At 50.4% G+C, this 70,369-nt stretch overlaps 2 protein-coding genes across 2 annotated transcripts; one reads left to right on the top strand and one right to left on the bottom strand.

Annotated features, from left to right (window-relative positions):
• The first annotated feature begins 10,411 nt into the window (after nt 1-10,411).
• On the top strand, nt 10,412-14,821 carry Brf2 (BRF2 RNA polymerase III transcription initiation factor subunit). Its single transcript, XM_057752570.1, has 4 exons — nt 10,412-10,635; nt 11,514-11,573; nt 12,694-13,015; nt 14,084-14,821. The coding sequence occupies exons 1-4, from the start codon at nt 10,482-10,484 to the stop codon at nt 14,793-14,795; spliced, it is 1,248 nt and encodes a 415-aa protein (XP_057608553.1). The 5' UTR covers nt 10,412-10,481; the 3' UTR covers nt 14,796-14,821.
• A 428-nt stretch (nt 14,822-15,249) lies between these two features.
• On the bottom strand, nt 15,250-53,994 carry Adgra2 (adhesion G protein-coupled receptor A2). Its single transcript, XM_057752569.1, has 19 exons — nt 53,333-53,994; nt 38,627-38,698; nt 29,081-29,152; nt 28,709-28,780; nt 28,464-28,535; nt 27,695-27,858; nt 27,047-27,260; nt 26,099-26,263; nt 25,365-25,563; nt 24,628-24,777; nt 24,332-24,493; nt 23,229-23,453; nt 22,839-23,055; nt 21,195-21,394; nt 19,910-20,037; nt 19,261-19,384; nt 18,661-18,806; nt 18,122-18,211; nt 15,250-17,897 (listed from the first exon to the last, which is right to left on the bottom strand). The coding sequence occupies exons 1-19, from the start codon at nt 53,596-53,598 to the stop codon at nt 16,628-16,630; spliced, it is 4,008 nt and encodes a 1,335-aa protein (XP_057608552.1). The 5' UTR covers nt 53,599-53,994; the 3' UTR covers nt 15,250-16,627.
• Nucleotides 53,995-70,369: the final 16,375 nt, after the last annotated feature.

Genomic DNA, 70,369 nt, shown 5'->3' on the forward strand with positions numbered 1-70,369 from the left:
CAGCCGTTAAGAGCACTGACTGCTCTTCTAGAGGGACCCAGGTTCAATTCCCAGCACCCACACGGTAGCTTACAACTGTCTGTAACTCCAGTTCAAGGGGATCTGACACCCTCACACAGACATACATGCAATCGAAACACCAATGCACATTTTTAAAAAAAGTCACTTTCCATCTAAGTAGGAAAAAATGTTCAGAGTCCCTCCTCTCGTGCTAACAGGGCTCCTATTGCTGGATTGGCCTCTCCGGTGCCTGGAGAGAGGACTAAGCTTACTCCAACAGTTGTGAGGTAGAGAATAACTAGGAAGGGTCCTTTGGCCGTGTCCTTCCATCCCACGTCCTTGCTTCCATTTACTTATCTTGCTGGCTTTCCTGGCAGCCTTCTGGAAGGGAGTAGCCAGAGTCCACTAGTTCCTCAAGATGAAGGAGCCCTGGGCTAGGGCAGGGTTAGTACACAGTGGCAGAGCACTTACCACCCTTGCTCCCACACTTGCCACCCCACCCCCAGACCTACCTCCCCCACCCTTGCCACCCTCACCCCAGACTTAACCCCCCCATTCCAGACTTGCTTTTTGACTGCTACTTCCTAATTTGGGGGAGTGTTTTTGTTGCTATTTTGAGGCAGAGTCTCACTGGCTTCAGACTTTCATCCGTCCTGCCCTAGCTTTACAAATACTGGGATCACTGGTATGTGTCACCATGCCTGGTAGATTGCTGTATTTAAAAAAAAAAAAAAATATATATATATATATATATATATATACTAGATTTATATATAAATCTAGTTTAAAATATAGTTATATATACACATGTGTGCGTGTGTGTATATATGTGTGTGTGTATATATACATATATATATATAATTTTTAAAATCAGCCCCATTTTCACCAATAGAGGGAATTTCACTGCTGCTCACCTCATCCTGGAATTAAAGTGTTTCATGTTGCTCTTTTTTTTTCTTCCTGGTTGTAATAAGAATCTCATGAAATCTTAACGTCTCTGCTAGGGGCAATCCCAGGCCAGTGGAATGAACAGAGTGGAGGTAGTGGTTATTAATGAAGAATCTCTGTCTGTCTGTCTGTCCTTGTCATCCTGAAGATGAAGGGTATTGGTTACACTGGAGCACTTTAATCTGAAGGGCAAGATTGTCACTTGGTTTATCTGATTACCTGTTAATGGTCCACACCTATTTTTATTTAATCTCTCCTACAATACTAAGGACCACAGCAAATTTCTGAGGTGGTTTGTATTTTTTTTAGTGTTGAAAAATTCATTAATATGCCTATAAAGATAACCATATTCACTTGAACTCTGAAATTGTACACGTGTATGTCTGTTCTGCATCATGTTTTTTTACTTGATAAAAATGCATTTTTACTGTGATAACCTAAGTGTATGGGGTAGGGAAGGGCACTGTTTCTGTTAACAAGTCTGGAGGCCTCTGCTGCTCCTAGGACGTTTGGTATGTTACTGGGTCAGCACTAGAGAGGACCGTCTAGGTGGGGTGAATTGCTGGGCTCTGAAATGCCACTTGAGAACTCCGGAGAATGAAGAGTGGTTTGCCTCAAGGGCTTGACTGGAAAACATTGGCATTTCTATCCTTGCTGTAGCTCAGAGTACATAGAGGCCACAACTACTCAATGACTGTTCTCGAATGTGCGTTTGGGGGCTGAGGGAAGATACTATGGGAAGCCAGGCCTGCGTTGAGCCACTGGCGGGGGCAGAGGTTGGTGATGTGGAGAGCCCTGGAGCTACTGAAGCTGGCCACTGGCTTGTGCCTGTAGCTACTCCTGAAGCCAACATGAGGAGCCGTGGAAGGGCCTGCACTCTGGAAAAAAAGAGGGGCTTTTTCCTTGCCCTTGCCTGGCTGCCTCCAGAAAGCCCAGCCAGGGCATGAGGGAGTATTGGATTAAATACCAGCAGACTCCAGTTGGAGGTCAGTTTCCTGAAAAACAGATAGCCCTTGGCCCAAGTGTTTCATATCGTCTTATTCTTAACCTTGGCACATGTCTTGGCCTCCCTGTTTTATTCCAGTATGTTACCCTTACTTCGGCAGTGGAGGAAGGAACGAGCAGCCCTGCCTTGTGCCATGCTCCACAGTTGTGCACATGTGTGATGGATAAACCATGTGCTTCCAGCTTCTCAGTTCATGGGGCGCTGAGAGAGAGGCTGGTCCATGATGCTTTCCCAGTTGCTCTATTGAGGTCAGAGTTCCTCATCCCTGTTTTTTTTTTTTTTTTCCCAGTCAACCTTTCTTCTTTCCCTTTACTTTCTTGGTGTTGGGGATTAAACCCAGTGTCTTGTGCGTGTCAATCCTGTGCTCTCCCACTGAGTGACACCTGCGGCCAGTCCTCCACCCTGCCTTGTGACGCTTTATCTTTGACTTTTTAGGCAGGTACTCACGTAGCCCAGGTTAGCCTTGAACTGGCTTTGTGGCCAGTAATGACCTTGAACTCCTGATCCTCCTGCCTCCCCTTCACGTGCTGGGAATATCAGGATGCCACCACTCCCAGCTTTTTCTTTTGGTGGTGGAGCAGGATACTGATTAAGGATCCTTCAAGGCTGAAAAGCAGTCAGTTGCCTTAGATGGCAAACATGAACCCACGCCAACCCCAACTCTGGATTCTCCTACCTACTTTGTGAGCTACTGAGTTGACTTTCCTCTTCAACTGCAGGCTCAGTGGTGTCTTGTTTTGTTTTTAAATTACAGGATTACTGTTCCCTGGGTGTTGCTTTGGGGATTTTGAAGTTGACTGGTATTGCTTTTAAGAAATACCTAAAATGGGTGGTGGTGGCGCACGCCTTTAATCCCAGCACTCGGGAGGCGGAGGCAGGCGGATCTTTGTGAGTTGGAGGCCAGCCTGGTCTAGAAGAGCTAGTTCCAGGACAGGAACCAAAAGCCACAGAGAAACCCTGTCTCAGGAAAACGAAACAAAAAGAAATACCTAAGGGATTAGGCATGTAGCTCAGTTAGTACAGTGCCTGCTTTACATGCACAAAGCTCTAGGTTTGATCCCACCCTCTCCCACCCCTGTACTACATAAACTGAGCATTGTGGTGCCCACCTGTAATCCCAGCCAACACTTGGGAGGTGGAAACAACGTGACCAGAGGTTCCACTTCATCAGCAGCAGCACAGGGCGTTTTAAATCAGGTGGGGATATGTGAGACCTTGTCTTAAAATTAAAAAAAAATAAAAACCTTAAAGTTTTCTAACACTAAATAAAAAGATACTTCCTTTCAAAGATTTGCGTCTGTACTTTACTTTGGGTGTGATAAAAGTTCCTTCTGTCTTGTTGGAAAACTTCCTGGGGTGATAGTATCCCATGATGTTCTCTCATGTGAAGCCCGTGCAGCGACTGTGCCAAAAGGTGCCTGAGCCTTTGAGGACAAACATCTCCGTCCTGCCTTTTCCTAGTCTCATCTTATCCCAAGGGATCATGGCTTCGACACCATGTGACTACCCAAACATTACAGAGGGAAGTCTTGGCCTGGGGTTCAGAAGTACCCCGACCTGAGAAGCAGATCCCTGGTCAGTCAGCTCTGCTGATCCTATAGAAGCCATTAGGGCAGATGAAGGCATCTCCTCCCAGGCTTATCTCACTCCGCTCACATTTCCTTCGAGACTAAGTCTGTCTCAGCAGGAAGAGCATCTGCTGGCCTCAGGTGTGCACCGTGGCTCATAGGCCTTGCTCCAGAGACCCTGGAGAGGGGCAGATATTGTTTCTCTCGAGGTGAGATCACATTGCAGAAGCCATGATGCTCTAGGCTGGGGCCAGGGGCTTCCATGGGGCATTAATGGAGTGTCTGCATTAAGGAATTTGCAAACAGATATTTATTTGTATTCTCTCATTTGGGCTTTTTTTGTGGTACTAGGAATTTTTATTTTTCCAAAGTTTTCATAAATGACTAGCACTGAGATTTGGTTCTCTTGATCCCTCGTTTGCAGTTCTTTCAGTTTGGTTCCTGCTACTGCTACCAAGCTCAGTGCATAGTCAGCCTAGTGTTTTCAAATTCCAGCTCAAGGAAGGACGCTTGTCTTGGCTTAACTTGGCTATTATTAGCAGAAGGCTTTTGTGCTGGTGTGAGTCGGTGGATGGATGGATGGATAGATAGAACGAACATAAAACAGGAAATAGCAATATGAACAGAATAAAAAGGAAACTCCCAAATCTGGACTTGGGAGCAGAAGCTGAGGCCACAGGGATCAGCAAGCACCTGCCATGACAGCCAGGTCGTCTCGAGTAGTCCCCGGTGCTGTGACTCTGACCTACGCCAGGACATTTCGTCCTGTACAAGCAGATGCTCTTTAACAGAAAGATCACTATTTCGTTTTCAATCTCAATTCTTTTCCAGAGCCTCATGTAAAATGCTATGCGACCAGCAAGATGACTTTGCACTAGAGGTGCTTGCCACACAAACCTGGGACCTGAGTTGAATTTTAAAAGCGCACCGTGGAAGAAGAGAACTAGTCCCTGTAAAGTGTTCTCTGTCTCTACATATGTACTGTGGTGTGCAGCGCACAACGCCTGTCTGCGCTCTATGCGCTACCTACAGTTCACGAGCTTTGGGCAAGGGGCTAGAGGTTGAAACATACAAAGACACACAGAGACAGACAGACGGAGACACGGACCTCTAGTCACTGGTAAGAAGCCCTTTATTCAATAGCACCATGGAGGCTTATATACCCAACAGTCTGGTGGGCCATCAGGTGAAAACCTTATCCTCTGATCCTCAAGGCCACGTGCTCGTGAAGCAGAGCTGGTAAACAACTTTGACACAGCTTTCAGTAACTGAAATCAGAAGGAAAGTAAAGATCTCTAGCAGGGAAGAGCAGCTGGAGGCCAGGACTCCAAATGGTCCCAACAGTGGTGCATGCGTGCCTATATGTACAGACGGTGATAAATAATTTTTGAACAAATGCTTGAATTGTCAGCCTGTCGCACTATTGGGAGGTAGTCGACGTGCTAGGAGGGAGACGGAAAGAAAGCAATTTAGGTCATTCATTGATGATACTGGTAACGCTACCCTTTCTTGGGTCTCTTTCCCGGCCACCACAAAGGGTCAGCAAAGCTCCACCATGTGTCCCAGCCATGATCTGGTGCTGTGATGCAAACACAGAGCAGAAGAGCCAGGCAGCCTTGCATGAAAACCTGAAATGGGAAACCAAAGCAAACCTGCCTTTCCAGCAGATCCCACCGGGTCCGTTGCTCCTCTGGTGGGAATAACACAGCAACAGTACCTGTTTTGAGCGTACCTCATGACGTGACCGCAATCTGCAACAGTCTATACTTTGCAACATGAACTGATAAGGGTTCAGAGGGAGACACACACCCCACCCCCACCCCAGCTAACCACCACCCACCAAGAAGAGCCAGGACCTTTCTGACAGTTTATGACTGCCACCTATGGGCCAAAAGGAGGACTTGCTGGATGAGGGCCCTCTGGCCTCAGCCCACCCATGGAAAACAATGCTAGACGGGTGTTTTCCATCCTTCAAATCCAAAATGTCAGCACACAGCTGTCCTTAACTTAATAACCAGACAGATGGATCTGGTGTTTGGGGCTTCTTTTTTGGCACCAACTTCAGGATCTTTGTGCTTTGCCTCTTGGGGCATGCTGACCATCAATTAATTCTGACCTAAAACTGGCTTAGTTGGCCCAGCATCTCCCACAACCAAAAAACTCAAGAGTAAATATTCTCAGCATTTTAATTCTCTGTTCTTTCCACACAGAAACCTGTATCCTGAGCCCTGGAAAGGGTCGTGTTGGAGACAGGGGAGAAAGCTGCGTCTGTCCTTGCTTGTGGACGAGTGCTCGGTTCAGGCTGCACCTTCACTGCAGAAGGGAGCGCTGAGATACTGATTCTGTTAGACAAATGAGACAAACTTAGACATGAAAGCCTTAGCTGCCCGAGTCACATCAGAGCATCGAAGTGAGGCTTCAGCGGAGTGGGGCAGCACACACCTATAGTTGGAGCTACTCAGGGAGAGTCCAGGACTTCTGCAGGGGATTGCTGCAGCCCAGGCGTTTGAGACCAGGACTTCTGCAGGGGATTGCTGCAGCCCAGGTGTTTGAGACTTCCTAGCCTATCTGACTTTGAGGATTAGAAAGAGAATCAGCAAACTATGGTGACTACTAGGGGTGACTAGTATTCCTGCTGAGAGCAGCAGAGTGGGTCCTGTAACCACGTCTCATCTGTCACATGGGAGTGGTGGCACACCGATAATTCCAGTGGAGGCAGGAGGATGATGGATTTGAGGTCATCCTGGGCTATATTAAGGGTTTGTCTCAAAATAAAAATTCTTTTTCAGAAAAAGATAAGAAAAAGTTAAGAGATGTCTTTGGTCTTAGATGTTCAAGAAGTTGGGCATATTATTCTTCAGCCCAGGGCTCTGTGTGTGTGTGCGCGCACGCGCACAAAAGGGAAAGGTGACTAAGATGCAAGAGAGTCATGCCCATACTGTACTGTGGCTGTGAGTACTGGAGAATGGACGTCCACTAAAGAGCTCAGGTGATGGAAAAGAAGTCAAGTCGGGGCTGGAGAGATGCCTCAGCAGTTAAGAGCACTGGCTGCTCTTCCAGATGACCCGGGTTCAATTCCCAGCACCCACATGGCAGCTCACAACTGTCTGTAACCCCAGTTCCTGGAGATCCGACACCTTCACACAGACAGACACACAGGCAAAACCCCAATGTGCATAAAATAAAGAAATAATTAAAAAAAGAAGTCCAGTCAGAATGGCTCTAAAGCCTGGTGGGACGGCCAGGCTTGGGGTGACAGTAAGCATCCTCAGACTGAAACTGGCCTGCAGTCAGGAGTTGAGGGGAGCCGGGCTGGGGGCTGAGTTACAAACCTCGCTTGTGACGCCCACTCGATTAGAAGGTCCTAAGAATGATACAATCTGAGGAATTCCATCCAGTTAGTGCTTCTCCCAGGCCCACCCAGGACAGTTATTCACAGCATCTGAACCTTTATGCCCTCCCCAAGATGATGGAGCCTCAGAAATGCGCCATCAAGGGGATGTCAGCCAGACTGATAATGTACTCGAATGGATGGACAGTCTGGGGTAGGGGTGCAGGGGACTCCTCCCGATGCCTCTCCTTGAACACTTTCCTCTTCAGTCTCCCTTCTAGAAAAAAACCAAAAACCACTGTCAAAACTAGCACGGCACACATGAACCGTGCCTGGACTGTCTTCTCAGTGGTCTGTCTGGGCTGTATCTTGAGCTACCTCTCCATGTCTCCCTCCCAGTTGTGGCATTCAGCTCAGGAATGCCTCAAATGGAACAGTCAGTGCAATGGGTGGCCAGGAGCTCTTGCTGTCCAGGTGACCTAACCTTGCTTAGTACAGTTAGAGACTGTCTAATCAAGGTGGACGGTGCCTAAGGAGCAGTCAAGGTTGTCCTCTGGCCTCCCATACCTGTGCACGCACACCAGCATGACCACAAGTAAATAAAGTTGTTCTGAACACGGCTTGTTTAAAAAGAAAACAAAAGGAGCCAAGCCCGGTATGGTGGCCTAGGACTGTGGTCCCAGGGCTTGAGAGCTGGGGGCAGAAGTAGCAGAAGTTCAGGGTCATGCTGAGCCTCATAGTTCAGATCTAGTCTGGGCTACATGAGACCCTGTCTCAGAAATAAAATAATGGGGCAGCGAATGGCTCAGCAGGTAAAAGTACTTTCACACCAAGCCAATGACCTAAATTCAATCCCTGAATCTCACATAGGAACTAACACCCACAAATTGTCCTCTGACCTCCACACGTATGCATTGGCATGAATGTACACACACTTTGATACTATCTATCTTGGGCATAATAGATTCTGTCTTCTATAAAAACTCTGTGTGTGTGTGTGTGTGTTACTGAGGACCAAACCCAGGTTGCTGACAGACAAGTATGACAACACTGAGCTAGCCCTGAAGGTCTTTACTGTCAGTGAGTGCAATTAGGACATGTTTATAAAACAATATGTAATCTCAGAGGCGGGAGAGATGGTCCAGCAGTTAAGAGCACCTACTGCTCTTGCAAAAGATCAAGTCCTGTTCCCAGCACCCACATCAGGTAGCTCCCAACCATTTGTGAATCCAGTTATAAAGGAACACCCCTCTCTTCTGCATGAACATGCACCCACACACTCATGTGCACAAACCTTCTTGAACACACACACACACACACACACAAAATCTAAAAATAAAATTCTAAAAAAGAAAACACTCCCAATCAGTCGCGGCGACAACATGCCTGTAATTCCTGCACTTTGGAGTTGGTGGCGACAGGGTCAAGTAAATATTCAAGGCCGTCCTTGGCTACACAGTTTGTGTGAAGTCATGCTGGAATACATAGGATCCTGTATTTTTCAAGTGTTTTCTATTTTCATGTATATGTCTGTGTAGGGGTAGTCTGTGTGTGTGTGGGGGGGGGGGCGGAGACAGCTAGACTATAGGTGCCCTTGGAGGCCAGCTGGAGTTACAGTCAGTTGTGAGTGACCAGTGTGGGTGTTAGGAACCCAACTCAGGTCCTCTAAAATAGTGTCAATTACTCCTAACCACTGAGCCATCTCCCCAGGCCCATGGGATCCCACTTTAAACAGTTTGGAGAGATGTCTCAGTGATTAAGAATGCTTGCTGCTTTTACCAAGGACCTGAATTTAATTCCCAGAGCCCCTGTCAAGCAGCTCACAGCTGCCTGTAGTAACTCCAGCTCCAGGGGATCTGAAACCCTCTTCCGGCCTCCAGGATACCCATAGAGGTCTGCAAATACATACACACAGACACATTTGGTATAATTAAAGATATCCTTAAGAAGAAACAAAGAAAACACACTTTTTGTTGTCTCATTTGTTGTTTGATCTTTTTCTCTTTTGGCTTTTTTTTAGGGGGCCCACCACCCAGCTCCCAAATAAATCACACATGGAGGCTTAGTTATGAACACCTGGCCATATATATATTGTAGGCCAAATGTAGCTCCTGCCTTTAATCCCAGTACTCAGGAAGAGAGAAACAAGCAGATTACTGTGAGTTTGAGGCCAGCCTAGCCTATATAGTAAGTTCCATAACAGCCAGAGCTAAGTAGTGAACCCTGAACACTGCCTTAAAAACAAACAACCCAACAACTTAAAATGTATTCTTAGCCAGCTGCCAGCATCTACCAATCCAGGGGCTAGAATGCCATCAGACAGTGTCTGAAACCCATAGAAAAGGTTTACCCACTACTGTCTAGCATGCCTACCTGTGGCCCCACCACTGTATTTGGTGAATATTTGGCTTTCTTTGTTCTAGAACTAATACACTTTCATATGGTGCATTGTTATTGGAGAAAATTGAATCTGTTCCAAGGCGCTACTCCTTTTTGGCTCTAGCATAAACTTTTCCTTTTCCTCTTTGAGGTGAGAACTATGTTTCTTTGTATGTTACTCCCTAAAGACATCTATCACTCAAAATTTTAATTCAACAGTGTTAGGAGCTGTGCACACCCCCCCCCATCCTGAATTCTTGTAAACAACTTGTAATGCTTGCAGCTGCTCTGAGCACGAGACCCTCGGGGGTTCCTGATGGCAGGGAAGTGGTTTCTGGTGATGGCTATCAGGTAAAAATCCCTGTATAAGCTGCCCCTGGACACAATAAAGGGGGGCATCTTGACATCAAGGATGACCTGTGTCTCTGTCTGTGAGTCTTTGTGTGTTTCAATCTCCAGTCCCTTGCCCGGTGCACGAACTGTATGGTAGCACATAGAGCACAGATGGGCGTGGTGTGCTACACAACAGTCTTGTTTTAGTTATTTAGAGACAGGTTCTCATTATGTTGTTCTGGCTGGGCTGAACTGAGATGTAGGCCAGGCTGGCCTCAAACTCTTTGTCTCCCCAAAACTAGGAATAAGGGAGTATGCCAACATACCCAGCTATTTTGATTTATTTGTAATAAGGTCTCCTGTAGTCCAGACTGGCCTCCAACTTGTTATATGAGGAGGATGACCTTGAACTCCTGATCCTTCGGCCTCCATCTCCCAAACACTAGGATTACAGGTGATCATGTCCAAAAAGGGATCACGCCTGGTGGTGCAAGCCTGTAATCCCAGCAAGCGGTAGGTGGGAGGCAGAAATAGCAGTATTCTAGGTCAGCCTGGGCTCCATAAGCAAGATAATCTTAAATAATAAATGATATAAAAAAAACCGTGTTTCGCAGAGAGCAAATTCCTTATCTCTGGCAATTGTCAACTCCTATCGTGGCCCGATCTCAAGACACCAGAGACCCTGAGACACAGCTAAGCCCGGGAACTTTCCTTTCGAACTCGTGTTTCTACACGAGTCCACAGACGAGATCGGAAGTGGCGTGCAGCCACGGGGCGGAGCAAACCTCCAGCCGGTTATCCAGCTGACCGGAAGAGGAAGGTGCAGCCGGAATAAGGTCCCCTCCCACTTTCCTGCAGCCAGACGTTCTTAGGAGCGAGTATCCCGGCGCTATTGCGTCGCAGGACAAATGCTGAGATGTCGAGCGGAAGCCGCTGCCCGGATTGCGGCTCCTCTGAGCTCGTGGAAGACTCGCATTATTCTCAGAGCCAGCTGGTGTGCTCCGACTGCGGCTATGTGGTCACCGAAGGGGTCCTTACTACCACCTTCAACGACGAGGGCAACCTCAGAGGTACCCTGGGGGTAGCCTGGTGTGCTGGAATGCTTAATCCCAGACTCCTAACGCCCCACCCCCGATCGTGCGCACAGAAATGTGGGAGAAGCTCGCTTTTAAAAAAATAAAAAAAAAAGTAGCTGGAGGCGGGTGCTCTTCCATCTAGTTTCCCCAGTACCTCCTATGATGCCAGTCGGTATACCGATGGTGAATGAATGAAACGGATAAGGTTTCACTCCTTTTTTCGGACCTGGTCAGTGTTGGAGGCTTGTTGACAAATTATTCGGGAATACAACATGAACCACTTGGGAATAGAATGCAAACCATTACCCCACAGTAATTTTTAGCACTACCTGGGAAAATGTTCCTATCCTTCCACGCCATTGTTTAGTTCAGCGAGACCGTTGAGTCGCGACCACTTTGGGAGATTGAGCGACCTTTTCCCAGGTGTAGCCTAAGACCATCGTGCATATCAGCTATTTACATTATAATTCGTAATTCTAACAAAACTACAGCCATGAAGTAGCAACGAAGTTCATGGTTGGAGGTCACCACAACATGAGGAACTGTACTAAAGGATCACAGCATTAGAAGGTTGAGAACCGCTGTGCTACCTCAAAATTGAATGCACCAGAGAAAAGGCTGGGAAATTGGGATCACCAGCATTGCTTTATATATAGTTCTATACTGGCTGTTTTTGGTGCTACTTGACGACATAAAAAGCCAGGTGAGCCTTTACTGTTACATGGATGGGGTATCTTCTCTGAGATGGGAAGTAGGTACGCGATAACTTGAAATCTCCCTGGTTTACGTGGTCAGAGGACAAGGAGATGATGAATGGATAGAGGCCACCTGTGCTCTTTGTTTATTATTAATAATTTGTATATTATTTACAGAAGTGACATATTCCCGAAGCACCGGGGAGAACGAGCTAGTTAGCCGCAGCCAGCAGCGAGGTAAGAATCACCCTTTTCCTCCTTAAATTTCAGCTTTGCTTTTATTTACGTGACTCTTTAATGTTTGAATGTTTGTATGGGTGTTCTAATTGCATGTATGTATGTATATTGTGCGCATGCCCATGGAGTCAGAAGAGGGTGTTGGGGTTATAGGTGGTTGTGAGTTGCCATGAGGGTGCTGGGAACTGAACCCCAGGTTTTCTGCTAGAGCAGCAAGTGCTCTCAACTGCTGAGCCATCTCTCCAGTTCAGAGAACCAACTTTTTATTTTTCAGTGGCTTGAAAGAAAATTGTCTTGATGTCCTAGTCCATCCGCGTGTGTTCTTGTTGTTGATAGGCTAGAAGAGAACCGTTATTGATGGGCTGTATGCCTACAGTTCCAGCACTCAGGAGGAGAGGCAAGAGGATAAACTTTGAGGTCAGCCCAGCTAACATAGTGAGTGTGTCTTAAAAACCAGAAGGAATAGAGGTAGATGAAGGTTTGGGTCTGCATTAGCCTTAAAGTAGCCTCAAGAAGCCTTGGTAAAAGCTTGGCTTTGGAGCTGGGGGTGGGGAGTAAGTTGGTGATAGAGTATGCACCTGTCGTATAAGGCTTGCGGTTCAATCCCCAGAACCAAAAAAATAAGGAACTTTGCCCTGTCTATAAATCAGAATAGCTCATAAAAGGGTGGTGGATTGAGTGTGACCTTCCCACAAGTGTTCTGTACCTTTGGAAGGAGCACAGTTCTAAAGGTTAAGACTACAGCTCAGTGATAAGGAACTTGCCCAGCATGCTCGAGGATCAAGTCTAGCTCCAGTGCACACGGCCACATCAAGTGTCCTGTTAGTACAGAAGGGCATTTTTGTTTGTTTGTTTGTTTTGTTTTTGTTTTTTGAGACAGGGTTTCTCTGTAGCTTTGGGGTCTGTCCTAGAACTCACTCTGTAGACCAGGCTGGTCTTGAACTCAGAGATTCTCCTGCCTCTGCCTCCCAAGTACTGGGATTAAAGGCGTGCACCACCACTACCGCCCAGCTAGAAGGGCGTATTATTTGTGCATCTGCTATATATGGCAAGTTTAACGGAACTAAATTAAGTCCTAGCTGAACTTCCTTTGACCTCTCTGCTTACTATGTTTTCCTAGATCTCCGCAGAGTGAGAGACCTGTGTCGGATCTTGAAATTGCCCCCCACGTTTGAGGAGACTGCCATCTCCTACTACCAAAAGGCCTATCAGCTGTCTGGCATCCGCGCTGCGAGGCTCCAAAAGAAGGAAGTGTTAGTTGGATGCTGTGTTCTCATCACCTGCCGGCAACATAACTGGCCCCTGACCATGGGCACCATCTGCACCCTGCTGTATGCAGATCTGGATATGTTTTCTGGCACCTACATGCAGCTGGTGAAGCTTCTGGGGCTGGACGTGCCGGCTCTGTGCCTGGAAGACCTGGTGAAGTCTTACTGCAGCAGGTACTTGTCCAGGAGGCAGCAGGGGTAGGCAGCTGTCCTGGCAGATGTGTGCTTTCGCCAGAGTCTGTCTGTCTGTCTTTCCTTCCCAACCCGTGCTCACCACTGAGGTCAATACCGTTTGCACATTTCCAGGATGCTGTAATCTTCCCATCCCCTTTCCGTCACAAGACTGTGATGTTTAAAAAAAATCCCCAGCCAGCCTTGGCATAGGGCTGCTGAGTTGCCCCCTCCTGCTTTATGAATGGCAGTCACTAGAATTACATGGCAGGGGCGCCACTCCAGCAGGATCGCCTGTATATGGAGTCCAAAATACTATTAGTGGTCGAACAAGGTTTGAAGCTAAGGTTTTAGTGAGATTTTTAGTTGTTTGGTTTAGATAGTCTCATACAGCTCAGGCTGGGTTTATATTTCTGATCATCTCCCCTCCATCTTTGCTGAGATTACAGGTGTGCACCATGATCCTTAGTTTGTCCTTTGTTTTTTTTTTTGTTTTTTTTTTTTTAATTTTTTTTCTGACAAGTATACTTTAAAACAAAACCAAACCACAAAAATGGCTGCCGAAGTGTGGTAGCACAACTCTTGACCCCAGCACTTGGGAGACTGAAGCGAGAGTATTGTGTTCTAGACCAGCCTGGACTCGGTGTGAGACCGTATGTTAGTTAAAAGAAGCAAACAAGGCGAGGCAGTGGTGGTGCACGCCTTCACTCCCAGCACTCAGGAGGCAGAGACAGGCGGATCTCTTGTGAGTGTGAGGCCAGCCTGGTCTACAAAGCGAGTACCGGGACAGCCAGGGCTGTTACCAAATGGTTGAAACGTGGTCATATCCTAAGTAGACACATATAACGGTGCCCTTCCTGTAGAGTGAATAGGGACACTGGAATTGTGCCAGTAGGAAGGTGCCAGCTGTCAGTCACGTCCCTGCCCCCTTTGCTCAGTACCTTGCTCCCGTGACCTTGAGTGTCTCTATGACAAAATAGCTTCCCTATCCATATCCATCTTGGGTAGACTACCCTGCTCACCCCGAAGAACACCCTATCATTCACTTGACCTTCATTTTGGTTGTTTCAGCTTCAAACTGTTCCAGGCTTCCCCATCCATGCCAGCCAAATATGTGGAGGACAAAGACAAGATGCTGTCTCGAACCTTGCTGCTGGTGGAGCTGGCAAATGAGACATGGCTCGTGACTGGGCGCCATCCCTTGCCTGTCATCACTGCAGCCACCTTCCTAGCGTGGCAGTCTCTGCGGCCTTCAGACCGACTGACATGTTCTCTTGCCCAGTTCTGTAAACTGGCAAACGTGGACCTGCCCTACCCGGCCGCTTCCCGTCTGCAGGAGCTGCTGGCTGTGCTGCTGCAGATGGCCGGTCGGCTGGCTTGGCTGCAGGTCCTAAAACTTGACAAGCGGACTGTGGTGAAGCACATCGGTGACCTCCTCCAGCACCGCCACATGCTGATACGCATGGCTTTCCGGGATGGAACAGCAGAAGCGGAGACCCAGAAGCAGCAGCCGGGGGGACAAGGACACCAGGAAGCAGAAGATAGTACCTTTGATTTGCCCAAGAGGAAACGCCCAGCCAGTCCTGCACCTCTCCTCCCACCCTGTATGTTAAAGCCTCCCAAACGGACCCATCCCACCCCCTTTGTTCCCGTAGTGACTGGAGATGAGAACATTTCTGATAGTGAAATCGAGCAGTATTTGCGCACCCCTCAGGAAGTTAGAGACTTTCAGAGAGCCCAGGCTGCTGGTCAGGCAGCCATGAGTGCCCCTAACCCTCCCTGATGCAGGTTCTTCCAGGTGTAGTCAGTAATTCTGACTGTGATTTTGCTGATAGGCCTGCCATATTGCAAGAAGTAAAGTATATGACCCTTGGATATTCCTTTTTTATTTAAGGAAACCAAGAGTAGCAGTTAATTGGACCCAATGCCCTAGAGATACTGGGAGGTGCATGGGATGTCTGTGGGCGGGAAAATCCTGTCCCTTGGTGCAGGGGAGCACCTTGGTTGTCCACAGTCTGAGTTGGATTTCTCCTAAGACTGCTGAAGATCTGTCCGGCTCTTTCCTGCCGTGGTGTGAAGTCAGCACATTGCTGTTGTGAAAGAGGGTAGCATCGACCATTACATGAGCAGGAGCAGTGATTCCTGGCCCGCGTTTGCTTTGGGCTCTAGCGATCTTAGGCTTCCACCTGCCTCCTCTACCTCATTAACAAAAGGACCATAGGTGGACTATGGCTGTCCTCAGAGGGCTTTGCAAGATTTTAATATATTAAAACAAAGAGGCATCTGCTAGAAAACATTCTATTGTATAAAACCAGAGCTTTTAAAACATGTTTTCTTTGGCACTCGGTTCCCTCCCTCCCCTTTTCCCGGCATATTGCAAAAAGCTCTCCAGTGCTAAGGCGTTGGCAGGGTAAACAGCAGCCAGCATACGTGGGAGAGTAATACAAAGCTTCTCCTCTAATATTGTCTGTGCAGCAAGCATAAATAATGGGGCCCATCTCAAGGAGCATGGATTCTCCCCCACTGTGTTCTCTCACCTACCAGACCCGGGTTCCCTACTGCTTCCCAAGGCCCAAGAATTCCTCTACTTCCATGTGGTTCTGTAGTGAAAAGGCATTTTAGGTTGGGGAAGATGGGGGCTGGAGGTTTTAGCAAGTAGTGAAAGCACAGAGCCTCGAGCAACCTGCACCCAGGTGCTCCCTCAGCCTGGTGGGGTTTCGGTGAGACGGTTTGGCATTTTCAGGTTCCTAACTGGAGTTAGAAATCGGATTACCATGGCTTTGCCACAGAAGCCTCATGGAGGCATTTTCCCGAGTCCCTTGGAGTTGGACAGCTGAGAGCAGACAGTGGGTATTGTCACTGAGCAGCTGAGTGGAGCCCTTCCCCAGACCATCGGACATGTGCCAGATCCAAACTTCAGCTCCTCCCCTTGAGTCTTTAGGCACTTAGCATTGCTTTCTCAGGTCTTGTTCTGAACTTTGGGGAAGGATTGTGTACCACTCCCTAGGGATCACGTCTCCCTAATCGTGCACCTCTCCCACCTGCCCACCTCCTGCGGGACTCAGCTGGTCTTAGAGTTACCTACACTCCGCCCCTCCCCCCTTGCATAGTTTATCTGAGAAGGCAGCACCTGTTACTCGCCCTGGCTGGGCACCTGGCTCACTTGCTAGGATGGTTTCCCAAGCCAGAACTGGGGGAGAGCCTGGGATCTTGGCAGTCACGCGGTGCCTCCTGAAGCCGGTGAGGAAAAGGCAGTTCCCAGGTTTCCTAAGCCTACCGGGGCTGGGCTTTGCCACTCCGTTTATGGGTTACCCCACAGACCAACGGAACTTTTACCCTACCTGGGAGGGCACACAAAGACCTTGACCATCAAAACTGGTCTAAGCTGATGTCTGGGATTGTCTGTCGCTACTGCTGAGGGATAGTGCAGACAAGTGGCAAGCATCTGCCTTCTCCCTTTCCCAGCCTGGATAACTGAAGATGGTGAGCCCAGGGGCAGCCATCAGCATAGCCACCTCAAATCTACACATCGGCAGACAGCTTGGACCGCCCAGGAGGATCGAGGAGTAACAAGCCGGTGTGACCGGCCCACTCTAAATCTAACCCGCCTCTGCCCTAGACGGTGGTCTCGCTTTTCCAGAGGCCGGTCTTCATGCAGCCTCCTGCTATGGCCTCTGCGCCGGTCACACTGGTATCCTCATACTTGCCCCCCTTGGGGGCGCCGTTAAGACTGGTAGTGTTGAGCGGGTATGAGCGGCGCTTACTCTCCCTCTCCAGTGCGCTGCCGCTGCCCTTGAGATTGTCACGGCTGGCGCAGCGGCGCTGCCCGGGTCGCCCCGTCTCAGGGATCTGAGCTGCGCTGGTGTCGGAGCCCTCCGACGGTGTAAGCATGGGCTCGCCCTCGAGTGGAAGGCCGTCGCCGGGGCTATTGCGGCTGCTGCCCGGGTAGCTATCGGAAGGGCTATTGTGCAAGCTGCCGCTCTCACTGGACAGCGGCTCTGGAGCTCCTGTGGACGCACGCAGCGCCTTAAGCCGGCTCTTGCCGCCAGTCTCTCCAGCTCGGTGACCCTTAGCCCGACTCTTGTGTCCTCGGCGCCCGTGATGCAGGTTGTTATGGTGCCGGGGAGCTAGGCTGCCACGGGAGCCCGTGGGCTCTGGCTCTCCATCCCCGCGGGCAGCCACACCAGCCTCGCACACCTGACTCTGGGCCACCTGCAGATTGGTGAGTTTGCACAGGGGCGCCGGCGCGCGGCCACTGCTGCCACTTGGGGAGGAGGACTTGAGGGAGGCCGGTCCCTCCCCCAACACCGGGGATCCATCCTCCGCAGCAGTTGGTAGGACCCGGGGTGGGGCGTGGGAAGCCGAGGGTGAAGCAGGAGGGCAGCAGGCGCGCCAGGAAGCCCGAACATCCCTACGCCTGGCACAGTGGTGCGTGAAGACAAAGAGGCCCAGAGCTGAAGCTGCCACACCATAGAGGCAGCTACACACCACTCCGGGCAGCCAGCGCTGAGACACTGCCAAAGCGCCACAGGCCCACATAGCCAGGTACAGGAAATGTGTGGTCATCAGCGCCCCCAGCTGGACTCCCGGAGAATACACGCCATCACCATCCTCTGGGGGCGCAGGTGTTCCTACCCCTGCGCCAACCGTAGCCAAAAGGGAACCAGAGTCACTCAGGAGGACGCCACTGCTCCTGAGCCTGGTGGAACCCCTCAGGTCTTCCCCTGGCTCCAGAGACAGCCTACTGTTACCCTGCTTTGGATTCTGGGCCACATGACCCCGCAAGTGCAGGCCCGCACACAAGAAGTAGATCCAGGTGATGGGCAGAATCAACGCCACCGGGATGTAGAAAGCGCCAAGGCTTGGACGCCACACCAGCCAGCAACTAGGGGGAGACAGAGGTAGTGGATGAAGAGTTTGGAGAGCCCAGAGCTGGGGCACAGGCTGGGTGGTAGATGAGGTAGGATGTGGGAAGTAGAGAGGTGAGGCGGGCCCTGGCTTAGTCAGCATGCAGGGGCTCTCTGGCTGGGTGGAACGGCAGGCATGGGGCTGGTGTGAAGGTCGGGGCAGGCAGACGGTGGTGATGAGGCAGGAGGGAGTGGTGCTCACTAGGGACTGTGGTCCTGGTAGTTGTGGATGTTGACCGCAGCGGTGATGCCGCAGATTATGAGGGGGATCCCTCCAGCAATCAAATAGAACCTGGGGGTGGGGGAGAGATAGTGCACTGGAGGTAAGGGAACCAGGTGCTTGGAACCCTCAAACTGACATCCTCTGTCTTTTTCTCTGTCTCCTTAAAATCTGTGTGATTTGGGGAGGTGGGGTCGGGCTGGAATGTAAGGCCTACTAAGGAAGGGCAGCTTCTTCAGAACTTGGCCAAGAACTGTTCTAGGGGACAAGGACCAAAATTGTTCTCTCTCTCCAACCCAAAGCAGTCTGAGTGAGGGATGTCAGGAAGGTTTTTAGGATCCCTACCCAATCCCTTTGGGGTCACCTCCTTCCCCATCCTTGTCATGCCTAAGAAGCTCGTCTCTTGCCTTTGGAGAGTGATCCTGGGATCTTGTTACTCATCCCCACCCACTCCCCAGCTTTGCTACACTTGCCTTGGGTCTTGAGGCCCCTTCCCATAGCTGAGAACTGGAAGCACTTACCGGAGCATGGGGCGAGGACCAGGCGGGGCTGCATCCCCTTCTTCTGGAGGGGGGGCCCTCCAAGTGAGCTCCTTGTGGAGGACTCGAGCCTTTACCCCCATCCAGAGCAGCGTGGACAGGGAAGAGTAGTGCAGAGTGATGCCCACCTACAAGGTCAAGGCACTGAGGCTTGGGACCTGAGCTGCTGACTGGGCAGCACCCTGGAAGTCAATGGCCGTGTATGTTCCCACTACTCCCATGCCTCGAGCATCCCACCCAGCTACTCATCATACTGGTCCTTGCTGGTATCCCCTCTGCTTCCAGCCAGGGCTCTCTCTCACACCCCAGGGATTCTCCGGGACCCAGGCAGGGCAGTCTGGCTGATATGTGGCCTCTCCTCCGCTGTGGTCCCCACTCTCCCCTTTTAAGCCCCATCTCCAGTGATCTTGGAGCTAGTCTGACCATGCCTGTCACTCCACATGCCACCCACCCCTTCCAGACCCTCCAAGGCTAGTACAGAGAACAGAGGAACTGAGGGCTATTTCCATAAACTGTATTTTCCTTGCTAGGCCCCCTCTTCCCCTGAAGTCGCTCATTTTAGACTCCCCACCCCCTTCTTACCGCTTGACAAACCATTTGGTAGTTGGTGAGAGTGATACCCCCCACGAAGACAGCGGAGGTCATGGCCATGTGGAAACACAGGTTCAACAGCATGTGCCAACCCTTCCGGGACACATGGATGGAGCTGCCCCAGAAAGAGTCTTTTATTAATGAGCCGTCCAACCCCCTACAAAAGCAGTACTCAACCTATAGGTAGAGATCCCTTTGGGGGTTGAATGACCCTTTCACATATCAGATATCCTGATTATCAGATATTTACATTACAATTCATAACAGTTGCAAAATTACAGTTAGGAAGTAGCAATGAAATAATTTTATAGTTAGGGGTGTCACCACAACATGGGGAACTGTATTAGAAGGTAACAGCATTAGGAAGGTTGAGAACCACTGCCCTACAGGGTCTCAAGACCACTAGGAGAGCCAAAAAGAGAAGGACAAATTATCTATGCTCAGGTGTATAAATGTGCTCCAGACCATGGGAAAGAAGGCCTTAATCTCCCCACCCCCACCTCCCCACCCTCCAAAAATGTGTTCTTTAACCCCGGAACCTGGCCAGGTCACGGGGACCTGCCTGGAGAAGAAACATCCGCCAGCCTGTGTGAGCTCCGCCCACTCCCTCACCCACTCCCTCCTCCCGCAGCAGGCTCACCTGTGGTTAAGGATGTAGGTGATAATGGTGGAGAAAAGGCAGAGCAGCAGCAGAGCCGTGCAGGGGTACACGACAGGGTGCAACGCAGCTCCGGAACCTCCCACCTCCCGTGGGAATGCACTCAGCTCCTGGGAAAGAGGGGGTGGGAGGACTGAGCCGACCCTCTCTGCCCCGACCCCTGCTAGCCTCGGACCTACGTACACCTGGATGCTTTGGTCCGTTTGGTAGGTAGAATGGAAGTCTGAGGACAGCCACTCAAGGAGGTGACCTCAGGAAATACTGATGGCCTCGCCTGCCTCACCCCTTCTGCTGTTCTGCCTTTCTGGGGACTTCTTTTCAGATGCCCAGCTGAAAGCTCATAGGCCTAGAGAGATGGCCTAGTGGTTAAGAACACTGGCTGCTCATCCAGAGACCCTGTGTTCAATCCGCCGCATCCTCATGGCAGCTCACAGCCACCTCTAACTCTAGTTCCGGGGGATGTGACAAACTCACACAGATATACATGCAGGCAAAGCACCAATGCACATAAAATAAAAAGAAATAAATGACTTTTTAGGAATTCAGATGAGCTAAGAGGAAGAAGGCTGCCGTGGTAGGCTGTGTGTCTGTGGGTACCAGCAGAAGCCGGGTGAAGGAACGGGATGTGGGAACGGATGACTACACATGTTCCCAGGTTGTTTTTCTTGGGGTGGGGTGGATGCAAGGGTATTCTCTGTGTAGCCCTGGCTGTCCTGGAACTTGGAGACCAGGATGGCCTCAAACTCACAGAGATCCACCTGCCTCTGCCTCCCAAGTGCTGGGATTAAAGGTGTGCGGCACCATCACCTGGCCCCAGGTTGTTTATTAACAGATGAATTCAGGTCAAAATAGGCAGGCGAACACTGTACATTGCCTATTATCTCAGCACTCGGTAGTAGAGGCAAGAAGATAAGCAATTCAAGGTCATTCTCAGCTATATAGTGGGCTGGGCTACAAGAAATCCTATCTCAAAAATCAAACCAACCAACAAATAAAAGACACCAAAAAACGCAGGACCTGAAGGACAAGCTAGATGGTTCCAGCTCCCTCTTGAAAGCTGGAGAGGCGTGGAAGAGGCTAGACGGTCATTTCCCATGAACTTTGACATCAACAGAGCAAGGCTGCTGTCCTTTCTGTATTTTCTTGTGGCTCCAAGAGATCAAAGTACCACAGTCTCTATCTCCCACACATGTTCCGTCACCTCCCTACATTTCCGCATGCACATGCACATGCGCGTGCGCACACACACACACATTATTATACACACCATGAGCACGGCCACGTTGCCCAAGTGCTGACAGGACAGGGAGCTGACATTGGGCTGGCTGAAGCGGAGCTTGCAGCCTTCAGAACTCCAGCCCCCGTGCCCCTCCTGGTTCCACCATGCTGCCATGGGATCCACTCCTTCAGCCCAGTGCCGCAGTGAAACAGCCATCGGCTCAGTCAAGTTTCCCACGCCGCAGCCGCCTACAGGGACAGGGAAGTCCGCACAGACACATGAGACCATGAGGAAGGCCGCCGAGAGAGAGTGGCAAAGCAGAGCAATTCTTGCAGGGGTCAGAGCATGCAGGGATCCTGCCGACCTGGGGACAGAGCTAGATGCGGTGCAGGTGCCAGTCTACCCAGGGAGACTCACTCGCCAGAGAGTGGGGAAGAGACAGGTGAAACCATGGGAGGCCTCCCTACCCCAGGTTCCCATTGGCTGCAGAGGGAGAGACAAGGAATGCCTGGAAGGAACAGTTGACATCTGGGAAGAGGGGTGGATGGGGACAGGAGAGAAACCGAGAAAGGGACTAAACAGCTGTGTTGGAGAAAGTACCTGTGACATGGATCATAGAGCCCTCACCCTATCGCCATACCTCTCCATTAAGACAGTTATTAACCCATGTGGTTGACAACATCCTCTGATGACATAGCATTCGGGTCTCAGAAAAAAACTTGAGTTTTCAAGGATGACCTTCCTGGCCCTAACTAGGGATTCAGATGAACATCATAACGCCATGCACCTTGCACTGCCGTTCACTTCTACTGACTCGTTCAGTGCCTATCGGCTGAAGTGTGCGCTCCTAAGGGCAAGGACCCAACTGTCTGTGCTCAAGTGTATCTCAGTCCAGCAGAAACCGGCACATGCTAGGTTCTTAACGTGTATAAAGGTAGCAAGGCCGGAGTTTGGAAGGTGGATGGAAAGAGGGACTCAGACGGAAAGACACATGGTAGGGGAAGAGCTGTTCCTGATAGGACAGGGTTACCACGAACCACTCAGTTCCCCGGGGACCAAACCACAAAAAAGAAAAAATAATGTGTATCCTTCCCTCCTGCTCTAGTCTCTACCCTCTGTGCTGTGTCTGGAAGTTCGACCACCCGCCACCTCTAACCCCAATGCCACAGTTGTCCGCCTTGTAGGACACTCCTCACCAGGGCTTCTGGTCTAGCAGTCTGAGGAGCCTCTGGCTGGGGTAGCTCCAGGGCGTTTAGTCAAGGGCTCCACTACTTGGGGGGCAGAAGCTGCTGTGGGGCAGCCCACAGCCTTCGTGTTTTCCTCCATATAACACTGAAGTTAATGTTGAGCTTCCAAGATGTGCTCATGTAGTATCGCTTACCTGCCTGGGGCCCGTGGGTAGCAGGGTGAGAAGTCGGGGGTTTGGTGTGGAGGGAAGGAATTGAGGCTTTGTGCTTACAGCTTTCTGATATGCCATATGCTTAGGATATAAGATTGTCCTATGTCTGGGATATAAAGCCATGTCCCCCGAATCCTGTTCTCCACCAAACCCTTCCTCTACAGGCCACTCCCACTACCACCCTCCTGGAGAAACTCTAAGGTTTCTGCTACCCTCTGCCAACTGTACTAGGGCAGCAGGGAGCCATGAACGAGAAAGGGAAAAGACAGACATGCAGGAGGTTAGTCCCTTACTGGTTCCTGCAAATATGACTGGGGTGGCCACACCACGCCTCTTGCCAGGCCCAGCTGCTCCAGGACGGGAAGCGTTGCCGTGGCTGCGGAAAAGACGGCCATTTCTGAAGACCAGCAGTTGCAGGGTGCAATCTGGAGGGACTGGGGGAGCCAGGGCAGCCGGAAGGGTTGAGAACAGGCTGGGGGGCAGCTGGATGGAGGCCAGGGCCACGCTATTCTGAGGGGACATAGGAGGTCCTCAGAGATACTCAGCACCCCTGGGCTTTGTCCCTCCTCCCACCTGGTGCATCCTCTCACACCAACCTCCACAAGGAGACACCTGCGTCTCAGCACCGCCCTCCTCAGCTTCTGGTCCCCACCCGCATGCCCTTCCCTTCCCCTGGTGCCCACCTTGATGTGGAAAGAGGACAGAGAAATGTTGGGCCTCCCAGTGGTGCAACGGAAGCGGAGCTGCTGATCAGGGAGGGGCTCAGGCTCGATGGGGACGTTCTGACCAAGGCCACCTGGCTGCGCAGCCAACACTCCTCCTTCCCTTCTCTGGAAGGCTGTGCAGGTCAGACCCACGTAGCTGTGAGGCTTGATGAGGTAGGCCTCCAATGCCACATTCCTTGAATTCTGGGGACAGAGAACTCGTCACCAGCTGTCTGAGATCTAGAGGTCCTCTGCTCTTTAGATCTGCTTCAGCCACGCCCCTTATCCTTTATGGCTGTCTTTTCAAAGCATGGGAAGTCTTATATAAGCCATAGGTCATCCACCCCCCACACACATACACCTCCCAGACACAGGTCTTCTCCCTCCCTTGGAGGTATTGTTCCTCTCACGCACTTCCTATCTTCCACCCGCTGATTCTGCTGCCCCAGCTCAGCTGTCAAGCAGGATCCATGTCTACCCCTCGCCATATGTCCCCGAGTACCTAGCACCATATCTGATACATAGACGCTCTGCTATAGTGTGCCTTCTACCAGTTTAGAAATGACTGCCTCCCAGCACTCGGGAGGCAGAGGCAGGCAGATCTCTGTAGTTCGAGGCCAGCGTGGGCTACAGAGCGAGTTCCAGGACAGGCTCCAAAGCTACAGAGAAACTCTGTCTTGAAAAAACAAAAACCAAAAAGTAAAAAGAAGAAAAAAAAAATGAAAAAAAAGTCACCGTCCCCTTGGAGAACTTTCCAGCACTCCTTAGTCCACTGAAAGTGCTGTTACCCTGAGACAAAGCCTCCATTTCCCCTACACCCATTCCCAGCATGCTCCATTTAACCCCCAACTCAGTTCCCAACAAGGCTCACACCACAGTGCTACATCACAGCTGCCTTTGCAGCTCTCTGACAGCTCACAGCTGAGCTCTGCTTGCCGCCATGTTACCAGAGTTTGATATGTGTCCCCGAGAGAGGCAAGCACTTCCGGTCTAAGAATCACCAAAACTGGCCCCACCACTCTGAGATCCCCTCCCCACAGTCTTAGCCCCTGAAGAGTCCCTCCCATGCCAAGCTACGGTACCACAGATATGTGCTGGGCGTGGGGGCTGAGGGCAGCTCCTCCAATGCGCTCCAGGGCACCCACAATGCCGCTGCAGGCTTTGTCCTCTCGTTGGGCCAGCCACAAAAGGTGCTCGTCCACCAGCATCAGGTTGCTGGCCATGTCCACCATGACCTCCACCAGCTGAGGGAGAGAGGGAGGCAGGGCAGTCACTGACAGCAGGGGTGGTATTTGGGACCCAGGACTGATGCAAATGTGAGGCCTGAGATGATGGCATGATGGCTTCCAGGGGGTCCAGAGGATAGGTTGAATCTCACCTCTTTGATCTGGTCAACATAACCCAGAAATTTCTGGATCATCTGAGCCACGTAGACTACGTCCATCATGTCTGAAAAGCTGGCAGCCTCAGCGGTGTACACTCGCAGCTGGTGGGCCAGGGTCAAGGCATTGGAGGCATTGATGGGCATCTGGGAGCATTAGGGGAAAAGGAGATCAGGCTAGTGACTGCTTTCTGTCCCAGGACCTAGGGCCATGGGGCAGGAGACGAGCCAAGACCATGTACTGGGGACCATCATGTCATGTGATAATGACATGAGTCCTCGTCATCACAACACTAGGCTACTCAAGCTAAGCGTCACTATCGCAGGGGTGATGATGTAAATCATTGTGATAGTGGATAGAGCAGGCAGCGTAGGGTACAGGCCTGGCCCCTGGAAAAGGCAAGCTGGAGACAGCACCCGGGGAAAGGGTGGCAGCCTATGGCCCTTGCTTTACCCATTTATTTATTTGTTTATTGAGACAGGGTCTCACTAAGGAACTCTGGTTGTCCTAGAACTCACTACATAGACCCGACTGGCCTTGAACTCACAGAGATCCACCTGCCTCTGCTTCCTGAGTGCCGGGGATCAAAGGCGTGCGCCACTATGCCAGGCAGCTGTACCCACTTTTAACGCACAGCTGAGAACAGAGGTGCAGCCTCCCCCATGAGGTATTAGGCTCCATCCCAGCCAATTCCGAACCAAAGTTGCGGAGGGGGTGTGCGCCCCGGCCTCACCAGCACAAAGGTGTAGAGCACCCGAGTGATGTCATTGGTGTAGAGACAGTGGGAGTAGTCCCCTGGCTCCCAGCGGCCAGCTCGGTCACACCGGCGTGAGGCTCGGGTGCCTGGGGCTCCCCCACTCAAGGGCACAGAGGTGAAGGGGTACTGTAAGCAGGACTGGTAAGCTGTGATGCCAGCCAAGGTTCGCGGCCACCTAGAGGAGGTAGATGTGGGAAGCGGCCATGACTAAGACTCCTTGAGACAAACGCCCTCCCCTCCCAACCCCAACCTGGGGCTTGGTCAAGGGTGCAGTAAAGACTGTCCTGGCAGCCATCAAGGGGTTTCCCAAGTTCTGCTTTCTCTGTTTGTTCTGACAATGCTATTGCAGGCAATAGATGGGGTGCAGTACAGGGATCTGGATTCACAGACAAGCCCTGTCATTTATCGGACGAGTTGCTGATCTTTTCTGGGCTTTGGTAGTCACGGCTCTATAGTGTGGAGGATACTACCCACCCTGCATACAGAGAGGGTCTCTAGAACATTAAAATGTGACAGTGTAGAAAGCTTCTGCATACTAAAGTGGCAATAGTCATCTTCTTAAGATGTGACAGCAATTGTGGGCTAATGACCAAAGGGAGTCCATGGGACTGGAGGAAAAACGCACGGGAGACCCTAGTCTCTTGTGTCTCAGAGGGTGGAGATGCGGGGGAGGAGTGGGAGATTGCCATTTATAAAGCAAAGCAGCCCACCTGAAGTCCCCGCGGTTGTTGGTCACGCGCTCAGCAGGGCAGTAGGAGGCGGAGGTCTCCAGGACTACTATCTCCACCTTCTTGCTGGTGTTGCCTTGGACCGTGGACACGGAGCACTCCCACTCACCTGAGGCCCACACGCCGATGTGAGACAGGGTCAGCTCACTGCAGGGGAGGGGTGGAGGAACTGGCTTGGTGCGCTGGTGAGCTTTCTCGTCACCTTGACACAAGCTAGGGTCAACTGAGAAGATGGAACCTCAACTGAGAAAAGGCCTCGATCACACAGGCCTGTAGGCGAGTCTGTGGGAGCATTTTCTTGGTTTGTGTTTGGTGTGAGGGAGCCCGGCCCGGCCCACCGTGGGTGGTGCCACTCCTGGGCAGGTAGTCCAGGGTTGTTTAGGAAAGTAGGCTGAGCACAAAGAGTCAGTAAACCGTCTTCCTCTCTGCTTCAGTTCCTGCCTCCAGGTTCCTACCCTGCTTGAGTTCCTGCCCTGGTTTCCCTTCCTTTCCTCCCCAAGTTGCTTTTGGACATGGTGTTTACCACATTAAGAGGAAGCAAACGAAGATACTTGGTAAGCACTCTCTGGCCCAGCCCAGCCCTCCCCTCAATGCCCACCCCCCGCTCCCCCAGAAGCCCATCAGCCTATACCCTGTTCTGGGACACCAGTTCCCGTTCTTCCGTTAATGGAATAAGAAGTACGTGTGCATACAAACTCTTCCATGCAGGCACTAATGTGTCAAATGCCACGCAGCCTCGTTTTAACAAGCGTTTACTCTCTTTCTGGGGGGAGGGCTTTAATTCTGGTCAGACCATTTCTAATTGTATCTTAGCTCTCTATAATCTCAATCTCCCCGCCCCCATCTCTCAGAAGCATGTTTAGAGGGGAATGAGAACCGCGGCTCTCCCTCTCCATGCCCTAGGCTAAAAAGGGACAGCGGAGCCTGTACCTGGTAATGAAGGTGCAGTCATGGATGAGGTTCTCCGCAAGGACGATGCCTGCCTGTTCATCACCCTCCATAGGGGCCCCGTTGTGGTACCAGTGGATGCGGGTATCATTGCCCAGGTAGCTGGCAGAGCACTGGAAGGGCAGACGGTCACCCTGGAACACCACTTGGCGCAAGGACGGGATGAGGTAGTGCGTATGAAGTTCCAGAGCCCCTTCTGTGGACGAGACGGAAGTGATAAGGCCTGAGCGCATGCGCAGGTGAGCCTATGCCAGGGAGCGTCTCCAGTAGTGCGAACCGACCCCTTAGCTTGTACTTAAAGGGCAGCGCATGGTGAGAGTGGAATCCCACAGGGTGGGTCCTGACCCTCTGCCTCTAGTGATCTGGTTGGGAATGGAAGGGATCAGAAAGAATCCTCCCAGATAAGAAGAACACAGAGGAATACAGGGGGAGACCAGGTGAAAATATAAACAAGCCAGCAGTCCTAAAAGAGGTTTAGGTGTGCTGATGGAGGGCTACCCCGTGGACCTGAGGGAAGGAGGCAAGCCTGGGAAAACACGACCATCATATAACACACAGGGCCCAGAGAGATTTGACCTAACAAGCTGCGGTGAGGGGCTGGCTCGCTGGGGCCCGGGACAAGTTTCTCACCACAGCGGAGCTGGGGCTCTTGGAGGCTGTTCAGGGCCTGGGCGTGCAGGGCACTGGGGTAGGCACAAAGTGTACGCTCCGAGAGCTGCAGGGAGTGATTCCGGGCCCAGGGCAGCAGCCAGCGCAGGTGACAGTCACAGGTCAGAAACTCAGTGCCAAAGTCCCTGCAGGGTGGGTCCAAGGAACAGTGTGGGCTCATGGGGGTGGGGGTGAAAGTCGGCAGGAAAGGGGTGGAGAAGACAACCTGGGGTATGTGTGCACCCTGCTACTCAGGATATGATTTGGGGGCGTTTTCTGGCAGTCTGCACACTCAGCAGGCACGATGCAGGCTAGAAATGACCACATATTTGGCCCCGGTCAGTGTGCTGAATGGAGATTTGGAGTTTGGGTAGGGACAGTGAAGTGAAGGCTGGCAAGTAGGTAAGATGGCTGCTCATAGGATCTGGGGATTTCTTTTTTTTTTTTTTTAATTTATTTATTATGTATACAATATTCTGTCTGTGTGTACGCCTGCAGGTCAGAAGAGGGCACCAGACCTCATTACAGATGGTTGTGAGCCACCATGTGGTTGCTGGGAATTGAACTCAGGACCTTTGGAAGAGCAGTCAGTGCTCTTAACCTCTGAGCCATCTTTCCAGCCCCTGGGGATTTCTTTAGGCCTGAAGGGAGGGTTAAGGTCTGGGCTTCAGAGTCCCCTGGGTTCAGGTACCTCTCTCCTGGGCAGAGGAAGGGACCAGGGGACTGTTCCTGTACAGGGGGAGATACTCACACAACCTTAAGGGCTGGCAGCTCATCAAAGACCCCAGGCTGCAGACTGGAGAAAATATTCCCAGATATGTTTCTGCAGAGGGCAGGGAAGAGTGAGGTGAGATCTTAGGGTCTCCCTGGGCCAGGAAAGTAGAGAGCTGGAAGGAGAAAATGCAGGCACCAGAAGGGTCTTCTTCCCTCCCAAACCCTCCCCTCCCCCTCCCCCCTTCTCTTTCTCCCTCTCTCAAAGACCTATCTATCACTCACAGTCTCAGAAGTCTGGGGAGGCCATGGAATGTCTCAGAGGTGAGACAGCCAATCCGGTTGTTGGAGAGATCTCTAGAGAGAGAGAGAGAGAGAGCGAGAGAGAGAGAATATCAACAAGTCCACTAAACAACAGGATGGAGATTCACTTCTCTTCTACGGGAGACATTCAGCCGGAGATTATGTGGGCAGTAGGCTTGGGCCTAATGCCATAGCAAGCTGGAAACACCCAGCCAATGTACTGGATAGAGGCTTGGTGTCTGAGAAGGGACAGGGAAGGGTGGGTCCTAGGGGTAGTGGCTCATCTGGGATATTTGTGGGAGGGGGTGAATAAAGAGAGGGCTAGCAGTGGGGTGGGCAGGACAAGCCACTCACAAGCGTTTCAGCTCCCCCAGACCTAGGAAGGCTCCAGGCTGCACAGTGCTGATGATATTGTTCCTCAGGTCCCTGTGGGAAGCAGTGGAGAGGCCTTCACACTTCTGTCCCAGGGCTACCCTGCCCCTCGGGTGGGACATCCTGTCACCACGGGACTGGCTTTTTGTGGCGCTTGACTTCCTTCTAAGTTGGCTTTCCTACATATACCCACCCGACAGGTCTCTGTAGCTTGTCTGGCCACCAGTAAGGAGAATGGGTCAGAGAAATGTCTGCAAGCTGAAGTCCCGCAAAAAAGAACAAATCTGGGTTGAAAATTCTGCGGACCAACTCATGATTCACTTGCCTACCGGTGATGAAGAGTTGTGCTCCGAAAGGGAAGCCACAATTATCTTGGGCTATCTTTAGTTCCCTTCCTAGCCACTTAGCCCCTACCTTTGTATCCAGCCCAGCGTCCTCTTGACTATCAGCTAAGACCTTTGTGACTTAGCAGATAACCAGCCCCAAAGCTAAGAATGTCATCAGACAGCATGGGAGACCCAGAACAGCCAATTCCTCCACTCTCCTGTAATGCCTACCTACTCTTGTCTCTAATTTGGTAAACGCATAGATGGATGGATTTCTTTGTTCTGGGACTATAAAGTTGATGCCGCCTCCCCCATGGTGGAGCGTGTAATTTGGAGCAGGCTGAATCCATCCCTAGGCATGGTCACTCACCTGTGGCTCAGAACGAACTACCTCTTACTCTCTCTGGGACAAGAGCTATGTCTTATGACAGCTTATCTACAGGAAGCAAGAGATGTGATAGGAAGGACTTTAGATGGTAAAACAGGGGCAAGAAGTAGAGAAAGCTTCCCGCTAGGAGTGAGGAACCTAGATTTCCCGCATTCCTTCACCGGGGCCACTCTAGGTCCTTACAGGGCTGTTCAGGGAAGTCTTTGAAAACTGCAGAACCGAACCATCAGGGGAATTTTACAGTGACTGTATTCCTACAGATCTCTCTCTGTGGAGCCTGTGAGGCAGGGAGGTTGGCGGACCAGAATGCACTGTGCCCTTGCACAGGTTCAAGCTAAGGTTGCCAATCATGGGTACAGATGAGGCCCAGGGCCAATAAAACCAGTGCAACCAAAGTGCTTCCCTAAGAAGATATCTGACCTTCTCACCGCTGTCAGGTGGTGGCAAGGAAGCTTCCTCCAGGCTGAACAGGTCACAGCAGAATGGACCATGGCTCCTGGGAGCCATTTCACTCCACATGGAGAAGTATACCCACTAGTGAGTCTCTGACCCCCCAGTTCAGTGGCTCAAACACTACTGAGGTTGGAGTTCAACTCTTGGCCCTTCCTCCCTTCCCCAGAGGCTACAGTTCCCCATCCAACCATGGAGACATGCTGCTGCCTATTTATTGGCCCAGCCCAATACCTACCATACAGCTTTCTGCTCTAGGGGTCAAACCAGCCCATCATCTTCTGAATTATCCTCTATGCTGTGCATAGCCAGGGAAGGCTACAGATCTTGACCCACTTACCCAAGGCTCTATCAAACCCAATCTTTTGTAAACCGACAGAGATCAGAACTAGGCTATGTAGAACTCGATGTAGAACACCGAGTCATCTTGTCTGCTCCTACCTAAAAGAGCTCAGGGGAGGAAGCATGGAGCGAAGGCGGGCCACTCCTGGGGGAAGAAGACAACTTTAACAAAGGTATACGGGGTCAAACTGGTGTCCAACATGCTACCATCCCAGCCAGTTTCAAAGATAGGCGAGGCCTTGGAGACGGCTCTGAATTACGGACAGAAGAGGGTTAACTGTGCTGGGAAATAGGTGTCCAGGACAGGGAGGTGCTGTCCTATCCCACCAGGGGGCCTGTTTGTGCAGTCCCTGCTGGGGAAAGAAACAGAGACAAGAGGCAGTGATGTAATTTTTATTTAACCAGGCTGTATCTCAGCTCCAGACTCAGATGATGGTGAGTCCCCTTAAGGAAGAAGGGAAACCCAGCATCGGGTCTCACCTTCCCAGAGAAAGCTAGCATTCCGGGAAGGTGTCCCAGTGCTGGGTCCACACAGAGAACGTGGAAGGGCCTGGCCTAGCCCTAGATTCCCTGCATGCCACATCAAGGGGACAGAGTTAGGTCCCCCTGCCCAGGACTGCCCTTCCTGTGTATCCCCCCCCTTTTTGGCATCAGGCTCCACCCTCTCATCCCACCCTCCTCTGTTGATCCAGCCTGTGCCCCCTGGCCTCGGCCGGGGTCTGGCCATTCTCAGGGCTCTGCCTCCCACCCCCACGCGCAGGGGCGGGCAGAGGGAAACACATTCCTTATTGTGTCATTTCCCTTCATGGGCTGCCAAGGGGCCGAGGCGGCAGCCCCCCGCCCCTTCCCTCTTTGCTCACTTGTGTTTATTCTCATTTCCTCCCCGCCCCCCACTTCGTGAACCCCACCCGCCTGCCCCACTGATGCTCTGCAGATGGGAGCAAGGCAGCCCTGGGGCCCCAGCCCCTCTCTCTGCCTGTTTCCTGCGGCTGAGCCACTCTAGGCCTTCCCTACAGGGCAGCCTCCACAGGGACAGGCATTCCTCCCTCAAGCGGGGCCCGGGGGTGACCAAGATAGTCTCCTGAAGTGAGTTTTCTAGGGGGTGGGCCAGCCCTGGGATACCAGGACTTGGGGGCACAGGCCAAGGGCTGTTTCCAGGACTGAATCCTGAACAGTCCACGTCTCCTGGCCCCTGAATAAGGGAAGTGGATCAGGGCTGCACGTCCCCAGGGACAGGAGGAAATGCCACCCTAGGACCAGCAGATTTTAGAAATCCAAGGCTTTTGTCAACTGACTGTTTCGAACCCTTCCTGTTTAGCACATTCCTGGGAAAAGCTGATGGAGGCTGAACTCCCGCCCCAGAAGAATGTTCTACACCTAACATTGGACACACGGTCACGGTAGGCTGTGGAATCCAGGCTAAGAACCCTAGCTTCAAAGACCTGGGGTTGGGGCTTTAGTGGAAGAGCACTTGCCTCATGTGTGCAAGGCCTGGCGTTCCATTCCACAATGCGGGGGAGGGGGACGCGACACAGACGGACCACTGAAGATACCGTGGTACGTGCCTTTAATCCTGGCACTCAGGACATTCAGACAAGTGAGTTTAAGGCTAGCCTGGTCTACATAGTGAGACCCTATTGAAAAAGAAAAGGAAAGGAAAGAAAAGGACCCTTGTTCCAGATTAATCTAAACTGATTCTCCATTAATTAGATCACAAACGAAAGTTAACCTGTCTAAGGTCACAACGCTGTTTCTAGAATATGGATTCTCTCACTCCCTTCTGCTTTACCTGAGAAAGAGGCACTGTGTTGATGGCGTATCCACATCCCCATTGCCTTTGGCCCAACCTCGCCATGTTCTAAGTACACCCTTCTCTGACTGTGGATGTCAGCCTGGAGGAGAGGACTCCTGAGGGCAGAAGTAGGTGGAGACTTCCTAGGACAGTCACGCCTTGTGCCCGCCCATCTTAGGGAAACAGAGTCTCCAGAACCTGAAGGCAGGAATTCAGCAGGAAAAGAAGACCAAGGTTGGCTGTGGTGGTGACGCCCTGAGGAGGCTGAAGGAGGACAGGAGTTTGAAGCCAGCCTAGGCTATAGAGCCAGAACCTGTCTCGAAGAAACAAGCATGCCTTAAATCCCAGCACTTGGGGAACAGAGGCAGGCGGATCTCTGTGAGTTCAAGGATAGCCTGAGCTACAAGAGCTAGTCCCAGGTCAGGCTCCAAAAACTACAGAGAAACCCTGTCTCGAAAAACAAAACAAAACAGAAACAAGCAGAAGCAAAAGCAAGACAAAACAAAATGTCCACTAGGTGAAGGTTCCCAAAAGAATTCAATCATAGTAGCCTAAAAGAGAAAAGTATCTAAATATTCATCAAAGTACACATAAATAAAAGATTTGAAATATAGTATTTTTGGTCAATGCGCTAGCTATTATTTGCCCACAAAGAGGAATAAAGTGCTGATACATGTTAAAGCACAGATGAACCTAGAAGATGTTTCACTGTCTGAAAGAATCTAGTTATAAAAGATTACATGTTCTATAATTCTATTTATATGAGATGCTCATAACAGGCAAATCCATAAGGTGAGGAAGCAGATTAGTGGTTGCTTAGGCCTGGCAGAGGACTGGGGAGTGACAGCTAATGATTCAGGGTTTCTTTTGTGGATGATGAAAATGTTCTAAAATTAGATTAGCGTGACCATCACACAATTTTCTGAACTATATCAAAGCCCATCGGCTTGTGTACTTTAAATGGGTGACATAAATTACATCGTGTTCGAGCTGTTGAGAGTGTGAGCTGACGTGACCGTGTGGGTGTGCGCTCACACACATCCAGGAAGAGCAGGGTTGCACGGAATTGGCTCCTCCTCACCCCCACAAGACCTCCCTGCTTGTAGGTCTGAAAACCAAATTATAGGCTTGCTGGCCACACAGCGACTTGTCCTCAGCCCTGCAAGGTTTCCAGAGCTCAGCTAGAAAGTGAAGCCTGGCTGCAAAACTGGCCAGAACACCCCTGCAGGTATAGAGGCTGCTGCAGGAAGAAAAGAAAGGGTCCTGTGGCCAAGGCAATCCATTATGGTCCCATATTCTCACCTTCCCACCTCCCAGGACTTCTGGCCCACATCACTCTACAGATATTTATTGAGCACATACACTGTGCCAGGCACTTTTGCTGACCTGGGCAGACAAGAGGACTGTTCCCGAACTTGTGAGCCACCCCCCCAGGGCTTCAGCTCTACTGGAGTCCCGGACAGCTTCTAAGTGTCATTCCTCCCCAGCGTTAGTGGGAAAGGAGAGACAGAGGCCTGGGCCTCACCCTTGGCCCCGCCCACAGATTAATAGAAACCACCTGGCCAGTGAGCAGCCCATTCCCATGAGCATCTGCTTCTAATGAGTGCCCCAGCACCCGCTGCATACCAGCCCCCAGGGCTCATTAATCTCATTAGGCAATGACAAATCATCCCAGGCTGAGCGAGCTCCCCTCCTTGGGCCCTTTGCTCCAGCTACAGGCAAGCTACGGAGGGCCCATACCCACGCGGCACCTCACACCCCAATGCGTCCTAAGTCCCTCTTCCTTGACCTCTTCTGGGGGATGTCTGTACAGTGGTCTCGTGGGTGGGCGTGGAGGCATCTCATAGGGCCTGAAGAATTTCCTACCGACCTGTTCCTCGTCGCATGTGATCTATGGGGAATCAGGACAAGCATACAAGGCACCCGAGCGAGGAACGAGCCCTCCATGTGGGGGCGGGGGTGGCTCTGTGGTACACTGCTTGTCTAGGGTGCTAGCATGCACTGAGCCCCAAGTCCCATCACCAGCACCACAAACAATGACAGAAGGGGGGCCTGGTGACCCACAGCTGATTGGATCCATCATCTCAGCCCTCCAGAGGGCAAAGTGAGGCACAGGTGGAGTTCTGAGCTCTCAAAGAAAGAAACCAGGGCCTGCAAAGTGTCTCTGCAGGAGAGGGTACTTGTCATTGAGCTTGCCAAATTGTATTTTGTCCTCAAAATCTATGTGGTGGAAAAAAAAAAAAAAGGTAGAGTCCAGTAAGATGTCCTCTGACCTTAATACATATACCTTAGCATAAATGTAAAAAATTAAGACAAAAGACATTACATTTCGAGTACAAAACTGCCTGAGTAAGACTGAAGTAGTGGCACTTCATCTGTATTTTAATAAATAAAGTTTGCCTGAAGATCAGAGAGTAAAAGAGGTCAGCCTTACAGACCAGGCAGTGGTAACACACATATTTAATCCCAGTAGCCACACTAGTTTGCCATAGAAACCGGGCGGTGCATGCCTTTAATCCCAGTGGTGCAGACCTTTAATCCCAGCCCTAGAGAGGATTGAAAGACAGGAGGAGACAGCTCACACACACAGTCTCATTCTGAGATTTCTGAAGGCAGGATCGCCATTCCAGACTGTGGTCGAGGTAAGAGCCAGTGGCTGGCTATTTTGCTTTTCTCACCTTCAGGTTGAACCCCAGTTTCTCTGAGTTTTTATTAATCGTGCTTCAGACTGAGAAGGCTGGACAGGTACACATAACAGGAGGCCAGGCTAACACTTTCATAGATGTCTTCAGAAGGGAGACGTCTCTATGGAGAAAGCCTATGCTCTGAAATGCTCTGTAGAGGAACTCATCCATCCCATAATGACTCCTCAGAGAAGAATTCCTAACCCCATTCTCCACATGCAAGGTGTGTGGAAGCATCCAGAAACAAATGAAAGGAGTGGGATTTGATCCTAGGCCTCTTTATACCAGAGTAAGGCCATGTTTCGTTTCTGTTTGATTTGATGGGGTCTGGTTTACAGCTCTGTAGCCCTGGATAGCCAGGTCCACACAGTAAATTCTTTTTTTTTTTTTTTTTTTTTTTTTTTTTTTTGGTTTTTCGAGACAGGGTTTCTCTGTGGTTTTGGAGCCTGTCCTGGAACTAGCTCTTGTAGACCAGGCTGGTCTCGAACTCACAGAGATCTGCCTGCCTCTGCCTCCCCAGTGCTGGGATTACAAGTGTTCCTCCATGTCCAGCTACCACGCCTGGCCCTGGCTCCTGCTTCTGTCAGTTTCTCCACCCACCTACGCTGCCCCAAATGTCTTTCCTTTGGGTCCCAACCAGGCGTGGCCAGGCTGATTGGCCGTAGGCATGTCTGGGCCCTTCTGTACACCTGTGGCAGACAGGGTTTCTGATGCATCACACCCAGCTGGTGGAGATGGGTCCCCCTAGATTCACCGCTAAGGTCCTCTTCAACATAGCCACCTCTCCATCCATTCTGCTTCCCTTCCCCTGCCCTTCCACCTCACATTAACACAGACAGCTCTGTCCACCTGTTTGTGCCCCTTCCCTCCTTCCCTCAGTCAGGGCCCTGAATTCCCAAGCAGGTGATGTGCATATCTATTGCCCACTCGTGACCAGCAAAGTCACTGACACATTGAGACACACACAGACACACAGAGACAGACAGACATACACATGCTATCCTTTCATCCATTAGCAAGGACCTGAAGAGCTCTGGGCGGGGGGAGCAGGAGGGCATACTCCATGGCCTTACCACTGCAGTTACCAGATCAGATCCCAACCCTCCCAGAGGACCTACTGTCTACAGACTGTGGGATATGGAACTGACAGGGCCTCGGCTGCCCATGCCTAGACATCCGAGTACCACTGGACAGAGAGATCAGTGTTTCCTGGGCACCGACTACACACCAGGCTACAGTGTCACAGCCACGATGAATAGGCCCACAGTCTAGGGGTCATCGGGTATGCTGGCTCCCAACCTCAGATGAGCATGAGAACTGCCTTCCTGCTGGATAAAATTCCCAGGCCCTAGCTGACCCAATGACTTACCATCTCCAGGAATGGGACACCGGACTTACGTTACTTCTGGACCCTCTCTCTACCCCAGCATAATGGTTAGTCATACGTTCATCCATCTGGGCGTCATGGCATATACTTGTAGGCCCAGCTACTTATGGGGAGAATGATTTGAACTCAGCATTTCAAGGCTATCCTGGGCCACACACTGAGACTCCCAATCAAATCAGCCCACAAGCCACTCACTCGTTAGCTTCTGCAGAGGTATTCTGCAGGTGTGGGAATAGACCTTAAGGAGCTAGCTTCAACAATGCAGTTGAATATCCTGTAATCAGAGGAAGGCTCAGGAGGAGGAAAAAAAAAACTGTGGAGAGGAAATTCTGTCCCAAGATAGCAGCATCTTTTCCTGTCTGACTTCCCAGGCTGCCCTAGGTTCAGGCTTGATAGTCTCCACAATCATGTAGACCTGATTTCTGAGAATACACACTCATCTTATCAGCAACCAGTGATCAGCAGGCTAGGAAGACTGAGGTCCCCAGACCTGCGAGGTGCCCTCCCTACCCGGCTGTGCACAGCACAGTCCTTTGCCCCAAAGGCCCTTCCTCCACTTCACTGAAGTTCTGATCTCCCCAGGCAACACTGCAGACACCACCCAGATCCCAGGAGTACAGGATGTTAAATCCATGACTAGCCTCATCTCTGTCCCCTCCCTAGTTTGACAATGGGTACCCCACACTTAGCAGCAATTATTGGTCACTTCAATCTACACACACACACACACACACACACACCATTTCATACCCCTGTTCTCTACCTACTCTGTAGTCATTTGCCTTGTCTCTCTTGAAGTGATGGAACCCAACATCACAATTTTCTAGAACAGTAGTTCTCAACCTTCCTAATGGCATTTTTTTTTAAACTTCCTTTTTTGAGACAGAGTTGAGTATATCCGACATTGGCCTTGAACTCAGTATGTATCCCCAGAGAGCTGGAACTTCTGATCCTCCTGCCTCCACCTCCCCTGTGCTGGGTATTTTGGGTGTACGTTACTAAGACAGTTTTACGGAGCTCTGGAGAGTCCATGGGAAGTGGGTGGAGGGAGGAGGAGGATGTCTTGTAAGAAAGCTGAACATGGTCAAGTGGGCATCTCATCTCTGCTGCCCTTGAACTCTCTAGTCTCGATGGTGCCTCCTCTGAACATGTCTGAAAGACGTCCCCCGAACTCCTTTATGGTCACATGGACAGAGACATCTGTGATCTCCACCATACTGAACTCACACCTTTTTCATTTATATTTTCCATCACACTGATCCAAGGGTTGGGAAGAAGATGGCACAAGAGGGGGTCAAAAGTCCTATTGCGCGAATTAGGGGTACCCCGGAGGGGGAGATTAGAGGTGGCATAGGTGGGGATGGGTAGAAAAGAAAGCAAGAATCAGTCCCCAGGAGAGAAGAGAGCCCAGGACAAGAGCCCATAGTGACGGCACAGGCTGGGTTCTGGAAGCATGGCAGTGGGTTGATGCCCTCATCTGGCAGGTTAAGTGCCTTAGTAGAGTCCCTGAGTCAGGCGTCCTAACCAGGCTTTCTCTCTCCTTCCCCAAGCCCTCTAACATAGTTGAGCCCTTCTGTGTCCTCACTGTGTCCTCCTGCTTAGCAACTCTGTCCCCCAAATTGCCCCAGGGGCCAACAGCAGGGGATGAGGACCTTCAGGAAAGAGATACTTAAACGCAGCAAGTCAGAAATGACTGATCTCCCACCCTCAGTCTAGGACTCTGCCCCCCTCCAGGCTTTGTTTGTTGATTTGTTTTCCTGGGATGAGGAAAGAGGGCTCAGTCACATAAAGTCTCCCTCAGCCATTTCCCGTTGGGCCCCCAGCTGGGCGGAGGAGGCTGGCTAAGGGGCTCACTCAGCTAATTGCTCATTAAAGAACATTAATGAGGTTCCCTTGGCCCCACCTCTGCCTAGAACAGTGAAGAGTCCCTACTTTGCCTAGCTCACCAGGCAGCCCCTACTGAAAAGCCGCTTGCCCCCCTCTTCCAGACTAGCAGGCTCTACCCGCTATCCAGTCCTATACTGGACCTAGTTCTGCAGGTTCTAGCCTCACTTGACAACCCAAGTCCCTCCTCCTTCCCAGAGTGACACCCCCACCCTTTGCCATCATACCCCACCCACTGCCACCCCACCCTGCCCCCCACACTTCTGAGTACTTACAACTTCTCCAGCATGTATAGTCCCAAGAAGGATCCGTTTCGGAGCCCGGTAATCTTGTTGTTGCTCAAGAGCCTGAAGAGAGGGGAAGAACACAGATCCGCCCTGTTAGATGCTAGCCAGTGCAAAATGCAGACGGAGTGGGACCCAGGTTCCCAAGATGCCACCATCAGCAATTCTACAGCAGGCACCCCACCTGCCACTCTAGGAGGTTGTGGGGAGACGCTGAGGAGCAGTCTAGCCATAGAGAGAGCCTCAAGTTGTGGATTTCAGCCAAACACACAGTGAAGGACCCGTAGATTGGATCTGAGTGGAGATGGGGCTCGGTGGATGTTAAGCTCTGATGGCCGGTTTCCACTTTGGAGCATCAGTGTCGACCCCCACTGAGCCTCTGCCGTGCCCCCCACGGCTCTGTCCTTGCAGAGGCCCTGCCTCCCTCAATCCAAAGTCCAGAGCAGAGTGATGGGGAAGACTGACCTCATCTGGGTCAGGCATAGAAGAGGAGCCCTGGAGGCCTGCATGGAGGCATGCTCCTTTAATCCCAGTGCTTGGGAAGTAGAGGCAAAAAGAGCAAGAGTGTGAGGTCATCCTCAGCTACATAATAAGTTTGAGGCCAGCCTGGGCTCAAACAAACAAACAAACCAACAAAAACAAAACACAGAAGGAAAGGAAGCAAGGGTGGGGGGAGCCCTGGTGGGAGAAGACTTTCCAACACTCTCCCTGGAGCCAAGGACTCTACAGGAAGGTGACCACGCTGGGCCATCAAGATCTCCAGTTGAGAGTGACAATCCAAGGCTATATTCACAGTATCCTTGCCTCCCCAACCTGTAGAAAGACTGACGGAGCCCTGGGTCTGACAGAAGGCTAGGCCTCCCTTTGCAATGCCTACTCTGACATTTTGTTTATTTACTGTTTATGTTCTGGGGGAGAGGCCCAGTCTCAGCTTTGCCTGCCCACTTGGCCTTTCTCTCCCAGACTTCTTATTGGGAGGACGGAGTTCCAGACCAGCCGAAGGGCTCAACTCTCCAGTTAATTGCTTATTAGAACGTCTTAATGAGGCCTCTCAACCCAAACTCCTGGCAGCCCTGGGCTGAAGCAAAGGGTTTCCCCCTTCTTTGTTCTGCTCTTACTAGTGGAAAACCCACTGGAAGGACCCAAGTCCAAACCTTATGACGACGTCTCTGGAGCAGGCAGCCTCTGTGTTCTACAGTATACAGAGGAAAGGGGCCAGGAACCAAATGTAAGAGCTGTCAAAGAGCTCCACCACCCGCCAAGTCTCATGGGAGGGCGACAGGGAGGGAGTGACCCAAGGAGGCACTGAAGGACCCCCAGGTCCCGACTGCCCAGGGCCTTTGGAATTCTAGGTAAATGCTCCACCACTGGGCCACAGCCCAGGCCCTACACTGGCGAGGATGGAGGCAAGACGGGAGGGGCAGTCTCTAGATCAATGGAAAGGGGTAAACACCTCATCTCTTCCTTCTCCCTCCAGATAGAGCGCTCCCAACTTTCAGTACAGTCTACTAGTCTTTCCAAGGGTGACAAGGGGGATGTTTGCCAGCAGAAGAATGACTTAGGGGAAATTACTAAGTTTCTAAAATGCTACACACACACACACACACACACACACACACACACGCACATCATATTGATATTCCAAAAAGCACTAGCTCCCAGGAAACTGAGAGAGAAAGCTCAGGAACTAAAGGACAGCTTCCACTACAGCGTAAACTATCTCAAAAACAACAACAACAACAACAACAACAACAAAGCCAAAAAGAAAGAAAGAAAAGAAAAAAGAAAAAAAGCACATCACAGCAGAACTGAGCTACAGCTCAGAGGAAGAACATAGAGCATGTACTTAATGTGTATGAAACCCTGAATTCAATCTTAATACACATAGCAAAAACAAAATGAAAACCAAAAAGCACCTCAGACATTGTAAAAATGAAGAAGCCTTTTAGCAAACTCCCCTTTTCTTGTTTGATGGATAAGGATGCTAGCTCAGGGCTCCTGCTCAAATGGAGAAGCCACAGAGAACATTAGGGCTCAAGCTTGGAAAATGGATGTTGCCTTGAAGTAGGAAACAGGTCTGAGTTCTGGGGAATGTCTGAGGTTTGAGGATTCCACTTGGAAGAACACTGACATTAAAATTCCTACACTAGCCAGTATGGTGGTGCACGCCTTTCATCCCAGCACGAGAGAGAGAGAGAGAGAGAGAGAGAGAGAGAGAGAGAGAGAGAGAGAGAGAGAGAGAGAGAGAGAGGGGGGGGGTGGGCAGAGGCAGGCGGAGCTCTGTGAGTTTGAGGCCTCAGGTCATTGAAGGGATACATAGTGGGGCACTTTCTCAAGATGGATGGATGGATGGTTAGACAGATAGTGAAAAGTTTCAGCACCCCAATAAGCCTCTCCACCGACACAATAATCCAAATTAGACCAAATCAAACCAAATTAGAAAAAGCCCAGGTTTAATGCATACAAATATTCCCAAATGGCTTTCCAGCCCCCCAGGGAGGAGGCAGGAAAGGAAGACTGGAGAATCATGTGTTTGTCCTCTGGGGGGCAGTTTAAATACCCTGTGGGAGTGGTCTTGAGCATCTCTGGGGAGGGGTCATAGTTTGATGGACTTTCTCAGGGGGCGGAGTCTGGACTGAGGCAACACCCAGGGGAGGGGGCTTGGGATGGAACTTCCACTGGAACATTCCAGACTCTGGGTATATGGATGCCAGGGGCTGGAGTGATGCTTCCACCCAGATAGATAGGTAGGTAGGAAGATAGATAGATAGATAGATAGACAGACAGACAGACAGACAGACAGACAGACAGATAGATAGATAGATAGATATAGATCGATCTTGGGCTAGCAAGATGGCTCAGTAGTTAAGAGCACTTTCTGCTTTTGCAGTGGACCTGGGTTTGGTTCCCAGCACCCAGCCATTCAAGACTCCAGTTCCAAGGGATCTGGCCTCTGTGGCAATAGGCACCCACATGGTACATATACATACATGTAGGCAAAGCCATAAAGTATATTTTTTTATCTTAAAAAAGGCAAAAGGCACAGTGTTTTTGTTTGTTTTTTTAAGGTAAGTCTTTAGTTCAGGTATGGTAGTGTTTATATACCTTTAATCCCAGCACTTGGGAGACAGAGGCAGGTGAATCTCTATGAATTCCAAGCCATCCAGGGCTACTTGAGTAAAACTATCTCAAAATAAGTAAGTACATAAATCTTAAAAAAAAAAAAAAAAATCTTATTCCTACACTAGGGGCTAGTAAGATGGCTCAGTGGCTAGAGGCTGCCAAGCCGGATGACCCGAGTTTGACCCCATGATCAACAGAGAGGCAGGAGAGGATGGCTCCTGCAAGTTGTCCTCTGACCTCCACACCCACATAAATAAATGGAGGGGAAGTCCTGGACTAACAAAATGGCCTTGCTCCCTCTTTTCCTGTTTTTCCTCTCCCTCCGTCTTTTTCCCTCCTCTCCTTGCATTCTCCTTAAAAAAAAAAAAAAAGTATTGTGTGTGTGTGTGCACACGGGACACACGGCAGCGCTCATGTCAGAGGTCAACCTGCAGAGTCGGCTTTCTCCTTCTGCCACGGGGCTTCTGGGACCAGGCGTGGTGGTAAGTGCCCTGACCCTCTGGGCCATCTTGTCAGCCTCGCTTTCCTCCTCTTTTCTTATTTTATTATTCTTATGTGCATCTGTTGTGTGGGTGTGAGCAGGCGTACGCGGGTGTGTGCAGGTCAGAGGCGTTGGATCCCCTGGAGTTGGAGTTACAGGTCACTGTAAGCCACTTGATGGTGCCAAGAATTGAACTCTGGTCCTCAGGAAGAGTGGCTCATGCTCTTAACCACTGAGAATCCTCCCAGCCTCTGCTTTTCCTTCTCTTTTGAGACAGGCAGCATCTTACTTCATAGTCTAAGCTGTCTTGGAGCTCGTGATCTTTGTGACCTACTTATCACATACTAGGATTATAGGCATGAGACACCTCGCGCAGCAGAGAATGCTTGCTAACAAATAATTATATAGGTATATAAATTCACATACATATAATAAACATTTATATATAAAATTTATATATAATATATTATATATATAAATTCACACACATATATAAAAATTCATACATAAATACATATAGGAAGATAACTGAATTGAAATCAGAATTCTAAAACAAATAAAAAATTTTAAAAATCATACTCTCAAATTTCCAAAATGAGCATATGAGTCTCCAGGTAGGGATCCTGTTCAGAGGGGTTCATAAGCAGTAATGGGGTCCCCACATTTCCAGGCCCTTCAGCCATCAGTCCTAATCACTCTCATTTATCCCCAACCTGTAACTTAGAGCCGGCCCATTGAAATACAATGTGAACCACATGTATAATTTTAAATTTTCTATCAGCCACATTTTAAAAGCTTAAAACTGATTAATAGGATCTGATTTAACCCAACATACCCAGACCCTTTCCCTTTCCATTTCGATATGTGATCTATCTACATTATCAACTATTTTATTTCTTTGTGTATAACAAAGCTTTGTAATTTGTATTGTACTCCACCAGCACACTCAGTTCAGAGCAGCCGCACTCTAAATGGGCATGACTAACATTGAAGGGTTCAGGAGCATCACAAAAAAAAAAAAAAAAAAAAAAAAAAAAAAAAAAAAAAAAAAAAAAAAAAAAAAAAAGAAAGAAAGAAAGAAATGGGGACCAGTCCGTGAGGAAGTCCAGAATCAAACAACACATCTCTTAGCCTTGCCAGCTCCCGACCATGTCCCGACCTATTCCGCAGAGGCCTCCTGCAGCCGGTCCCCTTCTCCATCTGCCTCTGTGCTGGGGACAGCTGCAATCCAGATTCCGGCCTGACCACCACAAATGCCATCTCCTAAAGCTTAAAACTCACATGTTGAGTGGAACGTTAAAGTAGAGAAGTGGAGATCCTGGTCTCCACACACACAAAGGCCCTTTTCTGATGGGCCCCTCTGGGAGGCAGTGGCCGCTTTTGACAGACTCCAGCAGAGGGCTATACGGTTTGAGCCCCCAAATACCCAGAATTGTTTTTTTGGTTTTTTTTTTTCTTTAGCTACCCTGAGTGGGCCAAGGAATTTGACTTTAAACCTGCATCATCCAGAGAGTGTCTGCGGGTTTTTTTTTTTTTCTTTTTTTTTCTCCCTCAAGTGTGTGGACCTAGGAATTTAGCTTTTACTTGTGCGGGGGACAGAACCCAGGGTTGGTCTTGTGCATGCTATAACACTCTCAGTTCTAGAGATGTTACCAGCAGGTGAAAAACTGGAAGCGGCATAGCTGAGAGTGGGGTGGATGAGCACAGAAGACAAAAACGCCGAGCTCCGTCCAATGGAAAGAAAAATGTTCCCACCATTGTTGACTGTGTCGTGGGAAGAAAACCGGGAAGCAGCCCCAGGGTGGAGGAGGGAGCTATAGCCCCCACAGCTCCATCCAGCTGTTCCAGACACAGTGCCGGCGTGGGCTCTCCATAAACTCCGCAGTCGGATGGCTCCTCGGGCTATAGGGCTATACGTCTCTCACACTGCTGCCTTGCGGGGAGCCTGTCTGGCGAAGCCCTTCCAACCGCACTAACCCTACAGGCCCCGTTGAGACCTGGCTAAGCATCTTTAACTTCTGGCCCCACCCACTCTGCCTGCCCTCAGTTCATACTTTCAGTGGGAAGGAGGGACAGTCCCTGGGGTCCCCTCTTCTTTCTCTACTCTGGAGGTTGAAATCTGGCCAAATATGGGGTACACCAAGGCCATTCCAGAACCCTCTCTGGGTCGGAGGGTCCAATTTTAGGGAGGAGAGTGAAGAGAGACACGGGCCAATGAGAAGGCCAGTAGAGCGAGTGGCTGGCATCCCAGAGAGCCCGTGTGGCCTCTGGGTAGCCACAGGAACTTACCAGATACCACTCCCACATCAAAAGTGACCCTAAGGGACTCATGTGGGTCCTGCTCTACGGGGCGTGGAACCAACATGTGCTGGCACCAAAAGGTTCTCACGTGCCCGAGAAAGTCAGTGTATGGGTCAGCCTCCCCTCTTAGCTCCAACAGACAGGATAGTGAGGACCCACACTCCCTAGAGGCCAGAGCGTCAGTGGTTTAGGCCCTTGCCGGCTTGGTAGAGTGTGGGGAAAGTCCTGGCACCATTGCGAGCTGAGCAGTGATGGGGAGGGAGGTTGTCTGGTCTGCCTGTCTGTAGATAAGCTACACTGCCCCATCCAGGCCAAACCAGCACTCCCAGATGGTTCCATAGGATGGAGCTCAGTTGCTTCTGGGTATTTCCAGAGCCTAATTATAGTGCCTGGAACCTAAAAAATAACCAGTGCCTCTAGAACACAAACACTGTGCTGGGTGTGTGACTCAGTGATAAAGCACTTGCCCAGTATGTACAGGGAGGGCCCTGCGTTTGATTCCCCAGCATGAATAAATGAATGAATGAGTGAATCAATGCTATGGATTTGAAGTTAACAAATGTCTTACTTGCATGACTATCATATGTCAACCTTTATCAATGAGTAATAAGTCTTGCGTGTAATGAAGGCTATAGTCACAGGGGTGGAGAGATGGTTCAGTCGTTGGGAGCACTGGCTGCTCTCCCAGAGGACCCTAGGTTCAATTCCCAGCACCCACACGGCGGCTCACTACTGTCTGAAACTGCAGTTCCAGGGGATCTGGCGCCTTCACACCAGTGCACATAAAATAAAGTTAGATTATTTTTTAAAGGATGAAGGATACAGCCCTTCCATGACTTCCTTTCTCTCTCTCTCCAGGACATGTACGGTGCACTGCCTGCTCCTGAGTTGCTTTACCACTGCTTTGCTTGGCCGGAAGCCTGTCCAGGCAGTCCCGAATGACTTCAGGTGGATCTTCTTTTTCCAGTCTGAGCCCTGTCCAGACACTACCTTTAACCCTAACCTAGACACAGAGCGAGCCGAAGACAGTCATGGGTCAAGGCCAAGACCAAAGAGCCGCTGTCTCACGTCTCATCCTGACTCGTGCTTATTGGTTTCCCTCTAACTTGTCTTGGAGGTCTTGTCTCCTTCCTCTATTGCTACAACGGCATGCGGCTTGGGAAGAAGTGGGCAAAACCAAGGTGTTTGGGCTTAGATGGGAAAGGGACGGTTTTGTGCTCTAGAATTGAATCTACAGGCAGAGACCGCAAAGTGCTTCAGGTGTTTGTGGAAGGTGATGAGGGAGACTTGGCGGGGATTTTGTGGTCTCAGAACTGGAACACAAGAAACAGTGTCTGCTGTAACTCCCCACACCAAGATTTTCTACAGGGGATAGAGAGGGGGATGGGAAAGTGGAGAAGTGGGGGAGAGAAAAAGGGGGGGATTTTCGATCTATCTTAAGGACTACCGACAACTGCCATGATATAAAATCCTAACAGTGAGATCCAAATTCGTGGAGATAGAAAGTTCTTCTTCAAAATGTAAACAGAAGCCGGCAGTGGTGGCGTGCGCCTTTAATCCTAGCACTCGGGAGGCAGAGGCAGGCAGATCTTTGTGAGTTCGAGGTCAGCCTAGTCTACAAGAGCTAGTTCCAGGACAGGCACCAAAGCTACAGAGAAACCCTGTCTTGAAACACCCCCCCACACACACACACACAAAAAATGTAAACAGAGCTGGGAGTATAAAAGGTCTTGTGTTTGATACTCGAAGAGTCAGTCAATACATCAATCACAAAGGATTAATTTGCTATTACTTTTCATTGATTTCTGAGACAGGGTCTCACCGTGCCACCCAGGCTGTTCTTGATCATCCTGTCTCAGCGGGAGCAGCAGCACACTGGCTGATCAAGTGTTCATACTTACACATAGGTTAGTCCCTCATTCTTTCCTCCCTAGTGTTAATTTGGAGCCCAGATCTGCCCAGTTCTGTACAGCTGAATCCTCTCAGTCTCCAAGGCTATAAGGTCCCCAGGACAAAGAGCGTGTGTCTCTCACCTCCTTCAGGGGATTTGATGAGAGTAGACATTGGCTGAGTTAATAGGGAGTAAGCAGAGCTCCCAGGAAGGGAATGCCCAGTGGGAAGGAGTTCAATGCAGAGCCAGCTGTCCCAAGTCAAAGGTGGTTTCTTTCTCCCTGCCATTCCTATCCCACTATGCTACCCCACCCGATCTCTAGGACAGAACATTCAACCTTTCCCCCAGCTACATGGAGCCACTGCTCCCCCATCCATAGATGCAGCACACTGTTGGTAGATGGTTCAGGAAAGGTGATGGGAGACCTGGAGAGTCGATTTAGAGACCAAAAGTTTTACACTTCCTGGACCAGGGTGTCTTTACATGCTCTGTGAGGTATTTTGCTCAGTGGTCTCCTAGCTCACTTGTATTGGTTAACCCATTACTAGGAGGAGCGAGCCCCTTTCCCCAATGAAGAGAGATAAGGAGTGGATAGATGACACCTGACTCCAGGCATGCCCAGTCTGCCTGCCTGTCCTTGGACCAGCGTGGTGTGCAGCTGTCCATCCCCAAGTGGGAGTGGGCTGAAGATGCTGGCCAGGTGGGAGACTCTGACTCTCGTAGTCGGGGCTCCTTATCTGGCTTTTCTCTTGTTCCAGTTTAATATGAGATTTTTCGTTGTTATTTTGTTTTTTGTTTTGTTTTTAAAGATATACGTATTTAAACCCCGCACTCTGGAGTCAGAGGGAGTTAGAGGCCAACCTGGTCTATGCACCAGGCCTGATACCCTTGGAAGCCAGAGGAGAGTGTGTTATCCCCCTGCTATTAGTGGAAGTTATAGGTGTTTGCAAGCTGCAGGGTGTGGGTCTTGGAAACCAACTCAACAACTGCAAGAACAGCAAGTGCTCTTCACCTCTAACCAGCTCTCCAGCTCTCTGCTTGGAGGTTTTTGTTTGTTTTGTTTTGTTTTTAGACGAGGTCTCCCCGTAGACCAGGCTGGCCTTGAAATGGCAATCTTCCCACCTCAGCCTCCTGGGTGTTGGTGTTACAAGTGTGGCACACCACATCCAGCTACTAGGGTAGTTTTTGGCAGTGACAAAACATTTCCACTGGGTGTGATAGCATACACCTTTAATCTCAGTGCCAGAGAGGCAGAGGCAGAGGCAGGCAGATCTCTGTGAGTTCAAGGCCACCCTGGTCTGTACAGTCAGTTTCAGCCAACCAAGGCTATGCCAGCCAGTATTACATAGTGAGCTCCTGTCTCTAAATAAATAAATAGAATAAAACAAACATTCTTTTAAAAATTACCTTCTTTCTACTTTTTCTGTCTCAACAGGGACAGTATAGAAAGGGAGAGGTATTTTTTAGAGCCCCTTCAATCATTCAAACTCTAGTGCCCTGTGCTCTGGGTCACGCTACCTGGGGTCTTGAGAGAGCAGGAAGCCTCCCAGAGAGGCCTGGGAAGCCTCACAGTTCCTCCCTCTGTCCCCAGTTGTTCTGAGGTCACCTGCAGAGTCGACAGGGAGTCAGAAGCCCTAGGGGTCTAGATGTGGTTGGTGGAGGAGGGCTTTGTGAGCTGGGGAGGGCAGAGTTCTGCACGGGGGACCTCAGCCCTTATCAGCCTTTCCCACCCTGGGGCTGGCGTTCCTTCCAGTCTTGAAGCACGGGTTTGGGCCTCCCCACACAATCTCCAGCGAGGCAGGAGCCCTGGTAGCAGTGAGGGCTGGGGGAAGGGGGGCGCCCATTCCTCCCCTTTCCTTTCCAGCTGGGAGATGTCTGGCTCCACTATTCCGGCTACAACTCCCTCCTCATGTCACCCCATAGCTTGTCCTCACCTGGACCCATCCATCTTGCATACCCTGCTGTGCACCCATTATTCTGTCTCCCCTGACCCCCAGGGCTGGGGGAGTAGGACCTCAATGTCCGCTCAATCCAGCTTCTCTCCCCACCTCGCCCTTCCCCTCCCTCCCCCTCCGTGGTCCGGTCCTGAAAGCAAAGGAATGTTCTGGAGTTTGGGAAGGATGGGGGCCCCTCAGAGGAGGGAGGAAGGGGAGGAGGCGACTCCGTCCTGTCAGTATCTGAGCCCTAAATAGAACGGAGCAGCCAGGCTGGGGCAATGAAAATAAACAGCCCCTCTCAGCGGCCCTTCCTGATGGTCCCTCAGCTCAGGGCCATTTCCCTTCTCGATTTTTCCCCTCTCCTCCCTGTGCGGCCTCCTCCCTAAGGGGTGATGGGAGAGTTCCCGCTTCTGGGCAAGCTGTGTGACAATGGGGAGCTCCCCTACCCTCTCTGGGCTTTGGTGAGGAAGCAGATAGGGGCTAAACTGAATAAAAGGACCTGGATGAACTTAGAAGAAACAGACGAGGACCTTAGCCCAATGGCACACGTGTGGGACACATTTACAAACGGTCTCTCGTCTTAAAAAGATGACCTCAAATGTAAGCGTCAACCTACAGCAGGTTCATATTAGACTAGTTTGCCTGCACTTTGGGGGTAGATTCTCAGAACCACCACCAATGAGGTTGTCATGCCCTTCACCAATTCCACAAGAGCCAGCAGCTTGGGACCTTAGGGTTCAGAGAGTCCATGAGCACATCATGGTTAATCCAGGCAGGTGACCCATTCTAGTGACTTCCCTAAACACATCCTGGTACCATTTGGGGCTGAAGTATATGTATATCTTTGGGACCCAGCCTAAGGGATCTCCATCTCTTCAGGGCAGTAAATAATGCAATGCAAGCCCTGGGGGTTCTGCTCTCCTCACAGGGCTCCCCTGAAACAGGACCAGGCATTGCACCTTAATATCTGGCACCAGGAGTCTGAAGGATAGGGGTTCTTAAGGCCACAGAGCAGGGGCAGTCACAATGTCTGGCACCTGGGCTGGTTACTTACAGCCCCTCCTGAAGGTGGATGGGAGGAGTCAGGGATGACCTGGGTTTCCTCCTGGCTCCTCACTTGGGATGGCCAAAGGGGTCCAGAGGTTCATGAGGTGAGAATAAGAGCTTCACCCCGGAGGGCTTGGGAGAGTGCTAGACTCAAACCTCCCTCACCTCCTCATCTCTGGCCTCGTCCCTCTTTTTTTCCTTCTTTCTCTCCACTCTCCCCCTCCCCCTCCCCTGCTCACAAAAGCTCTCTGTACACAGCCACTTCCTCTGGCCGCTGTCTCGGAGCCCAGACCTTATGAGAACCATATGGGGAAAGAGGGTAGAGGAGAAGGGGGTGGGGAGGCTGGCTGGGCCCCGCCCCTCTAGCCAGCATCTTTCCACTGCCCTCAGGCAGTGTGCTTGGTGGTTGGCACACTTTACCCCACAATCTCTTAACTAGATCCTGGTGGTTGCATTGCCTGAATCCCAGGCCAGAGCTGAGAGCCCCAAGGGAGATCTTTACACAAGAGTCGCCTCCCTGAGGCAGGAGCATGGACAGGGTCCATCCATCAGGGGCTTCCCCCTACCTCTCCCTACCCAGGACCATCAGACTCCCAGCATGAGCGCCCAGCTAGTGTTGGGCGCATCTGTGCAGAGAGCCCGTTCTACCCTTTACTGGAGCCTCTGGGGTAGGCTGAGCAGGTTGCTATTCTGGGGGAAATGACCAAGGACTTATCCCGTGCCTGCCCCCTCCTCACCCAGCCTGACATGTTTCCAGGTTAAAAGGGCTTTGGTCCTGCTGGGGGGAAAACGAATTTTAAATGTAGAGTTTGTGCCCACCGGATCCCAACTAGCAAGACCCTCATCTGGTAGAAACATTGAGACTCTACTAGTTAATCCGAACTGATCCACCTAGCGATCCCTCTAATCTCTCCAGCATCAGCTACAAAGCCTTGAGATGTAGGCCCCGGGCTTGTTGGTCTCTAAGACCCTTTTCAGTGCAGATGAAGTAGGAATTTATGGCATTGGCTTGTGTCCTCTGGGGTCCTCCTGGGGAGACTGCGGTCTGCTGTTATCTATTCTAGGTCTAACTCTCAGAGCCAAGGACCAGAAAGCAGGCCTTCAGCCACTGCCCAGGCTGGAGAGGTCTCCACTCATAGCAGATTCCTCCCCACCGCAAGCCACCTACCCTGGGACCTTTCCCCTTAGAGAGAAGGTTCATAAAGGCTCCCCGTTCTGGACATTTGTACCCGCAGCTGCCCAGCAGACCGGGCTGTGAGGCTGGGGGGTGGGGTGAGAAGCGGAGCAGGAAGGAAAGCTCGGCTTTCCTGGAAAACTGCGAATGAAAGTCCACCATGGGGGAAACAAAGCAGAGGGTGGAGGAGAGGGGACCTGCCGTCTACAAAAACAGAAGGCAGGGGTTGAGATAACAGCGCAGAGGAAGGATTTTTGAAGGATTTTTCAACGAGGTAAACAGGACTGTTCAAGCCCAGGCCCGCCCCCACGCCCCAGCAGACAGGGACCTTATCTGGCACTTCGGAGTCCTAGCCCTAAGTGTCTGACAGGCTCCTATCTCGAGGGTTCCTATGACTGGAAGCTGGGGACCCATCCTGGAGGGGAGAACAAGGTCCTCAGCGGGAATGTAGCAAATGTCTGAGAGGGAGGATACCGCCACAATGCAAAAACAGCTGGCTCAAGTCCTGCCCCTGTGACAAGCTGAAAAAAAAAGGGGGGGGGATCTGTGTGGAAAAAAGAACAGAGAGGAGTTAGAGAGGGTGAAATGAATGTTCTGTTTTGCTTGAGACAGGGTCTCCCCTATGTAGCTCAGGAAGGTTTGGAAGTCACCATCCTCTATACCTAGCATGACTCCTCACTTAGAAAGGGGGTTTCCATACTCTTGGCACCACCCATGGGGTGCACTCAGAGGCTGCTGGCCAGGGTGGGGGACCATCAGGATCATAAAAGTGGAAAGCTAAGAAAAACATCTGGAGGGAGGAGATTTAGATTCCATCCCGGTCCAGACTGATGGATGAGCAGGCTTCCCTGTTCTGTTCTTTGCATTGTCCCACCAGGTGGGAGACCAGTCTCTTTGGAAGGTATTGGAAGGCAGCTAGGTGCATGGCCTGAGAGGGGAGGGGAGCGATTCCTTAAGGAAGGGTTGGAGGCTGGGGCAGCAAAGTCAGTTGTGTCTGCTGCTGCTTTGCCCTGATACATTCTCACCAAGAATTGGTCTCCCTCCTTTGAGTGGCGTCGATGGGAATTAGCCATGGCTGGAAAGCATTAGTTGCCAAATCATTCTAAGATGTACTGCAAAACCACTTTTCTATTTTTTCCCCTCCCTTCCTTCTGCCTTGACCATGTTAGGACTCCCTAATCCCCGCCAACAGACGTACAAGAGACAGCTCCCACACATGTGAGTGTGCAGAGGCTTGGGAGCATGTGCGATTACACAGATCACCTCCACCCCCAGCTGAACCATCGCCGTGCAGCTGTGTGACACAAACATCACAAACATCAGCCCAGCTAGTTCTCACAGCAAAAAAACTTTCCCCCTCCTGAATTAAGTAGGCTGGCCGTGCCCAAGCCTTCTAGGACCCTTAAGCATTATTGGACACTGGGACCTGCTGTGAAAGCCTGAGCAGCCACGGCCATTCCCCCCAGAACTCGCATCGAAGCGGGAGAGGGAAAGAACACCGCCTCCACTCAAGGCGCACAGGCGTGTGCATGCACACACCCCAGCTGGAGAAAATGCAGGCCAGCTGGCTAACATCACAAGCTGACCAGTTGTGTCCTGCCAGGAAGCCGGCAGCCTCTGAACCCACCAGAGGACTTACTGTATTGTTCTGGGGACAATCGGAATAGATGAAGCCAGCCTCAGCTTTGGGCGAGGGGTGGTTGGAGAAACGGGTGCCTCCAGGGTCAGGATGACAGGGAAAGGGAGACGGGTTTTAGGCTGGATCTTGAACAGGAAAGTAAGGAGCCACCGCTAGGGCGCGACCCTCAACTCCACGTCGTGCGTGGAGCCTGGAGCACATGGCCGGCACAGGAAACCGCTGGGGTGCGGGAGGCTCTCCTCGTGCGGTTGCTGGAACTTGAGACTAAGTTAAGGAGCAGGCACTAGTGGCTCGTAAAGCAAGGGCTGAATCGAGTCCCAGATGAAAGGAGAACCGTGGAAGGAGGCCCGGAGGCACGTGTCTCTTTCGGCTAGGTTTTTCTACCAAATCTTTGAGCAATTAAATCAATCGATAAACAATCAAGGCCTGTATTATTTCCAGGGGGAGTAAAGGAATAGGTGGGGACCCGTTGCTCAACCCAGTTCACTTCCCAAATGCTCAGTGGGAGAGAGCCCAGGAGGTAATTGGGACGAGGGGGGGTGAGGGTCATTCAGACCAGAAGTTCCAGCATTCCAAGGATAGGCTTAGCGGACTCACGCTCCTCCTGCCCAATGAAGCCCGGCTTGGAGCAGCGCTCCGCAGGCCCGGGGCGGGGCACCGCAGACTCAGTTATCCCAGTTAAGAGTCCAGGCTCGGCAGCTGAGTCTAGGAGGGTCTTCCTCGTGCGGGTTCTGAAGCCTCAATAAGAACCACTGCCACCTAGGGGGTCCCTGGCCCCGATCAATCAGCCTTCCCACTCACTCCCACCCAGCTCAGGGTCCCTTAAGGCTGCAATGCTAGTGATAGCTCACTTAGGACAAGCAACACGGATGTCCCTCCAGCGTCCACTCGCACTTCACCTGTGCAGGTGAGCGGACTTCCGCGGTGCCTCTCTCTTTGGGGCACAACCTGATTCCCAAAGCTCCGAACCTACCCCTACTTCAAGTTTCCTGACTGATGCCCGGATTCAGACTTTACCCAGTCTCTTCAAGTGGCAAGATCGCCCCCCTCCCTGCTTTTAGGTCCCACTCGTTGTCCTGACCCAGCACAGGGTAGGGTACTCACAGGGTGATGGTGCCATTTGGCAGAAGGCCGGGGTCCGGAGGTTCGGGGAGGTCCCCGCCGCCGCACACCACCCTCCTTCGAGCCGGGTTGTGGGCGCCACCACTTAGTCCCTTGGGCCGCTCCCCAGAGCACTTGCAGCCGCGGATGGGGACCGGGCAGCCAGGCGCACCCCGAGTTCCGGGAGCCAGGAGCAGAAGACACAGCAGCAGCGGCAGTAGCAGCAGGCGCACGGGCGGCACCGGCATCCTGCGTCCCCCGGCGCCCATCAACCCATCGCCCCGCGGGGACCTACAGCGCAGGGGCTGGACGGCGCGCCGGCCGGAGGGACCCGGGCGTGCGGGAGGCGTGCTCAGCGGGAGCCCCGGGAGCCCGAGGGCGGGGCGGGGGGCCCTGGGCGGAGGCAAGGCTCGGGGTCCCCGCTGCGTCGCCCCGGGGGCATGGCTTGCGAGCACCGGGGCCCGGCGGGACGCGGGCGCCACTGACAGCGCAGCTCGGGTGGCCCCCGGCGGAGCGGCCTGAGTCTCAGCGCAGCGCTGGGAGCCGATGGGAGCCTGGTCCCCGCGCGTCGCCGGCTCGCTCCTCGCGCCGCTGAGACCTAGCGGATTGCGCCTGGCTCCTACTGCTGTTGCCGCCGCCGCAACTCCGTGCCATGGATGGGGGCAGCTCGGCGCCGCGCTTCAGCCGCCAGCCCCTGCCCGCCTCCCTCACCGCCTCATCACTCTGCGAGGCCCTAGCGCCGCCCGATGCTCAGCGAGGCAGCTGCCCTCCTTCAAGTGCAAGCCTAGAAGCCAGCTTGAAGAGCCACCCACTCCCATTCTCCCTGCACCAAAACTATTTTTCCATCTCGACTCTTTCTACTGGCCAGGACCCTTTCTTTCCACAACCCAGCTCAGACCTCTAAGGCAATCATCACTTTCACAAACCCTCTCATCTGCCTACACCCTTGTGCATAGGACTTCTGCTGAAGTTCATTCAGGCTTGGCCTGGGGCGTCTGGAGCTTCGTGTTCGGGGTTGAGCTTTGCTCAGGATCTAAGGTTTTTCTTGGCCTCTGACACGACGGGCCAGTCTAAAGTTGACTTTCACAGTACTGTTCCCACCCCCAAATTTCGATTGAGGTCACAGCAGGAGGACACAAGCCTGAGACAAGGAGGCCTTAGACCTTACCCTGTGAGCAGTGACCTTGCCCAGCAGGAGGTGCATGTCATTAGGCCAAGGAGAGGTCAAAGGGTAAGGCAGACACTGAGTTAGCCTCCTGTTAGTGCACACACGCTTGTGTGGTGTGGTGTGTATGTGTGTGTGTGTTTGGGGTTGGGAAATGCTAAAGGAAAAGAGGGAAAATAAGAGAAGGCCCACGGATCGGATCTATAATTGGGCGACCGAGTCAGGACATCCCAGTCTAGGTTTCGAGGCCCGGCGGCGATGCCTTTTGTTAGCTGTTTGACGTTTTCACAGCGCACATCACCTAGGAGAGTGGAATCTATTGGGTCCTGCTTGTCTCGTTGTCTATGAATGCGCACTGTGGCATGAGAAGGAGCGATTCGGTCCAGTCGTGGGTAGGATCTGACCTTGACAACAGGGAGGGCAATGAAGTGCCCGTGGACACTGCCTCAAAAAGCAACAACAGCAACAGCCGGCAGCTGGCGACAGATGTACTGAATGCCAACTGAAATGAAGGCTGGAGCAAGAGGACCCGGGGGCTGCCCCCTCGGTTTCCCCACAAACGACGACCTTTTCGTCGCTAGGTAGCAGGCCAGCTTCAGGGCTGGGGCAGAACTGCTCCCCGCCAGCGTCAGCCGGGTGACCACACTTTGGATCTGCTGGGGTGCCTGGTGCCTTTTCTGCCACTGTGGTCCAGGAACCATCTCCCACCTCCTTTGCGAGGAAGCAGCTTCTCTCCCTGGCCTGACGGCGGCAGACACTAGTTTTCTTTCTTAGCTTTCCCTCACGAGATTCCCTGGTCAATCCCTGTGGCAGGCTCTGTTTCCTTAAGCATCCAAAGATAAATAAATAGTGATTGCAAATGGAGGAAATGAGAAGTGGGATGGACGCACCCAGCAGGAGCCTTAGGCAGGCCTAACAGAGCCTGCATTCCTCAGGAAAGGGGCCAGAGATGGGCAGACACCAGGCACATAGACCAGACCCTAGCTGACTATCTAACCCCTGTGGGTCAGAGATACACAGAGAAGAGCTGAGAGGCCTCTGGCTCTGTCACAGCGTCTGTGACTTCCCTTTGCTAAAAGACAAGGTCTCAGGAGGAGGCCCATGAATTACAGATGGCATTGGCAGGCCATAGAGCGGAGGCACACTGTGGTAGGCATGAGATGTCTGGTGGAGATACTTACACAGCGCTCCTGCTCTGATGGCATCATTTTGACTTCGGCACAGTGCACCCCCCTTGGTATATATGGAGGAGGCAACCCAAGTCTCCAAGAGCAGAGTGAGCACTTCCCTTTGAGATCCTTTCTAAGCCCCTCAAGTTGCTCATTGCTTTCTCCCAAAGGTTGCATTCTCCTGCCAAGGTTGATTCTGAACTCCTGGTCTTCCCAGCCATACCTCCCAGGTGCTAGGATTACAGGAAGATGCTTCCTTGCCCAGCTCTGAAGGTCTAGGGATAGACAATACCCAGAGCTTCGTGCATGTGAGGCAAACAAGCACTGTACCAGCTGAGCCAAATCCATACCCCCCCCAAACGTATTGTTTTGAGGCTTCTTTTTTGAGAGAGAAGGGAAACTCACATTTCATTCCCATTCTCAGGCAATCTAGTTAAGGAGCTGACCAATTAAATATACGTTATTGTTAGGAGGATCAAGCATTGGCCTTGGCTGGCCGTGGCTATGTATCAAGTTTGAGATCAGCATGGGATATCTAAATTCCTATCTCAAGGAATGTAAATAAATAAAAATTATATATATATATATATACATACATAATCTTTATATATGTCTGTGTATGTATGTATGCATGCATGAACATATGTGCTTTTTTTTTTTTTTTTTTTTTTTTGGTTTTTCGAGACAGGGTTTCTCTGTGGCTTTGGAGCCTGTCCTGGAACTAGCTCTTGTAGACCAGGCTGGTCTCGAACTCACAGAGATCCGCCTGCCTCTGCCTCCCGAGTGCTGGGATTAAAGGCGTGCGCCACCACCGCCCGGCCATATGTGCTTAATGTACATATAAACTATATATATTCATGCTAAATGTCTACCATGGTGTATGTCCTCTCAACATCATACCAATACTATTTGTATTCTAGTCAGTCTCAGATGTTTTGTGGGACAAGAGACTTCCTTCACAGACTTTGCATTTACAGACACACACACACACACATTCACATTGAACCCAGGGCCTCACAAATTCTCAAGTGCTCTACCATTGAATCATATACCTCTCCTTAACTATACTGAGTAGACCTTGTAACGAAAGTTAGGATTAAGTGTAAGATAAGAGAGTAAAGGGTTTAGGGAGCAGAAGTGCAGCCCACCTGTTTCTAGTAAAGTGAATTCCATAAATCTCCAGGAATTCACAAATACTAACTTACACCCCCCCTTTCTTTCTCCTCTTCTTCCTCCTCCTCCTTTTCTTCCTTTGTGATAGCCTCTTGCTGCATAGCCTCAGTCAGACCGATACTCTCCACGTAGCCTAGGCTGGCCTTGAAACTCAAAATCCCCCAGTCTCCGCACCTTGAGGACCTATTTTATAGGCATGTGTCGCCAAGTCCACCTTCTGCCTTGCTTCTTTTGTTTGTGTGTTTGTTTCAAGACAGGGTTTCTCTGTGTAACAGCCTTGGCTGTCCTGGAACTCACTCTGTAGTCCAGACTGGCCTCAAATTCACTGAGATCCGTCTGCCTCTGCCTCCCAAGTGCTGCGATTAAAGGTGTGCACCACCACTGCCTGGCTACCTTAGTCTTAAAAGAAGTTGGTGGGGCTTAACTAACTTCCATGCCTGGCTTATTTTGCTAACACAATGACCATGTTGCTGCCAATGATATAATTTTGTTTTTTTTTCCTTAAGAGAAATTAATATTCCACTATGCTTACATATCACATTTATCCATCATAGGCACCTTGGTTCTGGTTTTCTGTAGCACAGCAGGAGAACTGCTACTTATAATAATTTATGATAGAGTTCTGTCTTTTCTTTCTTTGTGATACTGGGGCTCCAACCCAAGGCCTGTGTATGATGAGCAAGAACTCTTCCACTGAGCTACAGCCTAGATGACGTATTTCAGGATAGCTGTAAAAATACCACTACACAGGAATTATTATTACTAATGTGTAAGGAGAACAGAAGCACTTTTAGTTTTCTGAAACAGGATCTGATGTAGCCCAGGCTGGCCTCAAATGACCTCAATGCCCAATCCTCCTGCCTCCATCTCCTGTGTACTGAGATTATAGGCATGTCTCGGATGCAGCTTGGGAACTGCTTATTATACTAATTTGACAATTACATATTGAATGCGTAAACTACATTGTTGCACTGTTCTGCATACCAATGGACAGACACTACATCTAAAAAGTTCTGAGTGTAGCATGGTGGCCCGTGACTACAACCCCAGCACTTACAAGATCCAGGTAGGAGGACCTTGAGTTATAGGCCAGCCCAGGGTATATACTAGAAGCTTGTCTAGAAGGAAGACAAAATAAGATTTGGTTCTTTAGTCCTCACAGCAGAGGGAGGTCTATCTATCTATCTATCTATCTATCTATCTATCTATCTATCTATCTAATCTCATCTACCTACCTCTGTGTGTGGATGTGTGTCTGTGTGACACATTGGTGTGTGGGTATGCTTGTGGGGCCCAGAAGAGGTGTTGTCCATTGTCCTGGTTAGTTTGTTTTGTCAAATTGTTTCTGAGTTGGTCTCTACAAGGCAGGAAGTTGTAAGAACTGACAGATAGAACTGCATCATATTACAAATTCACCAGAATGAAGAGACAACCTGCAGACTGGAGGAAAACCATGGCATGATATTTATCTGACAAGGGATTAATATCTAGCTATATGAAGAAGTAAAAAAAAAATTAAACACACAAATCAGAAGAGCAATAATCCAATTAACAAAGAGGCAAAGAACTGGACAATGCTCTTAAAAAAACACAAATGATCACTAAATGGATGGGGGAAGTCCACCATCCTGAGTCATCAAGGGACTATAGATGGAAACTAGACTGAGTTGAAGGTAAGCATCACGTTATGCACAAGCAATTTGGGAAGCTGAGGCATCCTGGGTTGCCTGACAGCAGCCTGGGCTATATAGTCGGACTGTTTCAAAAACAAAAACAAGAAGAAAACCCCGCTATACTGAGACTCCCCCGCCCCCACTTCAGTCAGATCGGCTACCATCAAGAAAGAATCAGCAGAGCTAGGGGTGTAGCTCAGTTGGCAGACTGCTGGCTAGCATGCAGGAGACCCCGTGCTCAATCCCTAGGACCCCATAATGCAAGCATGGTGGTACACACCTGTGATCTCAGTATGCTGGAGGCAGAGGTAGGAGGATTAGGGCTCAAGAGTTCATGAGACTCATCCTCGGCTACACAGAGAGTTTGCAGGTGCCAGGGCTACGGAGACCTTGCTTTAAAAAGAAAAGAGAGACAGGAGTGGTGCCAGCTATTGCCCTAGCACTCGAGAGGCAGAGGCAGATGGATCTCTGTGAATATATGAGTTCCAGGCCAGCTGGAGGTACATAATAAGACCCTGTAGAGAGAGAGAAAGAAGAGGGAAGTTGGGGGAGGGAGGAAGGGTGGGAGAGACAGAGGGATGAAGGTGAGAATGGGGAAAGGCACTCATGCACCATGTGCGAGAGTCTAGACTGCTGCAAATTAGTATGGAGTTTTTGCAAATAAAATAAAATAAAACCAGGACCAGCATACAGTACAGTGATGCCATTCTGTGTATACAGCAAAACAAATCAAGACAGCAAAACTAACACTATCTGTCTACCCAGGCTTATAGCAGCACTAGTCACAACAGCCACACTATGGACCAGGCTAGGTGCCTACCAATAGTGGGTAAAGAAAACATGGTGGCAAAACGATTTAAGAGCCAGAGGAAGCCGGGCGGTGGTGGCGCTCGCCTTTAATCCCAGCACTCAGGAGGCGGAGGCAGGTGGATCTCTGTGATCTACAAGAGCTAGTTCCAGGACAGGCTACAAAGCTGCAGAGAAACCCTGTCTTGAAAAAGAAAAGAAAAAGAGCCAGGGGAACAGGGAGTTTACTGTGAGATTGTATCTCCTAGAAATGTCAGAAGCTACACCCATCAAATCTCACCAACACAGCTGCCAAAACTTGACCTGAACAAAGATAACACCAATAAACACCAATAGACATGGAACATGTCTAACGTGGAAGGAGGAAGTCCATGAGGCCTCAGCCCCAGACAAAGAACAACAGGCAGTTAAGGACCGTTCAGAGGAGGAGACATCGTCAAAATGGTCGAAAAAGACCATTTGATTATCCAATTGATTATCACACCAATTGATTATCCAATGCCACATGGTCAGACCTGAACACATGAGTGACATCATACAGACTGAGAAGGCCCTATTCGTGTATTTAGGAACACACACGTGCACAAGCGCACACACATGTAACAACCATTGAAGGAAAAGGAACGCTAAGCGTTTGAAAGAGAACCAGGGGTGGAGGTAAATGGGAGGGTTTGGAGAGAGGAAAGGAGAAGGGGAAATGGAACATTATAATCTCAAAAAATTTAAAAAAAGAAAATGTGGCGAACATATACATATTCAATCATAAAGAACAAATGTAAGGCATTTACAGAAAAATAGAAGGAATTAGAATATGCCATATAAAGTAAAATAGGTCGGGCTTGGAAAGAAAGACAGCATGCTTTCTTTCATATATGGAATAAAGCTTTTTAAAAAATAAAAAGACATGAGGGGGCTGGCGAGATGGCTCAGTGGGTAAAAGTGCTTACTGAACAAATCTGACGCATGAGTTCGGTCCTTGGAACCCACAGTGAAAGCAGAGACTGGGGAGGTTGTCTTCTGACCGCCATATGTGTGCCGTGACACACACACACACACACCCCACTTGCACAAGTGCCATTGGTTTCTAAAACAACAAATTTCCTTTGTGTCAAACCCAGACCCTTGCACATGTGAGGTGAATGTAATTCTTCTGAGATACATTCCCGGTCTGGTCACCTATAGATTTAACTTAACAATTATATTTATTCTAAGGAAGTGTGATCATGATAAGCATCGTATTTGGGTATTTGGGTGATAGGCTACATGTTATTGGTCTCTCTGTGTGTGTGTGTGAGAGAGAGAGAGACAGAGACAGAGAGACAGAGAGAGAAACACAGAGAGAGAGAGACATGGCCTCACTATGTACAATAGGCTGGTGTCAAATCCAATTTGCTGTTAGCTCAAGTTGGCTTCAAACAGCAGTTCCTCCACTCCTGCCCTGTCTCACCCACTGCTGGGACTGCTGACCTCACAGGTATGGTGTGGTACAGGCATGCCTGGCATATTTAGTTCCTGGTTCCTAACAGAGATCCTAAAATGCTTGGAATTTCTTGAGTGGGTGTTTGTTTGTTTTGAGACAAGGTCTTGCTATGTAGACCATGCTGCCTCGATTAGACAGCTGCACTCTGGTTTCCAGTTCTTGATGCTCAGTTTACAGGGGTGCAACACCACAGTGGTGGCTTAGTTGATATCCCCCCTCAGTACTACCCCTGAGCTGCATGCCCATTCAGTCCTCTTTCTGCTCTATTTTGAAACTAGGTCTCATTAAGTCGCTCAGGTGGGCCCTGACTAACTCTGTAGCCTGGGCAGCTTTTGAATTTGCCAGTCTCCTCTTACCAAAGCCTTGGTAATCGCTGAAATTCTAGGCCTATGCCACCAGGCCCAGCAAATGGTTTTGTTTGTTTGATTCATTGGTTTTAGCTTTAGCTTTGGTTTGATTTTTCCAGATTTTAGCCATTTAGTTGTTACTTTTGAGTTGTGTTCCTTTTGATGTTGCTGCTTCTGGGGATGAAACCTAGGGCCTTGCCTGTGTTAAGTACACATCTCACAACATAACTATACCTGTTGTGTGGCTGTTTCCTCAGAGATTAGACCTTCCATCCAAGAGGGAAGTTCATTAAGACAGACGATATTTAAAGGGACATGAAACAAGAGGATGTTCCAAGCACAGGTGAAACACTCCATCCTGCAAGGAAACTCATTAAGTTCAGTCAGTAAATAACTCAAGATAGATTCAGGAAGTCCCTGAGACTGATCAGATTCACTAGGCCCCGCCCTCCCCAAGTGCATAGATAGGATTGCTGAGACACTCTCAGAGCAATTGAGCCACATGCAAAGGATGTTCTCTAACCAGTGGTTCTCAACCTACCTACTGCTGCAACCCTTTAATAGTGGTGACCCCCAACCATAAAATTATCTCATTTCTACTTTATAACCATAATTTTGCTACTATTATGAATCATAATGTAAACATCTGATATGCAGAACATCTGCTATGTGACCCCTGTGGCCCTCCAAAGGGATCTCGACCCCCAGGGTGAGCACCACTGCGCCTGCTAAGTTGCCTGCAGGCTGTGCAGTGTGCTCCTGGTCTCCAGCTTTCACGCATGATCTTTGAGTCATTTCTGCTCCTATAAGTAACCCATACTTCTGTAAACAACCTCTATAAAATTCATTGGCTGCCCAAGTTGGACTTTGGTGTTATTCATACTTTGGTCTATTGTCAGCCCTATTTGAGGTATGTAGACTTTTGTTCATGTCTCCCCAGGAATAGTGTCACACACTATTGTCCAGCCTAGGGGTTCTTTCCTTTATTTCTAGGCCTTTCAGACTAACTTGGTTGTTATTGTTTTGAAGACAGGATTTCTCTGTGTAGCCCTGGCTGTCCTGGAACTCACTCTGTAGACCAAACTGGCCTCAGACTCAGAGATCTGCTTGCCTCTGCCTCCCAAATGCTGGAATTAAAGGCATGTGCCAATACCTCTTGGTTACTTCAGACTATCTTAATGTCCAACAAACAATCATAGAAACTTCTTTCATATGACTGACAAAGCATTATTGAGGCTATCACATATTTAAATAATATTGATTAATCATTGATACTGTGGCAGTCACTGAAGATACAGCAATATATCAAGGAATGTCAAGTTTCATGCAGCTAATATTACAGAAGGGGGAGAGATACAACACGCAACCATCTAGACATGCACAGCCTAGCAGCTGAAGAAAAGACAAGTGGAATGAAATCAAGCAGGGCAAGCGATGTTGGAGAGGGGAAAGGCTGGTCTAGAAATGTGCCCTCCAGCTGAGTTCTGGAGGAGTGCAGGGGTAGGCTGTATGGCTCCAAGGAGACAGAGCATGGCCTGCAGAAGGAACAGCTAGTTCGGGAGGCATGGCATGTACATGAGGGTGAAAGACAGTGGAAGCAAGAGCTGGTCACAGTGACTTTGGCGACATAGACAGATATGGGACTTTAGATTCTGTTCTGCATGAGAAGAGAGGACTAGAAAATCTGAGAAAGAGGAATATATGCAAGGAGAGGAGAGAGAGAGAGAGAGAGAGAGAGAGAGAGAGAGAGAGAGAGAGAGAGAGAGAATTAGGGATTGAACTACATTCCAGGGTGTCCTACATTCTAGGCAGGTTCTCTACCACCAAGCTATGTCCCCAGCTCCATTTATCTTGAGACAAATTTTCACTATGGGCAATCTTACTGTGAAGCCCAGGCTGGCCTCATACTCAAGACCCTTCTGCTCCATTTCTACTGTTAAAGCTATGTTCATATGGGGGAGAGATATGTATCCCGTGGGGTGTGTGTGTGTGTGTGTGTGTGCGTAGTGTAGGTCAGAGAACAACCTTTGGAAGTGGGTTCTCTATTTACTCCATGTTTGTTCTGGAGGTTGAGCATTTATACCCACTGAGCCATTCCTGGCTGCACTCCAACTTCTTGAGTGATGGAATTATATTCATGCACCACCACCACTCTGGGTTCTGAAACAGATTTAAATTGACCCTCTCTTGGGGAACCAACAGGAGTGGAAGAAGGGGACTTGGAGGAGACAGTAAGGAAAGCCAAACTATATAGTCCATCAGAGAAATGAGAGTCTTAGACACAGAGCTGCTGAAAGTGGTCAAGAAAGGCATGGTGGAGCACTCAGAAGGAAGAGCCTTTTAGCAAGTTCAAGGACAACCTGGTCTACACAAAGAGTAACAGGATATCCAGGGCTACAGAAAGACCCTTTCAGAGAGAGAGAGAGAACGTGCTAGAGTGAGAAAGGGGGGTAGGAGGATAGGATGAGGGGGAGAGAGAGAGGGAGGGAGGGAAGGAGAGGAGAAACCAATCTATTTGTAGTGACAGTGGAGCTCAGTGACACCATGATATAAATATTTGGTCTTGTTCCTGTTTCCTGGCACAGACTGTAAAATCCCTGGAGTCTCTGAAATAAGTGTCTTTTTGTATGCTAATGAGTGGAATGAGGACAGCTCTTAGAGGGGACTGGTTAGGGGAAAGACCAGGACAAGGACTGACTGGAACTTTATGTCCCATCCACTGATCTCCTGGGAAGTGGCCGGAAGGCTAACTTAATAGCCAATGACTTGATCGATCATGCGAATGTAGCCATGCCACTATAAAACCCAAAAGGGATAGGTCTGTCAAGTCGTTGAGCACAGAGGACACAGCTCCTTGTCCTTCCCTGACCCCTTGCCCACTGCATCTTTTCAACAAATCAGCCAATGTGGGTAAACATTTTTCTGAGGTCTCTGAGCGGCTCCAGCAAATCGATAAAACCCCTGTTGGGAATCCAGATTTATAACCAGTTGTCAGAATCACACCTGGGACACGGGTTGACATCTAAATCAGGTGGGAGTCAGGCATGGCTGCACCTTTGCTTCATCCCAGCCTTTGGAAGGTGGAGGTAGAAAGGGTCAGGAGTTTAGGGCTAGTCTGGGTTACATGCAAACAAACAAACAAAGTGAACAACTCCCGAAGGCCAGTTGGTGTGGTGTATTTTATAATTTCACCACCAGAGAGGCTGAGGCAGGAGGATTATGAGTTCTAGGTCAGCCTGGGTAAATACAGGAAAATTATCTCTCCTCCCCACTTCTTCCACACCCATCTAAAACAAGAAAGAAAAAAATGTTGGGGGGATAAGTTCTGGGGAGCAAATCAAGTTTGGTTCTTGTCTTCGTTAGGTTTCTATTGCTGTGAGAGACAGCATAACCAAGGCAACTCTTTAAAGAAAACATTTAATGGGGTGACTCACGGTTTCAGAGGTTTAGTCCATTATCTTCATGGTGGATGGCACACAGGCACAAAATCATGGTGATGAACAGATTACTTGAAATGGGTTAAATTAAGATGTAAGAGTTAGCCAAAAAGAAGTTAGAGCTAGGGGCTGGAGAGATGGCTCAGAGGTTAAGAGCATTGCCTGCTCTTCCAAAGGTCCTGAGTTCAATTCCTGGCAACCACATGGTGGCTCACAACCATCTGTAATGAGGTCTGGTGCCCTCTTCTGGACTTAAGGCAGACACATAGAAAGAATATTGTATACATAATAAATAAATATTTAAAAAAAAAGAAGTTAGAGCTAATGGGCCACACAGTGTTTTAATTAATACAGTTTCTGTGTGAATATTTCAGGGCTGAGCAGCCGGGCAGCCAACAAGCAAGCTCCCTCCTCCTTGCAACAAGGTTCAATTCTCAGCAACTGCATGGCGGCTCACAACTGTCTGTAATTCCAGTTCCAAGAGATCTGACACCCTCGCACAGGCATACATGCAAACAAAACACCAATGCACAAGCAAAAACCAAAAACAAACAAAAAGAACCAACCCACACTGGAAAGACTGGTGGACCTAGCCGGGCGGTGGTGGCGCACGCCTTTAATCCCAGCACTCGGGAGGCAGAGGCAGGCGGATCTCTGTGAGTTTGAGACCAGCCTGGTCTACAAGAGCTAGTTCCAGGACAGGCTCCAAAACCACAGAGAAACCCTGTCTTGAAAAAAACCAAAAAAAAAAAAAAAAAAAAAAAGACTGGTGGACCTGCCTGCAAGTTGGTCAAGGACCTCTAGGTAGACAGCTTTCGAGAGTTTTATCACGCACACTGGGTAGGCTTTATCACAAACGCTGGGGTAGGTGTTTTGGTGATGCAGCTGCCCCAACAAACTCATTGGTTCACTAGGTTCGACTTGGAATGAACCATCAGTACCCTACCTGAAGATTTACTCAGTTTTCTAGGAAAAGTCAAACAACAGAGGAGGAGAAAGCTGTAGATTTTATCTCGGACAGGGAGCTGGGGAGAGAACACAAGAAACCTAGAGTGTCCGAAGGTGTCCTGGGACTCTGGCCCAGGTTCGGCCTGGGAAAAATGAGGGGTGGATTTCTCTTTCCGAGGTGTGTGTGGAGAGCCGAGGCTGATGCAGATCTGAAAAGCTCGCCTGTCACTAAACCTGCTTCCAGCTCCTGCCACAAGATTTCAACTGAGCTAGCGGAGAAGAGCTTAGAGTTGAAAGCAGCAGCCCACTCCCCTCCTGCTCCCCCCCCTGCCCCCAGGAGACTAACATTTGGAACTGATCCTACTTTTCATTCTTCTCGGATCTTTGTTGAAACAGCCAGGGATGAGGTTAGCTGCTCCAAAGCTCCAGATACCTGTCTGTCTTGTTACCTCACTACTGCTGTGATGAAACCCTGTGACCAAAAGCATCCTGGGGAGGAAAGGGTTAATTCGGTTTACATGTCCACACCACTGTTTCATCGCTAAAGGAATTCAGGGCAGGAACCTGTAGTCTGGAACAGAGGCCATGGGGAAGCGCTGCTTCCTGGCTTGCTCCTTGTGGTTTTCTCAGTCGACTTTCTCATAGAACCCAGAACCTCCAGCCCAAGGGTGGCCTCATCCACAGTGGGTTGGGGTCTCCCCCATCAAGCGCTAATTAGGAAAATGACCTATATGCTCGGCTACAGCCCCATCGTATGGAGGCCTTTTCTCAATTACGATTCCCTCATCTCAGATGACTTTAGTGTCAAGTTGACATAAAACTAGCCAGGACACTGTCAGTTGGTTTATTTGTTTTGTTTTTATTCCAAATTCAGCTTTCATGTCTTGGCACCCCCCAGGCTCTCTCAGAGCTAGGGTTTCTTCCCTAATGTGCAGACCAGTTTTCCCTGAGACATTACAGTTGCTTGTCAACACCATGCCCCAACCAGGAATGCACAAACCTCTCGTGCTTGGGGCTCAGACAAACACCTCCATTAACACACCGTCCAAGCTGGTTGGCAGCCTGGGAGCTTGGATTTTCAGGTTGGTGTGAAAATCCATGTCCGTGTGGGCACTGCTATGGCTTCTCTCCCCGAGCCCGAGCGCTGCAACAGAAAGGTTTGGGTGTTTGCTGGAGTCTCGGGGTCCATATTGCATTTTGATCCGGGCTGATCTTGCTCTTAGCTTTTTGTTGACTTTGTTTTGCAGTGCTAAGCATGGACAAATGTGTTGTGCTGAACAAGTGCCCGTCACTGAGCCACACCGCCAGCCCCATGTCCCACTGGGTAGTTAGGTCTTCCTGCATGAAGCTGGAGGGACCAAAGGGAAGGCTTGGATGCCCATATTTGGATAGCAGCTCAGCAGACTCAGAGCCTTTCCACACACCCCCCCCCAACCCATCCCAGTTGGTTATGTCAGTGGTCATCCATGAGTGACCCGCGCTGGGAGCCCGTTCAGAAAGTGGAGCTGTGGTTGCCTCCTCACTCGGCCTCTCAGGGTCGGGTTTCAGCTATGAAGGCAGGCAAGCTGGCGGGCAGCTATTCCCAAGGTCCTATCTGCCCTGTCCATCAATGCCCTCCTTCTATGACTCCTTGCAGATTCCAGGGAAGGAGGACAAAGCTGCTGAGACAGCGGGGTGGGTGCCACCTTGCCTTCCAGCCGGGAGCTGGTCGTATATCATCTTCACAGCAATGTCCTGTTGCTTGGGATATCAGCCCCTACTTAGAGATAAGGACGCTAAGCTCCCCTTGTCAGTAAGAATGGGGCTTAAGGTTATTTGTTTGGGAAGGAACCGATCTGCTGCTTAAACTCAAACATATTGACATCAGCCTTCCAACAGCCATGCAACTTGTGTGTATCTGTGGCTGTGCTTGTGCATGTATGTATGTATGTCGCTGTGCACATGTGCGTGTGTGTGCATGCACATATATCCATGGCTGTAAAGGTATATGTGTGTATGTGCTATAGCGTGCTTGTGGTTGTATGCATATACAGTATGACACGTGCTTATGGCTATGTATGTCTGAGCACGGACTGCGCATGTGTGTACAGCAACTCCCCACTTGGCAAAGCTATCCTTTCTATTCCTGTAGCTCCTCTTGGGGGTATGTTCTCTAACTCACTATACAAAGTCCTTTTGATGACTGGGCTCCTTGAAGTGGACACAGTGAGAGCCCTGTTCCCCTTTTCCCCACCCCCTGCCCAAGGCTCTGGGCCTCAGTTTAGAGAGCTAAATGACCCACTGGCTGCCAAGGTAGCCCTGGGCCTCACAGGTGAGTCCTGGCATGCTACAGACTGCAAACACCAGAACAGGGCACTTACTTTGCCTCCGAGATAAGTAAGTATGAACATACATGAGGAGACACACAGCGATCCTAGAAGGGCACCACACACATCCAAAGAGGGAAAGAGTGGCTGTCTCCATAGATCTGCCGCTTCCAGGCACAGCCTTAGAACAGGAAGAGAGCCAGATACAGGCAGAGTCATCCATACCATAAGGTTCTCGAGGGGCTGCCCACCGTAACCTCAGACTGAGGTTCAAGTCCCTGTGCACCTGCAGCAGCAGCCTCATGGATGCAGCTGTTCCCAGCGGGTTGTGGGAGAAGAGAAACAAAGGGAGTCAGAGTGAAATGCAGACTGAGAGAAGCCATAATGGGGTGGAAGGAAAAAGATGGGAGAGGTGGCTGTGTTCATCCAAGGACCCCAGGGCAGTGAGGCCCTTTCCCTTTTCCTCCAGTGTGGGCAGTGTTTCCTATAAAGACTTAGGAAACAGGATGACGATGCAGGACGACAGTGGTTTATTATTTGAGTTTTAATAAATAAAGCTTGCCTGAAGATCAGAGGGCAAAGCAGCCACACTAGTCAACCATACAGGCCAGGGAGTGGTGGCACACACCTTTAATCCCAGGACTTGGGAGACAGAGGCAGACAGATCTCTGTGAGTTTAAGGCCACCCTGGGCTATGTGAAATTGTATCTGTCTAAAAGAGACACAGAGCTCACACAAAGGTGATCCCAGCACTTGGGATCTCATGCCTTTGATCCCTGCACTAGGGAGGTGGAGACAGAAGCGATATGGCTGGGCAGAGAGAGGAACATAAATGGGAAGAGACAGGAACTCAGTGGAGTGTGGAGTCTGAGAATTCATGGAGACAGGATCTCGCCCCTTTGGTCTGAAGATTTGGTTGCAGTAAAAGGTCTCTCTAGTGGTTGACTGCTTTGCTTTTCTGATCTTCAGGTTGAACCCCACTATCTGTCCCTGGGTTTTTATTAGTGCTGCACAGGGATGTGATTGGGATGTCTGGTGTTGAGGACCCTGCCTAGCAGCTCTCTCTAGTCTGGGGAGTCTGGGGCCCAGCAGGAACCTCCCTCCCCTGAACCCTAGCCCATTCTGGTTGGGGAATGCAGTTGGCAGAGGCGGTCTCCAATCTCTGGCTTTATCTTCCCGACACATTGAAACCATCAGCGCAGGCCGGACTGCAGAGGCCTCACTGTTGGGTAGTCTCTGAACACTGCGATTTCAGCCAAGGGAGACGGGCCTCCTGCATTCTCAGCATTCAACAGGGAAGAGGGGCAGGACTTTGCGGTGCTCCAGATGCAGGCCTCGTTAACTACTGTCTCTGCCATCTTCCCTTTCGGGCCCTTGCTCTATACTCATCTTCCCAAGCAAACTTTTGTTGACGCTGGGTGCGACGGTGGGTCGGGGTTGCTCTTTCCTGCCACCCCCCAACCAAGCTGTCCCATCAAAGCAGGACCCTTCGGTGCTTTGCATTCAGGGCGAAGCCAAATCAAAAGCAAACTCTGGATTCCTCTTGCTCGTGGCCAATAAAAACCTTGCTTCGGAGCTGGCTTCCTTTGCTGAAATCAGATATCCTAGTAATAAACAAGTCCTAAAGGCAGAGGAGAGCTTTGCTTCTTTCTACTGAGTAGTTTTTCTTCCTTTAAAGAGGGCCTCTCCTATAACAGGATGCCTGGCCTAGAAACTTGAGCACAGAAGGTGGCCTGGTATGGCCCTGCCCTGCCCTGCCCTGTATCACCTCCCCACTACAGAACCTTCCCCTGGGCTCCTATGGGTGGGGTGGGCCTTGTTTCCCTGGTGCTAGGCTGTTTAGCTCCAAGGCAAGTCAAAGGGGCTTGGGGAGAAGAGGGCCTTTGCTGTCTGGGGAGCCGGCAGCGGTTTCTAGGGAGAGCTCAATTCTTGGCTTTTGGCAGCTGGTGCTGTCTGAAGAGGGAAGGGGAGCCATCCCAGGTGGGGGCCCCTTTCTTCCAAACACTCTTGAGTTCTTCTCCATGTTTCGGGAAGGTGAACAAGCCTAGCGCCATGGCGGTTTCCTCTTCTACTTGGCTTTGCGCCTCCAGGGATAGAACCTTGACCCTTGTGCACGCCAGGTAAAGTACTCAATCACCAAGCTACAGACTCGGAACACATGGGAATTTAGCGTTGAGCTCAGGCCCAGAAAAGCCACACAAGGCAGATCGTGAGGTATCAGAGTGGACAGCAGGGTCAAAAGCCTTGCTCATCAGCCCTCCCTGGGCCCCTCTTCCTGTCCTGCCCAGTCAACTTGTAGCAAGCTGTGGAGAGCACCCTCCCCTGATAGGCTGACATCTCCTCTCTTCTCCCTACCCCCAAATAGGTTTTTAAACGACTTTGCTGTCAGAAGATGGACCAGCGCTGTTTGTTTTTCCTTCCGACACTATCTCTCGGGAGAGTTTCTGGTCAAGAGAATTATGTTGAGGCTGCAGATTGCGAGAGAATTGCGCCTAATGGGGACCAGACGGACAAGACACCTTTCATGTCCGGCCA

The sequence above is a fragment of the Chionomys nivalis genome, chromosome 20, assembly GCF_950005125.1.
Source record: "Chionomys nivalis chromosome 20, mChiNiv1.1, whole genome shotgun sequence".
NCBI lineage: Eukaryota > Metazoa > Chordata > Mammalia > Rodentia > Cricetidae > Chionomys > Chionomys nivalis.

Coding starts and splice junctions, on each gene's coding strand:
- Adgra2 (XM_057752569.1), bottom strand. CDS start 53,598: ATGGGCGCCGGGGGACGCAGGATGCCGGTGCCGCCCGTGCGCCTGCTG. Junction 23,454..24,331: donor ACGCCCAGCACATATCTGTG/GTACCGTAGCTT, acceptor CTCTGTCCCCAG/AATTCAAGGAATGTGGCATT. Junction 20,038..21,194: donor GCAACGTGGCCGTGCTCATG/GTGTGTATAATA, acceptor CCTCTTTCCCAG/GAGCTGAGTGCATTCCCACG.
- Brf2 (XM_057752570.1), top strand. CDS start 10,482: ATGTCGAGCGGAAGCCGCTGCCCGGATTGCGGCTCCTCTGAGCTCGTG. Junction 10,636..11,513: donor CGACGAGGGCAACCTCAGAG/GTACCCTGGGGG, acceptor TATTATTTACAG/AAGTGACATATTCCCGAAGC. Junction 11,574..12,693: donor TAGCCGCAGCCAGCAGCGAG/GTAAGAATCACC, acceptor ATGTTTTCCTAG/ATCTCCGCAGAGTGAGAGAC.